General features: G+C 37.3%; 3 protein-coding genes and 1 pseudogene across 3 annotated transcripts; 3 read left to right on the forward strand and 1 right to left on the reverse strand.

Moving 5' to 3' along the window:
* The first annotated feature begins 4,289 nt into the window (after positions 1-4,289).
* Positions 4,290-7,168, forward strand: LOC111877255 (uncharacterized). The gene is made up of 5 exons (XM_023873783.3): positions 4,290-4,441; positions 4,716-5,210; positions 5,302-5,442; positions 5,657-6,132; positions 6,339-7,168. The coding sequence occupies exons 1-5, from the start codon at positions 4,366-4,368 to the stop codon at positions 6,957-6,959; spliced, it is 1,809 nt and encodes a 602-aa protein (XP_023729551.1). The 5' UTR covers positions 4,290-4,365; the 3' UTR covers positions 6,960-7,168.
* A 10,032-nt stretch (positions 7,169-17,200) lies between these two features.
* LOC111877212 (uncharacterized) lies at positions 17,201-17,980 on the reverse strand. The gene is made up of 3 exons (XM_023873734.1): positions 17,750-17,980; positions 17,578-17,634; positions 17,201-17,461 (listed from the first exon to the last, which is right to left on the reverse strand). The coding sequence occupies exons 1-3, from the start codon at positions 17,978-17,980 to the stop codon at positions 17,201-17,203; spliced, it is 549 nt and encodes a 182-aa protein (XP_023729502.1).
* A 5,879-nt stretch (positions 17,981-23,859) lies between these two features.
* Positions 23,860-26,801, forward strand: LOC111877211 (uncharacterized). The gene is made up of 5 exons (XM_042897480.2): positions 23,860-23,988; positions 24,295-24,789; positions 24,902-25,042; positions 25,294-25,769; positions 25,981-26,801. Exons 1-5 carry the CDS (start codon positions 23,913-23,915, stop codon positions 26,596-26,598), a joined length of 1,806 nt encoding a protein of 601 aa, XP_042753414.2. The 5' UTR covers positions 23,860-23,912; the 3' UTR covers positions 26,599-26,801.
* Positions 26,802-33,086: 6,285 nt separating this feature from the next.
* On the forward strand, positions 33,087-34,051 carry LOC111887717 (elongator complex protein 4-like; annotated as a pseudogene).
* The last annotated feature ends 38,038 nt before the right edge of the window (positions 34,052-72,089 follow it).

A 72,089-nucleotide genomic window follows, 5' to 3' on the forward strand; every position in this document is an offset into this window, starting at 1 on the left:
AAGTTAAAGATTTTTTGAAATCCAAATTTTTAATTAAAGATTTGGGAAAATTGAAGTTTTTTTTAGGTATTGAAGTTATAGATATAAATGAAGGTGTTTGTTTGTGTCAGAGGAAATATTGTATGGAACTGTTGCATGAATTTGGAATGTTAGGTTGTAAACCAGTTAAAACTCCTCTTGATTGTAATGTGGTAGTTAGAAAAGAAGGTGTTGATGTTAATGATTCAATTGTTCATAATGTTGTTCTTTTTCAAAAGTTAGTTGGAAAACTTATTTATTTGACCATTACTCGACCAGATATTTCATATGCTGTTCAAGTATTGAGTCAATTTATGCATTCTCCAAGAAAATCTCATTTTAATGTTGCTGTTAGGTTACTTAGATATTTGAAGTTAAATCCTGGAAGGGGTTTTTCTATTACTAAAGGTAATCTAGTTTTAAAAGGATTTGTTGATGCTGATTGGGCTAAGTGTTTGATGTCCAGAAAATCAGTAACAGGTTATGTTATTTTTCTTGGTAATACTATTGTGTCCTGGAAAAGTAAAAAACAGGATACAGTTTCTAGGTCCTCTACAGAATCAGAATACAGGGCACTTGGTGTTATTTCATGTGAAATAATGTGGATTTTAAAATTGTTGTTTGATATTGGTTTGAAAGATTTAACACCTGTTTCTATCTTTTGTGATAATGAGTCAGTAATAAAACTCGTTCATAATCCAGTATTTCATGAGAAAACTAAACATTTTGATGTTGATACTCATTTTATAAGAGATAGAGTTTCAAAAGGAATTGTTGAAATTCATAAAGTAAGTTCAGAGTATAATCTAGCAGATGTTTTTACTAAACAATTAGGAGTTGGACAACATGAATGGATTTGCAAAGGTTTAGGTATGGTTGATCCTTTTCAGGACCGGTGTTGATTGAGTTGAATTATAAGTTTGAGGAGGGGTGTTGAATTATCAAGATATTATAATACAAACTTATAATTCATTTATATCCTTTTATGTATCCTTTAATATTTGTGTTTTTTTGTTATTCTGTTATGTTTTTGTATAGAAGGGTATGTTGTGTATTTTTGCAGGAATATTGGACTGAAGATGTGCTTTGGTTGAAATGTAAACACGCGGGTTGTATTTGATCCATTGGTGACCCGGTTGACTAGTCTAGGGTATATATTTCTCTATGTGTGTGTGTAACATTTAGAACATACAGATCAAATTTACTTCTTCGTCTTTTTCTCTCTAGGGTTTGTTCTTAGAATCTGTTGTTTTCTTTTTAATCTCGTGTAATAGAGGATAGATTAGATGAGAGGTTTGTAGTAAGGATTCTTTGTAGAGAGAAGAGTGAATATTGTAGTGAGGTCTATATGTAAGTATGATGAAAACCTTCTGGTTCTTAATAAAAGAACTGATGATGTTGTGATTTTGTGTGTCTTGATTTCTTTTCATTTTCACAGAGAAGGGCTTAGCACTAGATCTGTTACTAATTCTGATGAAATCCAGCTTCGCATTGATCCACTGCATGCTGACCTGGATGATGAGATTGGTGGCCTCTACAAACAAGTTAGATAGTTAAAGAATGTAAGTAGCTTTTTTTAATACTTATCTTGTGCTCTTATGTTACAATATTATTAACAGGTAGCCTCAGAGATTGAGTTAGAAGCCAAGAATCAAATTGAGTTTATCAATCAACTGGTTTGAGAGGGATTCACCCCTATGGATGTTGCCATGCATGAGTGAAGACCTTTTCAGTTTATTACAAAAAGGAGGAATTTCAAATATACAACAGTTATTGCAGTTGTACCATTGGGTATATTATTCTGTACCTTTTTCTTTTTGTGATTTGGAGGTATTCATAAAATGTATTTTGTTTCTGAACTTTTATAGGTTAGAGTTGTAAATGGAACTCCACCGATAGGAGATTATTCCTTTGCAAAATACAACAAGGTAGATGTTATTTCTTCCTTTTCATGACAATTACTTTTTCATGAAGTTGTTGGTCATTGACTTGAGCATTCTGCATTGTAATAGCTTATTATTTTGTAGTCATCGGATGCTTTCTTTTTCTTGTCTTCATTATTACCAACAGTTGTCCATGGTTCTCTCCCAGACAATATCTCTCAAGAGATAGAGCGTAAGCGTGCATTGTCCATGGTTCTCTCACAGGCAAAGCACCAAGAGCGTAAAGATGCTGAGGTATAAATTTTTCCCTTCAAATAATCAAAGCCTTTTTTTTCTTTTAGTATTAATATGGAACATAAGCTTGTTGTTTCAGGTTCTTTCTGAAGCTAAGAAACTAACTGAGTCACGTATGGCTGCAAAGGTAAGTTTTGTAATCTTGTGAAGTGTTTAATAGCAATTTTAGTAATTTTGTGAACTTGTGGAATGATGTGAAGGATTAAGCTTCTTATGCCCCTTATTTTCTGAAAAGATAATACTTAGTTATGTGTTTTTCAGGCTGCTCAAGATGCAGAATGTCCTAATAAGAATTAATTTTAAAAGTAGAATGAAAATGACAAGTGATTTTGTGTTGTGTTTACAGGGTTGATGAAAGCGAATAGCTCTGGAGTTAGAAGAGGAAAAGAAAGCTCAAGCTGAAAGAGATAAGATGCTGCAAATGCAAGTGTTGCATTCTTCATTTCAATTGTTACGATGAAACACAGAGTAGATTAGATGAATGCAAATTTATATATTGTAAGAAATAGAATTGTACGACATTAAATTTTATGCAATGGATTGTATTTTTTGTATATGGTATTTTATTTCTATTATGAGACATTAAATGCAAATTTAATTTAAAAATTAATAAATATATAAATATATTTTTTTAAACATTTAAATTTACGATACGCAAAAATGTATGTCGTCTTCATTTATGACATGACCTTTCTTGACAGGGGTTTTAATGATACGCATTGCACGTCATAAATGCGCGTTGTATATAGACGACGTCGTCTAAGCATTTTACGACACGCATTGCACGTCGTAAAAGACTGTTTTTCTAGTAGTGCACGTTTCTAGCTTTAGCTTTTGATGTAATAGATTTTTTTGTAGACCGGATTTGTACATCTCGATCGCAGGACTTGTATATGTGGAGAATGGAAAAAATGATGTATACTTTTATGTTAACGCTACATGTTATACCCTAATTTAAACTTTTATTTAAATTCTAACAACAATACATAGTAAAAGTACAACTTCCCGATATCCATATGAAAAGGGTGATCTTTGGAAAATTTTCAAAAAATAGAAATTATCCTACTTTAAGGCTTAGAAAATGTGACTTCCCGATATCCAAATATCAAGTGAGATACATACATGGTACCCTTGTTAGAAAGACTACGTGAAAAAAATCGGTCCAAAGAACCTAAGAGAAAATCAGTCCAAAGAACCTAAGAGAAAGTTATGGAGGTTTAAAGCATGTCATTTTCATATATTTGACAATATAGCCTACTTTTGAAGCTAAAAATTATGACTTCCCGACATCTAAATTTTAAGTGAGATATGTCTATGGATACCTCCCTATTAGAAAGAAAACAATGAATTTTTTTTTTTTGCTCAAACGGAATTTATAAGACAATTAAAGTTATGAAGCTTCAAAATTGGCTTAAATTTGACATATTCGCAGGTTGGTATCTATGGAAAATGAGATTTTAGAAGATATCCACCTGCGGAAATGATGGTTATTTGGGTCATTTTACTAATTCTTGGCTAAATATTAGAAAGTTGTTTGTGGGATTAGCAATATTTGTGTTTTTCTCTTATTTATTTTGTTAAAATTTGATCATATTTCTTCACTGGTAATTTAGTTTAATGACAACATTTTTTTCATGCATTCACAAAGAGGAGTTGAAAACAATTTGGGAAGAAAGTCTTTAGGATTAACAAATTTTTGTAATTAAGTCTTGATCTACACCAAACATATTAGTTGTTGTAACTAACAAGTTTCCAAATTTTTTTATGAGCACCAAGTTCTGTATAAATTATATGATGTGTATTTCTTTAATTAGTGATTAGTCTAAGTTGAATGTATATTTCTTTAATTGGTGATTAGTCTATGTTGTTGTAAGTAAGAGGTTGTCCTATTTTTATAAGCACCAACTTGTGTATAAATTATATAATGTGTATTTGTTTAATTGGTGGTTCACAAATCACAATTGTAAATACTAAGTCAGAAATTAAGGATGAGCTGTAATTAGTTAGAAGGTCACTTTCCATATGCACCAACTACTTTACAGTCTACACAGGTGTTGTCTTCACTTCAGTATATATATGATGAGACGCTCCATTTTTTGCAGATGAATAAGTAGCAAATCTGCAGAATCCCACAAATAGAGACTTGGGTTATATCAAATCACCGGATAGAATGGACTACGGGCATAGTATTCACGTTACAAATACTTCTCGTTCGATAAATCTACCGCACAGGAATCTACTCGAAGGTAAATTCTGCTACCAGAAAAGAATAATAAACTTTTTTTAATACAAGAGCATGTAAAAGAAGAATCGATCAAACAGAAAATAATTGTGCACTAGCTAGCATTCTAGACTCTAGAGTGATCTGTTAATGAAAACCAACCTACTTACAGTCTGATAATTAATTGTTGAAAGTTGAATCTAGTTTGATCGATAGTATATATAAAAGACGAAGAATTAACTCACTGCATGCAGTACTGATTCTCAAATGTTTATTTATTTATTTATGAAATATTGGAGATATACAAGAATACAACAAGACCTGTCGTCCACTGATGAAAGCATCATTTATGGGCGACTGGCAAGCTGCCAAGGCCATCATTGATGAACGACAGGAGCTGGTAGTGTTTTCTATCACTGCCAATCAGGAGACACTGCTCCATCTTGCTGCTTCAGCAAAAAACACCAAGCAGACACAAGAGTTTCTGCAAAATCTTGTAAATATGTTGGAAATGAAAGACTTGGAGCTTGAGGATCGCAATTCCTGGAACGCCTTTCAGATTGCAGTTGCAAATGGAAGTAAGGAAATGGTTGATATAATGCTACAAAAGAACCAAGCCCTGCTAAGTATCCCCAATATGAAGAACGATTTTCCATTAAGCTTAAGTGCTTTCTTTGGACATCATGACTTGACAAGGCATCTGTATCAACTTTCCGAGGGGACGATCGACACGTACATGACAACCACTGATCTAAATTCTTTCGTCCGCCACTGCATTAGGAGCGAAATGTTTGGTATGTAATTTTAATTGCTTTTGCTCTTTAATTAACTTATATTATATTCTTTTAATTTAATTGGTTTCTGATCATGCATATCATTTTGCAGATATAACATTAAAACTATTGACCAGATTCCCTTACAAGATGACCGATCAAACTTATATGATTATACTCGATGAATTGGCTCGAAGGCCTGATTCACTTAATACACCAAAACAGAATATGATTTGGAAAATGGTTGATCCATGTAAGCATATATATATATATATATATATATATATATATATATATATATATATATATATATATATATATATATATATATATATATATATATATATATATATATATATATATATGTCGACTCATTAATAAATTATAAATGTATACGTACATCAGTTTGTCCCCATTAATTAATTCATAGTTAACTTCATTATATATTATGTGCACGATACTTTCAGTTTTTGTGAAGCTGCATATGAAGAAGGGGCCTTCAGAAAATGACGATCAAGCCTTGAATTTATTAAAAAAACTTTTGAGTATTTGTACCACATTCAAACTGGATGATCAACTTCGCATACTCAAGGGGCCTAGTGATTCTCAAAATAATTATAAACATCCTTCCGGAGTGTTATTTGTTGCTGTAGAAACGGGCAACACTGCTTTTCTGATTGAACTCTTTCAAGTATATCCCCATCTATTAACGGCCAGAAATGTGAATGATGACAGCATTTTTCATGTAGCTGTCATGCATCGTCACCTTGGCATCTACAATCTACTGTATGAGATTGGCAAAAGAAGGTTGTTATCAACTACACACACAAACGCACAAGGCAACACTATACTTCATGTTGTTGCCCAGAGTTCAAAGGAAATTCAACCTCAGGCCACATCAGGAGCATCTCTACTGATGCAACGAGAATTACTGTGGTTCCAGGTATGTTCTCCACCTGAAACTTTACTTTTTCTATACATCATTGATGCAGTAAAAGAATGGAGTTAGCATAGATCATAGATTATTTAATAACAGATATACTATACATGGTTTTATCAAAGACTCTGACAAATTAAATCATTGAAAATTAATTAATTAAGTGGCCGGAGCCGGGGTTATCTTTTTTTGTCTATTATTTTGTGTTGTAGGATGTGGAGAAGATGTTGCCACGTGCTCTAAGGGAAAATAAGAACAACGAGGGTCACACAGCCTATCAGATATTCTTCAATGACAATAAAGATCTTATATCCAATGGTCTGAAATGGATGAATGATTGTATGGTAACTACGACACTTATAGTTACAGTAGCATTCGCGGTCGCTTTTACAGTTCCTGGTGGCTATAACCAAGAAACTGGCTTTCCTATCTTCCATCATGAAACTAGTTTCTTAGTCTTCGTAATAGCAGATGCTATTTCCTTATTCTCTTCCTCAACTTCACTGCTGGTGTTCCTCTCTATCTTGACTTCTCGTTATGGTCAACGAGATTTCTTGCACTCATTACCCCAGAAGCTAATGCTAGGTCTACTAACACTTTTCATCTCTGTAGTGGCCATGATGGTCACTTTTGCAGCCAGCTTCTTTGTCTTGTACAATAACGGGTTGAAATGGGTACCGATTGTTATCAGTATATTAGCTGCCATCCCAGTCATGTTGTTTGCTCTACTTCAGCTTCCAGTGTGGTCTGATATGTTCCGCTCCACGTTTGATTCTCGGTATCTCTTCAATCCCCGAAGAAGACGTATGTTATACAATAAATCAAGGGTGTAGTTCTCTTCTAGAAAAGCCGTTGTTTCAAATGTGTTTAAAGTCTACTTGAATTATGTATCTATTTCATGAAGTGTGTGTGTTAGTGTACCATTATTGGGGTGTTTGGTGTTTGGGATTGCTGGAATAAAACAACTTATGAATATTTGTAAAAGTGTTTATTAACTTATCATGTGTTAAATCAAAGTTTGAAAAAAAAAATGTTTGGATTAGTTTATCCGGTGTCATAACGCAATAAGTTGATAAGTTATTTTTAGTGTTTAGCAAACTCTTATTTTAAGTGTAATAATGAAACAATTTATTAAAAAGTTCCTTATATAAGTCAATAAGTAAGGAGGAAGTGACTTATAAAAACTTTTTATTTTAGTCGATAAATGTTTATGAAATATTTTTATCCAAACACTACAAACTCCTTATTACTCGTGTCAAACCGGAATAAATCAATAAGCACTTCAAATAAGTAATTCCAAACACCCCCTATATTTATTTTGTAATCAGCCCAATGTACACTAGTCAAAACTTCATGGTATTTAATATTTTTAGACAGATGTTTTTAAAAATAAGAACAACATTATTATTAACTTTAAAACAATAATTTAATACTAAGTTGATCTACTCATGTTATTATTTACGACTATGACATAAGGTATATATCTTTTAAAACCATATAATTTCAACCCCTAAGTTTTCATATGAAAAAAACTAAATATAAGTTGTGACTTATTGTTGTTTTTAACTATTGATTATGTTAATTAATTTAAATCAACATATATTAGAACCATATAATTTTAATTATATCTACATGTTAGTTGTACGTGAATAAAACTAAATATAACATTTAGGTCAAAGTCAAAGTTGGGATTGTGTCATAGTTCTTTATAGCTATAGTTTGTGCTATTATTGAAGAGTTTATGGGGTTACAAAATGAGTATTATGTGAGAATCCAATGGCAACATGAGTAGTTGTAAGTCCATTATTGTTGTCATAAGAAAAAAATGTTAGATTTGTGAACTTTTAACTGATAAACGAGTTGTAACATCCCGATGATGAGGTATTTCCGATTTTAACCCTATGTATGAAGAGTATTTGCATTTTAACCATTGTGTACGAAAAGTGTTGCAAAGTGACTAATAGTGGCATACAGATTGGTACGTTGGGCGTATGTGCCAGAACCTCAATCCCTAATTTTTAGGGTTTGGATCCTATATAAGCATCATTAACTTTCCAATGCTCATTCCCTCACCATCCTCCAACCCTCATTTCGTCCATTGCAAGCCTAATTTATTGTGTGTGTTCCTTTGAGCTTGAAAGTGTGTGTTTGTGGTGTCCTTGAAGCAAAGAGAAGAGAGAAGCACCAACTTGGGAGATCAAGACCACATAGATCTAGAAACACCTCACCTCCAAGCTTCATTTTGAGGTATAAAGTTTTGAGCTTGATTATCATATCTCTAGATCTTGTTTATGCTAGAAGTTTATGCTTTTAGCCCCATAGTCTTGGTCCTTGTGGGTATGAGCTACCCTAGACCAAATGAGTTGTCCTTTTGGACGTGTTAGGGTAGTTTGAGTGATAAAAATGTGATCTTCGACCTTCTTTTCACTTCATGCAAGTATTGAGGTGTCTTATTGGGTTAAGGAGTTGGAGTTTTAGCATATGGGCATTTTCTAGCCATGGAGGGCTTCGTACGATGGACGCACAGATTGGTTAGTTGAGCGTACTAGGTCAACTTCCCAGTTCTGGTCAAGGGCTGAGTACACCCTGTGTACAGGCTGGGTACGCCCAACGTACTCAAATGTGTTGACCAAGTTTTACTTTTTGACTTTGACCAAGTTTAACCTAAGGGTATTTTAGGTATTTTGAGTGGTATTTTAGATTGGCCATTAATCGGTGCGTATGTGACCAGTTGAGCTGACGTTTAGAGCTGTGTTTTGTTCAGAGATCTTTTTAGACTGAGAGGTGAGTTTTCCTCACTGTAATTGTTGGGTCGAAGGCACCAATGCCGGTCCACTAGGTTATGTATCTTGGTATGTAGGATGTTGTTATGTTATAGTGATTTGTTAGATCTGTATCCTGGTATATAGGATGTTGATATGCGGTAGTGATCTGTAGATTTGACTGTTTGTTTTTTAACTGGTTATGTGTTTATCTGTTATGTATATGTCGACATGTTATGGTTTTGGGTTGACGCTTTACTGATTTGTGTGTGAGCCAATATACTAGGTGTATTCCAGTCCGATGACTAAGTGGACCCGAGGGTATTCCAGTCCGATGACTGGGTGGACCCATTGCGTATTGGCATTCCAGTCCGATCATTGATTGGGTCGTGGGTATTCCAGTCTGATGACTGATTGGACCCAACATGCATGACTGTTTATGTTATGTGTTTTGTGGTGGTACTTTGGGGAAACTCACTAAGCTTTGGCTTACAGTTTCAGTTTATTGTTTCACGTACTTCAGATGATCGCGGGAAAGCGAAGGCGTGATCGTGCACATCTTCCTATTTTTCTTATATTGGGTCTTGGGAAAACTCTAATTATGATTATACTCTTGAAACAATGATTTCGTAACACTTTATGGTTAAAATGGGTTGTTGTTGAAAATTTTAAATTGCTATGATTTTTGGGATGATATAAGTTGGTATCAGAGCTTTCGTTTGAGAGAATTGGATAAACAATTATGTGAATCCAGAATCAAACTAGGGAACGGTAAAAGTTTTAAAAATGTTTTTCAAAATTGTTTTCAAAAGTAACCAAGGAAGGATGCGAAGTGAACGCTCAGCCGGAGCAAGAAAGTATACCCCAACATACCCCACTGTTATTTGATATTATGTTTATGATAGAAAAACATGCTAGTGATAGGCTAGGGATCTTCAAGAACTACATGATAGAATTGTCTAATATATGTGTTGGGTTTTGAGCATTCTAACACTCCTAAGTGTACATGCAACCCTCAATACCTTGGATCTATGTTTTCTCTATTATACATGCAAATATGAACTTTCCAAGGTATTCATCCTAACTAGCATAATAACATTGATTCATATGAATATATCAAGTTAGAATTACATACCTCTTTGATGTAGAATGTCTTCGTGAAGCTTGAGTGCCTAGTACCCCAAGTGTGACACCTCAAATGGTTCGCGCAACACCAAATACAAATGGAATGACTTGAGAGAAATTGGAACACTTCATAAAATCAGCTAGCCCTTCATTCTCACACATTGTGACCGATTTCTTGAGCCATGTGATTCTTTTATATGGTGGCTATTAAGGTTACACCATGTAACTCACAACTTTACCCATTCCTTATGCTCCATGGATTTTAACCTCCATGGAGTATCCATGGGTCACCCCATGGACTTAGTCCAACATAAGGAATCTTGGATCACAAGCCCACATATATAAGAATGAATGATTTACACAATCAACCCATATATTTATTTAGTCTCCTTTTGATCGCTTAATTAATCCTAGATTAATTCTTGACCAATACTAATTAAATAACCTTATTAATATATTAGAACTTATAATATATTAACAAACCTTAAGTGTTATTTCTCTCATTATAATCTATCCAAATGCATGATGCCATGCAACCCAAATAGACCATGTCGGGTCGGGTCAAGTCTTACCAATTATAGTTATGGACTTAGACATTAATCCAACAATATCCCACTTGGATAAGTCTAAAACTATTATTGCATGTATGACTTCAAGAACCGACTGGCAATCGTAGCTCTCAAAAGCTTCTGTCGAACTCTGACCTTGTCGATGAACTTTGAATTATGTCAATGACTTGTCCATTAGATAAGGGATCATATATTCCTCCATTCTAGATATCATATGGACTGAGACATGGATTATAATCATTCTCTCTGTCCATTTGTTGTTTCCCGATTTCCGATTTATGACGACTGACTAATTGAACAAATCAAATCAGTCCTAGCCCGGCCGAGCACTTACATTTGTCATCACCAAATCATCGAGGGGCCCACAGATATCGTTTTTATCCCGAAGGTAAAAGGAATGGATAAACTTCGACTCATATGGCTTGTTCTACTACTTGTTGAATCATACACAATGGCACGTTTTATAACATCGAGTTACCAATGCGTTTTCGTGCAATCAATGTATAACCAACTCATAGTAACAACTCATATCTCTAGTTTTGAAGAATATAAGATATTATCGTCTCATGATCACTCGTGATAAAATCCATGAAGTGATTCCAATGAGCGCGGGTTGAATCCAATACTCAGAACTTATGAGCACTCATGAGTGTTGTAGCACCACCTTGTCCAACATCTTAGACCTCTACAAGCCCAACCCAGGACAGTCTTGATTCATATCTACTTCCAACATATGACCGACTGTGGATGGTTTGAATAACTTAGTCAATCAGGAAGAACGACCTAGTTATTCTGGAAGTCAAAACATGCAAAATGAAACACAATAATAATCGAATCCAATATGGTCTCAGAACTTATGAATATAAATAAAACACCTTTTATTTATCACCATATGATTACACATTATTCATTGTATACTATTTCAGCTATCAACTTTATTCTCAAATTAAAACAATAGTTGTCCCATGCTCCAAGCATGTACACTATGTTTTCTAAACACTAGTCATGCGATACACCAAGTATGCATACTATATTTGTCTATGATCTTTACTTTGTGAATTAGATCAATTGAACATAACTCCAATGATCCTCTTTTCACAGTCCCATATCCTTACTGCAAATGCAAGAATTCCAAATTCATGCCATTTACTGAAATCTGTTAGATTCTAAACTTATATGCATTGATCCTCTTGTAATGATTATGCACAAAGTCGCAAAGACTTGATAACAAACATTACAGAGCATTCCAAAGGAGATCAACTCCTTGGAAACATCCTTCTTGCATTAAGATTCCTAATCTTACATAGATTGAATAATTTCTATCTTTGAAACATTTCCATTTTCCATTTTGACTATCACTTCTGAACAAGAGTTGCCTCCTTACAAATTATATCAATATGGTCCTTCCAGAATTAACACTATACTTCCAACTGTCCTTGAGCAACCAATCTTTGGTAAACCTTAGATTGTCCTCGACAATTGCTTGATCCTTTTAGTCATATCCAGTTCTAGACATTTTCCCTTCTTAATGCCCCAGGCATTTGGAAAATTTTAGAAAGGATGAATATAGCACATGTAATCGATTCTATATCCGAAGCATATGGGACACGATTCATGATGTCTCACATAAAGACTAAACCAGTCTTTTGCTATAATATTTCCATTTCAATTTGCCAAGTTCTCATAATTCAGATTATGAAAAGGGATGACGTAATCATAATCGAATTTTAGAAAGCAAATAATGGACACATATATAGAATTTCCTTATGTTGAGCCATTCCAACCTATCATTCATATATATATTTGACTAAATTTGATTAAAATCTCACGATCTAAGCTTATAGATTTGAGATGAAGTATAATTTCCTCTCCCTTAATTATAGCAAAACACTTTTTTCAACGAATTGAAACTTTTGTTTTCTATAATTAACATTGCTAACTTGCAACCTTTATCATAATTATAATGCTCCCACTAACATGATGATTATTAGCATAACACTTATGCTCCCACTAGCTTTGACATGTACTCAGAAATCAGCTGGACTTCTAGAAATCAATACTTTATTGACTTTCTTACCAAAGTTCAGATTTTTGATACTAGATTGCTTTGATAAAACTTTATCAATATCATACACCTTATCTTAGATAGCTCACAGGTGTGTCTAAAAAATTTTAAGAACTATGAAAAGGGATGCCGTAATCATAGTCTCGATTGTTTAAACCTTTGCCACTTCTCACAAGTCCATGTTAGTGTGCCGGTAAACCACACACGCTCCACTAATGACTTTGAGAATGCAAATATCACAATTGCTATCTAGCTAAAATCTACTTAGTGAAAGTGTTTCCTCACCATCATTTCCATGAATCGGAGAGAAACCTTATGACACTTAGATTTAATGGTGTATGTGTTCTTATCCATGTGAATTGTCAAAACCATAGTCACAAGACAAGGATAATGACAAATCCAAACTCATATGGACTGAACTCAATCTTAATTTCTTGCCACCTGGTAGGTCAAGGGCCTGCCATTGCTTCTAAGTTGTTATGTAACCAATTGAGAACTCTAAGAACTCATATGCATAGCCAACTTTAATTGGGATGGGCACATAATATGTCAGCACGATAGGTTATAAACCTCAAGTCGTGTGCTAGTGAAGAACTTCATGTTTTATTCTTGATTAGTTCTTGAGACTTTCAAGACCTTTAAGACTCCCGCTGTCCTCTTGACATATAAGACTCTCTTGTCAAATATTCAAGAGATAGTGTGGATTCTAATCAAGACAAACACTTCACACAATTAGCCCTAGGTGGTCATTGTTTTATCCAAAACATCACAACTTACCAATTTCAAATGTACAAGAGTAGAAAACTTTTACTCCAACATTTGACAAGTGTTTTAAACCTTCTTTAAGACATGTCACTCAAGTTACATTCTTAGAGTATAACTCTAAGAATTGTTTTTGGAACGAAGTATGAATCATCTTCTTGATTTAACCACTTCAACAATTCATGACTCCTCTTCTTAGCCATAAGAATGCACTAAGATGTCCTTAGAAGACCAATTGTGATATAGTTTTTTAATCATCAAGATGATCACAAAACATGATACTAAAGTACTCTCCCATCTTTCAGATTTGAGAAACGTTTATCCTTCTGCCTAGTTTGATTCTTCTCATTCGTTCTGCCATCCATTGAAAATTTTCCAATGCTTCAGAATTATACTTAAGCCTATAAGTATAACCATATTTACTAAAATTTAGTAAATAATGACGAATAGTCTTAACGATCTTTTGTGGTGAACTTAATCAGTGCACAAGAATGTGTACTCGATCCCTTAGTCCGTTACTTGACTCACACATCCATGTGAACAAGTGGTTAGTCTTAATTTTTCCAATGCTTGAAAGTTCTCATTCATCATGCTATACAACTTGCATGATTCCAAGTTTCTATCCAACTGAAACTTGGGTGATGAGAATCTTTCCTTATTTGGTAAATTTAGACACTGCCACAAATGAAAGAATCAAATTCATATTTCCACTCTTTCTCTTAATGGAATCTTATAAGCAACAAAAATATTCACAAATGCCATTGTAAGGATACTATACTTTTAACAAATCAATGAACTTTAGAATAGCCACCCTAGAGTGAAGATTAAATAATGGGCAATGAATGAATACATACCTTTATCGGATTCCCTATTGCTTTTTGCAATAAATAATTAAACATAAACATCCTCTGATTAATCACACAGATGAATGATCTGTGTGAATCTACAAATCGTCTTACACTATCAAGTAGACAAGAACGTTGTTGTCGGATGTGAATCAACAAATAGTTTGAAGACAACACCATTACCAAGGAAAACAATCGACAAATCGTTGCCATCATTTATTTTTTTGCACGCGTATGATCAAGAAACAGATCGGCACTTCAAATTCCCAGTTGCTTTTTGTTCTGATTCCTGTTCTGATTCCTAGTTCATTAACCTAAAAGATTTAGGCGATGATTGAATATAGATAGTAATACATGCGGATAAACATATGGCCCTCTAAGAAAGAATAGGACCTGTTCGCTGGCACAGCCTGAACTCCCTTAAGGCCGGTCCTAGTTCTCGTCATAACAGAAGGTAGGAAAGGGGCAAGAAAGGGGGCGGCAATGGTAGTGGCTACATAGGGTTTAAAAATTTGGATCTTCATTAGATCCATGTGCGATTGAGGTTTTAAGAAGAGAAACAGAGGTAAAGAAAAATAGAGTTGCAGGGCGTCGATCATCTAGGTTAGGAGGAATCATCCAGGTTAGGAGGAAGAGCATTTGAGTGAGCGAGGATGGTGATACCGAAGGTACACCGGAAACTAAAGCAAGTTAGGGGAGACGCGATAAAGGGGGTGGGTTTGACGGCCTCGGATGTTGTGTTGAAGAGGCTAGGGTTTAGTTTTTCCAATACGTAGAGATAGAGATACGCTCATCATAAGCTTAATAAGATTGTACATTATGCTGTAATAAGTATACCTCTTAAATTTCAAGAAAGAGGCAATATGTTTAATAATATAGTAAAGATATATCTTCACTGGTAATTTAGTTTAATGACAACATTTTTTTCATGCATTCACAAAGAGTAGTTGAAAACAATTTGGGAAGAAGTCTTTAGGATTAACAAATTTCGGTAATTAAGTCTTGATCTACACCAAACAAATTAGTTGTTGTAACTAACAAGTTTCCAATTTTCTTTTGAGCACCAAATTCTATGTAAACTTTGTGACGTGTATTCTTTAATTGGTGATTAGTTATTCTAAGTTGTTGTAAGTAACAAGTTATCCTATTTTTTATAAGCACCAAGTTCGGGATAAATAAATTATATAATGTGTATTTGTTTAATTCGTGGGTCACAAATCACAATTGTAAATACAAAGTCAGAAATTAAGGATGAGCTGTGATTAGTTAGAAGGTCACTTTCGGTATCCACCAATTACAATTTATGATGAGATGTTGTATTTTTTGCAGATGAGTTAGTAGCAAATCTACAGAATCAAAGAAATAGAGACTTAATTGGGTTATATCAAATCACTGGATATAATGGACTACGGGCATAGTATTGAAGTTACAAATACTTCTGGTTTAATTTGTCCCCATTAATTAATTCATAGTTAACTTCATTAATTATATATTATGTGCACCATACTTGCAGTTTTTGTGAAGCTGCATATGAACAAGGGGCCTTCAGAAAATGACGATCAAGCCTTGAATTTATTAAAAAAAAATTTGAATATTTGTACCACATTCAAACTGGATGATCAACATCGCATACTCAAGGGGCCTAGTGATGCTCAAAATAATTATAAACATCCTTCCGGAGTGTTATTTGTAGCTGTAGAAATGGGCAACACTGCATTTCTGATTGAACTCTTTCAAGTATATCCCCATCTATTAACGGCCAGAAATGTGAACGATGACAGCATATTTCATGTAGCTGTCATGCATCGTCACCTTGGTATCTACAATCTACTGTATGAGATTGGCAAAAGAAGGTTGTTATCACCCAAACGCACAATGCAATTACACTATACATCTCTGTAGTACTGGCCATGATGGTCACTTTTGCAGCCAGCTTCATTGTCTTGTACAATAACGTGTTGAAATGGGTACCGATTGTTATCAGTATATTAGCTGCCATCCCAGTCATGTTGTTTGCTTCAGCTTCCAGTGTGGTCTGATATATTTCGCTCGACGTTTGATTCTAGGTATCTCTTATATCCCGAAAGACGTATGTTATACGCTAACTCAAGGGTGTAGCTCTCTTCTAGAAATGTCATTGTTTAAAAGGTGTTTAAAGTCTACTTGAGTTATGTATATCTTTTTCATGAAATTTGATGTATTTTAATGATTTTGCTGTACATTGAAAAAAATTCTTTGTTCTGGTTTTTCTTAATTTTTCCTTCTAAAGTTACTAGGCCTGCCCATTTTCGTTGTAGATCATCGATCCTATATCTACTCTAATAAATGAAGATTTTTTTTGACATATTTCACATTCTCATTCATTTTTTTAAATGTCATTTTGTGGTTATTTTGAATTAATGTTTTCTTCCATATGTCATTTTATAAGTTTTCTTATTTTATTAAATTTCACATAATATTTTAATGTAATAATTGCAATAAATATAATAATAAATGGATATCAATTTCATTAATGAGCTTACCTTGTAATTTTAAATTTCTCAAATTAAAGTTCATTAGTTACCAAAAGGCCTTTGGCCTAGCGGTAAGGATTGATCCTCTCAAATGAGAGGTCATGGGTTCAAGTCTCGTTGGACACATAGGTGTTATTTAAAAGTACGTTTAGATAGTTTGCCGTAAAAAAATCCATTAGTTTCTTTTGTTTATTTATTTAAATTAATTGATTAAATTTAAAAGATAAAAAACATTTTAATTTTAATAATTCATTATTTTTTTTATTTTCTTATAAATTCAAAATTTCTCAAATATTTAGACATTAATACTTAACTTTTCTCAAAATACCTCATGTAATACATGAGTCTCACAACTAGTTTGTTTAGTATAAATATGATGCGTTCGTCCTCAATTTTATGTTTAAATAATGCTTCCAGACATACTTGAATAAGTTCAATCAGAAGTCTGAGTGTTTTCCTTTTCTGTAGCAACAAACAAAACATCATAAGGATGTTCGGTGAGTTCACTTTGGTTGACAAAGTGGACAGGTTGGATATCCGGTTTTGAACATGAATAGTTTGTTGGTATATAGCAGGGGTAATAGAGTCTTTTATCACCAAAATGGGATGTAAAACCCAGCAAAAGAGAAACTGCATAGGGGACAGATTTGATAAAAAACAGGGAAGGGCAAATCTGGAAAAACAGCATTAAAAGCTGCACAGTGAAAGAATACACAGAAAAGAACAAGTGAAAACACAGGGAACAATATGAGGCAAAGTATTCTACTTTATTCACTGAACAAAAGTAAAACTGGAATACAATCAACGTACATTTGCCTCTCTACTTATACTAAAGCAAAGCTGAAAAACAGGAACTAACTTTACTAGCTGCCAAAGACCAGGAACCACTCACTAGACCTTTGATTTATTCAAACATCAAATAAAACGTGCATAAACCAATAATTCAGAATTATTCTTATCATTTTTCCCCTTAATTCTGAACCTTCTTCACTCCAATTAAGTCCCTCATCTCTTCATGCTTCACTCTTGCTAGGGACTTTGTGAGAATGTCTGCTTTCTGGCTCTTCCCACACACATGAGTAACAATAATTTCTCCATTTTCAACACACTCTCTGATAAAATGATACCGGATGTCAATATGTTTGCTCCTACCATGAAATACAGGGTTTTTCATCAGATCAAGTGTTGATTGGTTGTCTACAAACAATGTCATAGGTGGCGCTTTTTATCCTGTGATTTCTATGATAAGTCTCCTTAGCCATATGCCTTGACAAGCTGCCATGGTGGCAGCAATGAATTCTGCCTCACAAGATGAGAGAGCCACAACCCTTTGCTTTTGAGATGCCCATGTGACCAAGTTTCCATTCACATAAAAGGCCATTCCCCCTGTGCTTCTCCTGTCATTAATATCCTTGGCCAAATCACTATCTGTAAATCCTGAGATAGTGACCTTTTCACCTCCTTTAGAATAGACTAGACCATAGTTCAAAGTCCCTTTCACATATCTGAGGATTCCCTTTACAGCTTGGAGATGTTTTATAGAGGGCTTTTCCATAAATCGACTAACAACACCAACTGCAAAAGTAATATCGGGTCTAGTGTGAGTAAGGTACCTTAGGCAGCCAACAATGCTCATGTATTCTGTTGGGTTCACCAGGTCTTCATCACTATCTTTGGTCAAAGAGAGTTTATGCTCCATCGGGCTCTTGGTGGGATTGCAGTCTAACATCCGGGTTTTGACCAAGATATTCTTGGCATAAGCTTCCTGCTTCAGAGTGATTCCATTACCTTGTTGATTCACCTCAATTCCAAGATAATATGTTAACAGGCCGAGATCACTCATCTCAAACCTGATCTTCATTTCTTTCTTAAAATCCTTCACATCTTCTGGGTTGCTTCCTGTCACAAGTAGATCATCTACATATACTCCAATGATTAACTTATTCCCATTCTTTGACCTTGTGTACACAGAATATTCTTGACCACACATTTTAAAACCCAAACTTTTTAAGTACTTGTCTAAGCACGAATTCCAAGCTCTGGGAGCTTGTTTCAAGCCATACAGAGCTTTAGAGAGTTTGTACACTTTGCCAGATTCATCCTTCTTCTCGAATCCTTGAGGTTGTGTGACATAGACTTCTTCAGTTAGGTGCCCATTCAAGAACGCAGATTTCACATCCAGGTGGTGCACTTGCCAACCATTCGAGCCTACAAGTGATAAAATGACCCGGACTGTTTCAATTCTCGCCACTAGCGCAAAGACCTCCTCATAATCGACGCCCTGTTTTTGAACGTAGCCCTTTGCCACGATTCTTACTTTGTGCTTCACAATCCTTCCTGTTGGGTCACGCTTCACCTTGAAGACCCACTTTAGCCCAATCGGCTTCCTTCCTTTTGGCAAATCAACTAGGCTCCAGGTGTTGTTTTTTTCAATTGAGGCTATTTCATCGTTCATAGCCCGTATCCATTCTTTCTTTCGACATGCTTCACTGTAGCTCACTGGTTCATCATCGCCGGACAGTAACATTAATTCTTCTGGTGGCAATTGGATTTCTTCGATGTTCTCATAAAGATCGGTTAGCAATCGGTATCTTTTTGGGGTACCTCCTCTAGTCGAACTTGAAGCGCTGCTGGGTGAATTGGACGAGTTTGGTGTTATCGGAGGGCTTAAAGGAATCGGGTTGTTTGACTGATTTCTTTGTGGGCCTGTTTGAGAATCTGAATGGTAATTGGGTTGGGTTTCGCTACTGGTCCAGTCCACGTTGACTGGAGATAAGTGAGTATCAGGTGTTGTTGGAGTCGACCCATGGATAGCTCCATCTTCATTAATAGCGCCTTCAAGGTCATCGATACCTACATCGTTAAAGTCAAATCCCTCAACGGTGAAGCTCAATCTAGGTCTATCATTGACTTTCGATCCCTTCTCCCACATCCATGCCTTATCTTCTTGGAACACAACGTTTCTACTAACATGAATTTTCCCAGTGACAGGATCAAAAAGCCTGTAAGCCTTCGTTCCCTTTTCATTCCCCAGATGTACTACTCGCTTACTTCTCTCGTCCAATTTCTTCAACTGATTCTTGGGAATCATCACGTGTGCAAGGCAACCGAACACCCTCAAGTGGCCCACATGAGGTTTGCGACCAGTCCACATCTCGTAGGGTGTGGAGTCATTCAAGGCCTTCATACTTATTCTATTTAATACATAAATAGCGTGACTCACAGCCTCTCCCCATAGCGTGTGTGGAAGCTTCATGGTTATTAGATTACTTCTTACCATTTCAACCACCGTGCGATTATGCCTCTCCACCACCCCGTTTTGCTGTGGGGAGTATGGGGAGGTGTACTGTCTACCGATTCTTGTTTCACTGCAATAATTGGTAAATTGGTTAGACAAGAATTCGCCTCCTCTATCTGTTCTCAAAACTTTAATCTTCTCACCGGTCTCGTTTTCCACTTTTGCTCTAAAGTTTTTGAATGACTGAAAGGCTTCGTCCTTTATTCTTAGCAGGTATACCCACATTACCCTGCTGTAGTCATCAACCAGGAGCATGAAGTACTTGTTGCCTGCTGGTGTAGGAGGTGACACAGGGCCACTCAAATCTCCGTGAATCAGCTCTAATTTCTTCTTGGCTCTGAAAGTTGTACATGATGGGTATGGATTTCTAGTTTGTTTTCCATCCAGGCAGCCTTCACATGGATGGGATGGTACAACTATTTTAGACACTCCTTCTATAATCCCTTTATCTGACATCATCTTTAAGGCAGTGAAGTTCACGTGACCTAACCTAGTGTGCCATAACCAGGTTGGGTCACTTATTTCAGCTACAAGGCATCTTGGAGTGACCTCTGTGAGCTCGATTTTGTAGAGCCTGTTTGGTGATCTCTGAACCTTCATGAGTAGCCTCATCCCGGAGTCATATATTCTCAAGAAGTTCTCCTTGATTCTAATTTCATCTCCACCTTCTAAGAGTTGACCAAGGCTTATAATATTACTACACAACTCAGGTATATAGTATACCTCTCTTAGTTTCCTTTGCTCACCATTTTTGCATTGGAAACTGCTCACACCCCTTCCTTCAATTCTGACTTTTGAGTTGTTACCGAACTTGACAGAGCCCTGGATTGTGGTGTCTAACTCTTGGAATTTGCTTCTCTCTCCAGTCATGTGGTTGCTGGCTTCTGGATTGTGGTGTCTAACTCTTGGAACTTGCAACATCACCATTTGACCTCAGCTTGGGATTGACTTTTTCTTCATTCAAGAACACTTCCCCTGTCTCTTCTTTGGCTTCAAAGGATGACAACAACAAAGCTGGTTCATTGTCTTCCTGGATCAAATTGCTTTCGTGATTCCTTTCTTTCTTTGGGTTCTTGCACTCGGCTGCATAGTGCCCGAACTCTTGGCAGTTGTAACATTGGACTTCACTTTTATCTTGTCTGTGGCTTCTTTCTTTCTGCTGGTTAGAACCACCTCTTCCTCGACCACCTCGACCACCACTAGCACCACCCCTGCTTCGGCCTCTTCCTCTTCCTTGTGATGACCCACCACAGTTTCCTTTTGGGGTTAACTTTGAGCTTCCTTCTCCTTTCTTCTTGTTTCTCTCAGTCCACTCTTGGTGAGTCAAGAGTAGTTTTCTTTCATCGCTTTCACCATGCCCTTTCATCCTTTCCTCATGAGCCTTTAGCCTTCCGATTACTTCATCGGTTGTCATTGTCTCTAGGTCTCCAAATTGCTCAAGTGTTGAAGCAATTTGAAGGAACTTGGTCGAGACTGCCCTTAGCAGTTTCTTCACAACGTAGGATTCAGTCACTGTGTCCCCCAATGTTCGCATGGTGCTCACGATGTTGCTTACTTTCGCAGCTAACTCATCAACTCCTTCTGATTCTTTCATGTTTAAGGATTCAAACTCAGCCTTCAATGTTTGAATCCTCGCTGCTTTGACTCAGTCTGCCCCCATGAACATTGTCTTCAGTGCCTCCCAAGCTTCTTTGGCTGTTTTCTTCTCAGTCAAAGACAATAGCAAATCCTCTGGTATCCCTTGATAGATAGCAGCCAAAGCTATCTTATCCTTCTTTACTTCAACAACAGTGTTTGAAGTCCTGGGTTCCACTGCATCCCAGACTCCTTGGGCCTGCATGAAAACTCTCATCTTTATGGCCCATGCAGAGTAATTGCTTCTTGACAACATCGGATAATGAAAGGTGATTTGTCCTTCTTTCTCTCCATTTCCATTGCCTCCTGACATCTCTTCATGAGACTGATACTTTGGCATGCAACTACCAGGCTTTGCTCTGATACCAAATGTTGGTATATAGCAGGGGTAATAGAGTCTTTTATCACCAAAATGGGAAGTAAAACCCAGCAAAAGAGAAACTGCACAGGGGACATATTTGATAAAAAAAACAGGGAAGGGAAAATCTGGAAAAACAGCTTTAAAAGCTGCACAGTGAAAGAATACACATAAAAGAACAAGTGAAAACACAGGGAACAATATGAGGCAAAGTATTCTACTTTATTCACCGAACAAAAGTAAAACTGGAATACAATCAACGTACATTTGCCTCTCTACTTATGCTAAAGCAAAGTTGAAAAACAGGAACTAACTTTACTAGCTGCCAAAGACCAAGAACCACTCACTGGACCTTTGATTTATTCAAACATCCAAATAAAATGTGCATAAACCAATAATTCAGAATTATTCTTATCATAGTTATACTTGGAGTCACAAATCTAAGTGCAAATCCAGTTTTTTACTTTAGAATGAAGCACTTAATTTGCTAAAGGCTTCTATATCATACAGTTTCATCTAATAAAAGGTTCAAAATTGTAACATTGATGTGTCCCTAGATTGGTCTTATTGAAAAATGGGGACATATAACCAGACTTTAGTCCAGTCGAAAACCAAACAAATCCCCATTAATGGCAAACTTTTTAATAAAAAATATATTGCGATATGGAATTCTTTGGTGATCTCACCCCTTATGCCGAGACGGTTCTTTAAGGAAGGATGCCCTAGTCTGAAACCTGATAAGCAAAACACGTTTCTAGCTTTAGCTTTTGATGTAATAGATTTTTTTTGTAGACCGGATTTGTACATCTCGATCGCAAGACTTGTATATGTGGAGAATGGAAAAAATGATATATATACTTTTATGTTAACGCTACATGTTATACCCTAATTCAAACTTTTATTTAAATTCTAACAACAATACATAGTAAAAATACAACTTCCCGGTATCCATATGAAAAGGGTGATCTTTGGAAACTTTTCAAAAAATAGCAACTATCCTACTTTAAGGCTTAGAAAGTGTGACTTCCTGATATCCAAATATCAAGTGAGATACATACATGGTACCCTTTTTAGAAAGACTACATGAAAAAAATCAGTCCAAAGATCCTAAGAGAAAGTTATGGAGATTTAACGCATGTCGTTTTCATATATTTCACAATACAGCCTACTTTTGAAACTAAAAATTATGACTTCTAGACATCCAAATTTTAAGTGAGATATATCTATGGATAGCCCCCTATTAGAAAGAAAACAACGAATTTTTTTTGGCTCAAACGGAGTTTATAAGACAATTAAAATTATGAAGCTTCAAAGTTGGCTTAAATTTGACATTTTCGCAGGTTGGTATCTACGGAATGGGATTTTAGAAGATATCCACCTGCGGAAATGATGGTTATTTGGGTCATTTTGCTAATTCGTGGATAAATATTAGAAAGTGGTTTGTGGGATTAGCAAGATTTGTGTTTTTCTCTTATTTATTTTGTTAAAATTTGATCATATAGCTTCACTGGTAATTTTGATTTTCATGCATTCACAAAGAGTAGTTGAAAACAATTTGGGTAGAAGTCTTTAGGATTAACAAATTTCAGTAATTAAGTCTTGATCTACACCAAACAAATTAGTTGTTGTAACTAACAAGTATTCAATTTTTTTATGAGCACCAAGTCTTGATCTACACCAAACAAATTAGAAGGCCACTTTCCGTATGCACCAACTACTCTACAGTCTACACAGGTGTTGTCTTCACTTCAGTATTTATAATGGGATGTTCCGTTGTTTGCAGATGAATAAGTAGCAAATTACAGAATCCAACAAAAATCTAGAACTGGGTTATATATCAAATCACTGGATAGAATGGACTACGGGCATAGTATTGAAGTTACAAATACTTCTCGTTCAATCAATCTACCGCACAGGGATCTACTCGAAGGTAAATTCTGCTACCAAAAAAGAATACAGTAATAAACTTTTTTTTTTTTAATACAAGCTAAGAGCATGTAAAAGAAGAATCGATGAAACAGAAAATAATTGTGCACTAGCTAGCATTCTAGAATCTAGAGTGATCTGTTAATGAAAACCAACCTACTTACAGTCTGATAATTAATTGTTGAGAGTTGAATCTAGTTTGATCGATAGTATGGAGTATATTATATAAAAGAAGAATTAAACGACTGCATGCATGCATGCAGTACTGATTTCTCAAATGTTTTATTTATTTATTAAATATTGGAGCTAGATATACAAGAATACAACAAGACCTGTCGTCCACTGATGGAAGCATCATTTATGGGTGACTGGCAAGCTGCCAAGGCCATCATTGATGAACGACAGGAGCTGGTACAGTATTCTATCACTGCCAATCAGGAGACACTGCTCCATCTTGCTGCTTCAGCAGAAAACACCAAGCAGACACAAGAGTTTCTGCAAAATCTTGTAAATATGTTGGAAATGAAAGACTTGGAGCTTGAGGATCGCAGTTCCTGGAACGCCTTTCAGATTGCAGTTGCAAATGGAAGTATGGAAATGGTTGATATAATGCTACAAAAGAACCAAGCCCTGCTAAGTATCCCCAATATGAAGAACGATTTTCCATTAAGCATAAGTGCTTTCTATGGACATCATGACTTGACAAGGCATCTGTATCAACTTTCCGAGGCGACGATCGACACGTACATGACAACCAAGGATCTGAATTCTTTTGTCATCCATTGCATTCGGAGCGAAATGTTTGGTAATTAAGTAACTTTCAATTGTTTTTGCTCTTTAATTAATTAACTTATATATATACTATTATATTCTTCTAATTTAATTGGCTTCTGATCATGCATATCATTTATTTGCAGATATAACATTAAAACTATTGACCAAATTCCCTTACAAAATGTTCTATCAAACTTATATGATTATACTCGATGAATTGGCTCGAAGGCCTGATTCACTTAATAGACCAAAACAGAATATGATTTGGAAAATCATTGATCCATGTAAGCTTTTACATATATATATATATATATATATATATATATATATATATATATATATATATATATATATATATATATATATATATATATATATATATATATATATATATATATATATATATATATATATATATATATATATAATGTCGACTCATTAATAAATTACAGATGTATACGTACATCAGTTTGTCCCCATTAATTAATTCATATATAGTTAACTTCATTATATATTATGTGCACCATACTTTCAGTTTTTGTGAAGCTGCATATGAAGAAGGGGCCTTCAGAGAATGACGATCAAGCCTTGAATTTATTAAAAAGAGTTTTGAATATTTGTACCACATTCAAACTGGATGATCAACATCGCATACTCAAGGGGCCTAGTGATTCTCAAAATAATTATAAACATCCTTCCGGAGTGTTATTTGTAGCTGTAGAAATGGGCAACACTGCATTTCTGATTGAACTCTTTCAAGTATATCCCCATCTATTAACGGCCAGAAATGTGAATGATGACAGCATATTTCATGTAGCTGTCATGCATCGTCACCTTGGTATCTACAATCTACTGTATGAGATTGGCAAAAGAAGGTTGTTATCAACTACACACACAAACGCACAAGGAAACACTATACTTCATGTTGTTGCCCAGAGTTCAAAGGAAATTCAACCTCAGACCACATCAGGAGCATCTCTACTGATGCAACGAGAATTACTGTGGTTCCAGGTATGTTCTCCACCTGAAACTTTACTTAATTTTTCTATACATCAATATCGATGCAGTAGAAGAACGGAGTTAGCACTGAGCAAATCGATCATAGATACACTATACATGGTTTTATTATCAAATACTCTGATAAATTAAATCAATTAAATATGATTGAATGGCCGGAGCAGGGGTTAACTTATCTTTTTTTGTCTATTATTTTGTACTGTAGGATGTAGAGAAGATGTTGCCACGTGCTCTAAGGGAAAATAAGAACAACGAGGGTCACACAGCCTATCAGATATTCTTCAATGACAATAAAGATCTTATATCCAATGGTCTGAAATGGATGAATGATTGTATGGTAACTACGACACTTATAGTTACAGTAGCATTCGCGGTCGCTTTTACAGTTCCTGGTGGCTATAACCAAGAAACTGGCTTTCCTATCTTCCATCATGAAACTAGTTTCTTAGTCTTCGTAATAGCAGATGCTATTTCCTTATTCTCTTCCTCAACTTCACTGCTGGTGTTCCTCTCTATCTTGACTTCTCGTTATGGTCAACGAGATTTCTTGTACTCATTACCCCGGAAGCTAATGCTAGGTCTACTAACACTTTTCATCTCTGTAGTGCCCATGATGGTCACTTTTGCAGCCGGCTTCTTTGTCTTGTACAACAACGGGTTGAAATGGGTACCGATTGTTATCAGTATATTAGCTGCCATCCCAGTCATGTTGTTTGCTCTACTTCAGCTTCCAGTGTGGTCTGATATGTTTCGCTCCACGTTTGATTCTAGGTATCTCTTCAATCCGCAAAGACGTATGTTGTACAATAACTCAAGGGTGTAGTTCTCTTCTAGAAAAGCCGTTGTTCAAAAGGTGTTCAAAGTCTACTTGAATTATGTATATCTTTTTCATGAAGTGTGTGTGTGTTAGTGTACCATTATGGGGGTGTTTGGTGTTTGGGATTGCTGGTATAAAACATCTTATGAATATTTGTAAAAGTGTTTATTAACTTATCATGTGTTAAATCGAAGTTTTAAAAAAAATGTTTGGATTAGTTTATCCGGTATCATAACGCAATAAGTTGTTAAGTTATTTTTATTGTTTAGCAAACTCTTATTTTAAGTGTAATAATGAAACAATTTATTAAAAAGTTTCTTATATAAGTCAATAAGTAAGGAGAAAATCACTTATCAAAAACTTTTTATTTAAGTCAATAAATGTTTATGAAATCTTTTTATCCAAACACCACAAACTCCTTATTACCGGTGTTTTTAACCGGAATAAGTCAATAATCACTTCAAATAAGAAATTCCAATCACCCCCTATATTTATTTTGTAATCAGCCCAATGTGCTTTATACGACCCTCATGTATTCGGCCCTTATCTATTGTACACTAGTCAAAACCTCACGGTATTTAATATTTTTAGACAGATGTTTTTAAAAATAAGAACAACATTATTATTAACTTTAAAACAATAATTTAATACTAAGTTGATCTACTCATGTTATTATTTACGACTATGACATAAGGTATATATCTTTTAAAACCATATAATTTCAACCCCTAAGTTTTCGTATGAAAAAAACTAAATATAAGTTGTGACTTATTGTTGTTTTTAACTATTGATTATGTTAATTAATTTAAATCAACATATATTAGAACCATATAATTTTAATTATATCTACATGTGAGTTGTACGTGAATAAAACTAAATATAACATTTAGGTCAAAGTCAAAGTTTGGATTGTGTCATAGTTGTTTATAGTTATAGTTTGTGCTATTATTGAAGAGATTATGGGGTTACAAAATGTGTATTATGTGAGAATCTAAGGCAGCATGAGTAGTTGTAAGTCCATTACTGTTTTCATAAGAAAAAAAATGTTAGATTTGTGAAGTTTTAACTGATAAACGAGTTGTAACATCCCGATGATAAGGTATTTCCGATTTTAATCATATGTATGAAGAATATTTGCATTTTAACCCTTGTGTATAAAATCCTATATATGAAGAATATTTGTGTTTTAACCCTTGTGTATGGAATGTGTTGCAAAGTGACTCATAGTGGCATTTTTTGTAATTATTGGTCGGAGCTCACGTACATTAAGCATACAGATTCTGAGCGTACATGCCAGAACCTCAAACCCTAACTTTTAGGATTTGGACCTTATATACACATCATTAACTCTCCAATGCTCATTTCCCTCATCAGCCTCCTGCCCTCATTTCGTCCATTGCAATCCTAATTTATTGTGTGTGTTCCTTTAAGCTTAAAAGTGTGTTTGTGGTGTCCTTGAAGCAAAGAGAAAAGAGAAGTACCAACTTGGAAGATCAATACCACATAGATCTAGAAACACCTCACCTCCAAGCTTCATTTTGAGGTATAAAGTTATGAGCTTGATGGTTATATCTCTAGATCTTGTTTATGTTAGAAGTTTATACTTTTAGCCCCATATTCTTGGTCCTTGTGGGTATGAGCTACCCTAGACCAAATGAGTTGTCCTTTTGGACGTTTTAGGGTAGTTTGAGTGATAAAAATGTGATCTTGGACCTTTTTTCACTCCATGCAAGTATTGAGGTGTCTTAATGGGTTAAGGAGTTGGAGTTTTAGCTTTTGGGCATTTGCTACCCATGCAACACCATAAAGTTGGAAAATTTATGGTGAAGGACATTAGTTTAGGGTTAGATCTGAGGATTAAACGAAAGAGCTTAAAGGAATAAGCTCTTAATAAAAGGATTAATGAAGGGCTTCGTACGATGGACGTATAGATTGGTACGTTGAGCGTACTAGGTCAACTTCTTGGTTCTGGTCAAGGGCTGAGTACGCCCCGCGTACAGGCTGGGTATACCCAACGTACTCAACTGTGTTGACCAAGTTTGACTTTTTGATTTTAACCAAGTTTGAACTAAGGGTATTTTAGGTATTTTGAGTGGTATTTTAGATTGTTCATTAATTGGTGCGTAGGTGACCAGTTGAGCTGACATTCAAAGCTGTGTTTTGTTCAGAGATCTTTTCAGACTAAGAGGTGAGTTTTCCTCACTGTACTTGTGGGTCGAAGGCACCAATGTCAGTCCACTAGGTTATGTATCTTGGTATGTAGGATATTGTTATGTTGTAGTGATATGTTAGATCTGTATCCTAATATATAGGATGTTGCTATGCGGTAGTGATCTGTAGATTTGATTGTTTATCTATTGACTAGTTATATGTTTATCTGTTATGTATATGTCGACATGTTATTGTTTTGGGTTGAGTCTTTACTGCTTTGTGTGTGAGACAATAGACTGGGGGTATTCCAGACCGATGGCTTAGTGGACCCGAGGGTATTCCAGTCCAATGACTGATTGGGTTGTAGGTATTCCAGCTTGATGACTCATTGGACCCAACATGCATGACTATTTATGTTATATGTTATGTGGTGGTACTTTAGGGGAACTCACTAAGCTTTGGCTTACAGTTTCAGTTTATTGTTTCAGGTACTTCAGATGATCGCGGGAAAGCGAAGGTGTGATCATGCACATCTTCTTGTTTTTATGATATTGGGTATTGGGAAAACTTTGACTATGATTATACTCTTGAAACAATGATTTTGTAAACACTTTATTGTTAAAATGGGTTGTTATTGAAAATTTTAAATTTCTATGACTTTTGGGATGATACAAGTTGGTATCAGAGCCTTGGTTTGAGAAAATTGGATGAACATTCGTGTAAATCCAAACGCAAACTAGGGAACTATAAAAGTTTTAAAAATGTTTTTCAAAAATATTTTCAAAAGTAACCAAGGAATGATGCGATGTGTACGATCAACCGGAGCAAGTAAGTATACCCCAAGTTACCCCACTTTTATTTGATATGAAGTTTATGATAGAACAACATTCTAGTGATAGGTTGGGGATCTTCAGGAATTACATGATAGAATTGTCTGATATATGATGCATGATAGCCTAGGGTTACATCTGATGGGTTTTGAGCATTCTAACACTTCCTAAGTGTACATGCAACCCTAATAACCTTGAATCTATGGTTTCTCTATATACATGCAAATTTCTTTTTCAAGGTTATTTCCTAACTAGCATGGCATGGGGAATAAATAAAATATAAAACTAGTAGAAATACATACCTTGATGTTGCTTGGATTCCTTCAAGACTTTGTGAGCCTAGCACCCCAAATGTTATGCCTCAAATGCTTCACACAACACCACAAAACTTGGAATAACTTGAAAGAATACTTCTAGCACTCAAAATCGGTTATGCCCTCTCTAGTAACCTTACTAGGTCCGATTTCACTAACCAAAGGGTCCCTTTTATAGTGGTGTCACAATTAGGGTTTTCACATGAATACTCGTAATTGTCATGACTCTTCATTTCTCATGACCCATGGGTTTGTAACTCCCATGGACTATCCATGGAGCTCCAAATGGTTACATCCATAACCCATAAACCATGGATCATTAATCCACCATAAAAGAATTGATGATTGTCATAATCAACCCTATATATTTAATCAGTCTCACTTTGATCACCAAATTAATACTAGATTAATACTTGATCAATACTAATTAAATAACACTATTATTAATATATTAGAACTTATAATATATTAATAATCATAAGTGCCATATTCTCTCATTTAGTCTATCCAAGTATTGCAATGCCATTCAACCCAAATGGACCATGCCGGGTCGGATCAAGTACATACCAAATAAAGTTATGGACTTAAACACTATATCCAACAGTCTCCCACTTGGGTAAGTCTAATAACTATATTTGCAAATATGACTTCAAAATCCGACTAGAAATCGTAGCTCTTTCAAAGTCTCTCGGAACTGAGATGATGATGATACGCCATTTAAGATAAGCGATCATATAATCCTCTGCTCTCATGATATCAGTCGGACAAACACATGGAACATGGTCTTACTTATTGTCCAACATTTGTTTCTCGATCACCAATTTGTTTCGACATAGAACTAAATTGAACACATCAATTAGGTTCTGACCGGGCCCCGTACATAGGTCAAAACCAAATAATCGAGGGGCCCAGATATCGCTTCTATTTCTAGAAGGAACAGATAAACTTCGACTGATATGCTTGTACTAACTACTTGTTGAATTACTCACAAAGGCACGTTTTATAACATCGAGTTACCAATGCGTTTTCGTACAATCAATGAATAACCAACTCATAGTCAACAACTCATATCTCTAGGTTTGAAGATTTATATGATATTACCGTCTCACGATCACTCAAGATAAATTCCATGAAGTGATGCAAGTGAGCGTGGGTTGAATCCAATACTCAGCCCTTATGAGTACTCATGAATGTTGTAGCAACCATTGCATTGTCCAAAGCACTTTAGACAAATCATACAAGCCAAATTCATGACAGTCTTAAATCAATATTTACTTCCAAAGTTTGACTGACTGTGGATGGTTTGAATAATATGATATATACCATAACATAATTATTCTGGAAGTAAAAACATGCAAAATTGAAACATAGTAAACAATCAACACAAGATAGTAACACCTTACTCATAAATATATAACAACTTTTATTTATCATCAAATGTCAATTACATTTTACATGTTTCAGGAATCTAATTATTGAAACTAATATCATCCTTCAGCCCAATGCGCCTTGCATGCTGTAAATGCTTAACCCTGCTCAGTCCCTGCATGAGGGGATCTGTCGGGTTCTCATCTGATGATACCCTCTTTGCCACGAGGAGTCCTTCTTCTATTCTATGTCTGATGAAATGGTATTGTTGGGTCAAAATATGGTTTATACTTTACTTTTCTGGGCAATTATATTTTCGTGTAATATTTTATGAATTTATGGCCTAGTTTACGGCTGAGTTTACGGCCGTAAACACCTTATGGCCGTAAACTCATTTACGGCCCATTTGTTTCCGGCCCATGTTCTACAAGTATAAATAGAAGTGTTAGGGTGAGGAGTAAAGATTGATGAGCTAGAAGGAGTTTACGACAAGAGAGAGAGAGAAACGTATGTGTGTGAATCTTTTGTGTAAGGAACTTTAATTCTAATCAATTCATACAGAGATTCATCATATTCTTCTTCTCCTTTTCTTCTATTTGATTTGACATCATCTGTTTGATTGGGATTCCACACACTACTAGAAAAACAGCCTTTTACGACGCGCAAACCACGACGCTCATTGATCTATGTTACGCAAAAGAGATCGACATTAAAAAAGTGTCATCTCTTCAAAAAATTTAAGGATTTAGGTCACGCATTATTGCGTGCCCTTAATTTAGTGTTATAAGAAAAAAAAATAAAAACACGGAGGGCACCGTATCTTAAGCGCACGTCGTCTGTGAGTGTCGCTTTATAATTTTAACGAACGCGCGTTCGTTTAGTAGATAGGGGGAAATGAAATCCCCAAAATTTTGAAAACCCGCCTTGTTCTTTTCTACCTTTTTTCTATCTTTCATCTTCACAATCGATTCTCTCCTCTCCCTCCTCTCCAATCCGCTTCTCCCCTACTCCTGACCTTACTTGTTAATCGTCTCATTGGATCTCTGCTCTAATGTCTCTCTGAAGATCAAGAAATTTCAAGCCCTAGTCTCCCTCTGAGGCAGAGACGAAAAGAGAAAGAAACATGAAGAATGCACCTATCGTTGTTACGACTTATGATGCTTCTCAAAGCTTCTCAAAGCTTTTGATAAGAACACTGGCTCAGTTGCTTCTCAAAGCTTTTTATAAGCACCCCGTCGGCTTTACATACCGGAAATCGACCCACATCCTCAAATTAGGGTTTTTTTCATCCTTCAAATTACGACCCACATCCTCCATAGATCGATCCTTATTGCTTCATTTCTCACAAGAAATTGAACACTTTACATTCACAGGGCAACAAAATCAACTATTTCTGGAACTTGGGTTTCAGTTCCAATTGAAATTGAAGGGATTCTGGTCACCATGATCAAAGGGTTAGGGTCTCGTTTGTCAATGAATGCTCACAGGGCCACGGAAGCTAGGGTTTTTGGGCAAAGCTAGAATCGATCTTGTCTCGTTCCTTCAGAATCACGAAGACGCTGATTTCCATGGAGTTCACGCGGACTATGTTTCAGAGAGTTCTAAATTAATTTATCTTCAAATCCTGTTTGGAGAACTTCTAGTTTACACTAATGAGCGTTGTGGAATAGATTACATATCTGCTTTGGTAGTTTCCTTCCAAAAATGATGCTGTTCAAGTATTCTACAAACATTATATATGATTATTAATAAAATCATTTACTCCAAAATCATTATATATGTTGTTTACCTGTTTGATCCGTTTGTTCTTATTTCTCAGGAGGATTAAAAAACTGTTCGATATTTATGGCTACTGGCAAAGTCCGGACAAGTAGTTTCTCAAAGAACTTTTCAGCTGCACCTACCTCTTCTGTCCCTGGTCTCAAGTATGGACCAAATGGAACAATCTTTCTTTCATCAGGCATACCGGATCTTGATAGTAATCCCAATACCCCCTTTTTATATTTTATTAAAGCATCGGAACAAGTATGACAACAATTTCCTAATGGATGAATTGTTTCTGTAATATCTAGAGATTTTAGGTGGGGGATTCCATTTAGGAAGTATGGTAATGATCATGGAAGACACTGAAGCACCTCATCATATGCTTTTGTTAAGAACTTTCATGTCTCAGGGACTAGTACACAACCAACCTGTTCTTTATGCAAGCCCAATCAAAAACCCTAGAGCCTTTCTTGGAACCTTGCCAATTACTTTAGTCCCCAAAGATGACAAATCTCGTAACACTGATGCAGAACAGGTACTACTTTACTTTTTCCTATTTTGCCCTTAGGAACATGCATCTTTCTCTTCACAACTACAATTGTATTAATGTAAATTCTGCCTTTTTATGAGCTTGTAGAAGGATTTGCGGATTGCTTGGCAATATAAGAAGTACCTTGGGGAAAATAAGCAACATAACGAGGAGCGAGGTAATTTTGTATCTTTTTATCCATTGTGGGGATTTTTAGTATAAAAAGTAAACATCTTTTGTGTTGTGATAATGTGATGCAGATGGGAAACCGTGTGGAGTGTTTTAGCCTTTTAGATTGTTCAAATCTTGATGGATTCTGAGATAGTTGTTCAAAGTTCATATCTCAATTTCCAAAGTACTCATGTTATTATTACTAGTGGATTGATCTTATTAAACTTAAAAGTGGTCTTCTTCATTGACTCTTACACCTAATTTTCATAATTCTAATCAGGTATGATGGAAATATCACAAGTGTAGGAAGAATTGCTATCCAATCATTTTGAAGCCTGTAGTGTTCGAGGGATATCAAATAGGCGGTGCAATCTGTGATGGAGCTACAGGGGCGACTGCCAAAACGCTTAAATTACCTCGTGAAGATGAGTTTTGGAGTAGGGGAATTAGTGCCTGTGCAATCTGTGATGGAGCTTCACCAATTTTTAAGGGTGAAGTTCTTGCTGTTGTTGGAGGAGGTGATACAGGAACTGAGGAAGCAATATATTTGACTAAATATGCAAGACATGTACATTTACTTGTATGCAGGGATCAATTAAAGGCCTCACAAGCTATGCAACACAGAATCTATTTGTTCAGGTATATATATATATATATATATATATATATATATATATATATATATATATATATATATATATTGTGTAAAAGTAAAATCATATATTTATGATTGTTCATATGTTATAAAAATAAAAATAGCCGAAGAGAACCAGAGGAACCTGATGATGCAACCAAGGGTAGGGATGTCTTTAATGAAAAGCCTCCTCCTGATGAACTTATGGCTGCATCAGATATTGGAAAGTCTGTTACAACATCTCTTCCAGAAAATGTGGTAAGTAGCCTACTTTTTGCTTTTAAAATGATTTATTTGATTTTAATAAATAATAATTAATATCCTTGATGATATATATATTTACCAGATTATGCACACAACATTTCACATATTATTTTTTTTTGTTTTTTGTATGCCAAGATTCAATTTTTAATATTTTTTTATACCTTGGCAAGATTTATTGACTTTCCAACTCTGTTACAACATAAGGAGTGTTGCCTTTCTAGACTGAATAGACCATCCAAACGAGACTAAATGACCATTAAAAATGCTAAAAATGAAAAAAATACGAGTTATAAACTAACCTTTGGAACATGGATGAAAACCATCCTTTCTTCTTTGAATCTACTTTCTTATTTGTCTCTGCTTCATCATCATCTGTGCATCATTCCTCTGATTTTTGTTTATTCAACTACATTTATAAAGATCTTGTCATATTTTTTTATTTTTACTTTTCAGCTCTAGTGGAAGCTCTGTCTGCATTATTTCTTGTTGTTCTGTTTTTTGGTTCAAAAATTTGGAACTGCAAGAGCGAGCTTTTTGTTCTCACCTATTATGGGTGCATGGACATTGACTACTCCTTTTATTGGAATTTACAACATCATATATCATTACCCTTCTATTTTCAAGGCAATATCTCCACATTATATCTTTCAATTCTTCTCAAGGAATGGCCATGAGGGATGGTTGTTTTTTAATGGTATGGTCCTTTGCATAACAGGTAAGAGCTTTCTTCCTTTTTTTTCTTTTTTTAATTTTTTTCTGTTAAATTTCTGGATGGATAAATGATATCTGTCTCTTGAAAGTAATGAATGAACATATAGACTGGTTATTTATTGAGTAAATGACCATTTTACCCTTCTACCTAGAAGTGATGCTGAATAGAGGTTAAGTGTTTTTGAATTGAAGTTTTAAATGATAAAAATTACTATTTTTTTGTTGACAAAACTACAAAATTGGTTTTGGTCCCTGAAAGATTTGAAATGACTGTTTTGCCCTTTTAATTTATTTTTTTATGTTTTTTCATATTTGTTTTAATATTTTATTAATTAAAAGTAAAAGGGAAAAATAGTCATTTCAACTTTCTTAGGACCAAAACCATAGGAATTTCTTGATTTTAGAACAAATCAATAAGAGTATGTTACTATTTTTTGCATTCAACTCTCTAAATAAATGATTATTTATTTTTTAGATAGTGTTTTACCTCCTCAAGTTTTGATCATTAATTTGATTGCTAAGTGTGCTCATAAGGGCACAGAAGTTAGCTTATAGTTCTTTTTCTGCTTTTCTACTCTTTTAATCCCAATCTGTCCTAACTATTTCTCTACGCCTATTCATACTACTTCTTAAGGTATGGGCAATTGTAGATTCTAGACGACAAGGCTTTCTTGGCTTCAAAGAGTTTATTACTACAATGCAGGTAGTTTTTTAGCTTTATCTTCTTTCTCTTCTATCCACCATTTCTGTATACATGACCCTTTTCGGTGTGTGTGGTGATTGTAGTTGATTTTTATGGCACAAGTAGGACACACATTAAGTAGCGACCTCTTAAATTCTGATGGTAAGCTGTGTAACCACATCATCTTTTCTTTACACTTTTAACATGTAAATATGTAATATTTTAACCTTTGATTACCTTTCTTGTGTTCATGTTATCTTACAATGCAGTTGATTATGAAAATTTGAAACCACCTGTTATGGATAGTCTGGATGTCTTACTAGCTGTATGTATACCTTTCTCTCACCTCAGCTATATGCATGCCACTATGAGCCTAAAAACTAAATATATTTCTTGAAAGTTAACATGTTTGTTAATGTATGCAGAAGAAAAAGCGTCCAAAAAGTGATCCTTAAACTAACGGTAGTCCTGCAGTTGAAATAGAAAACTCAGATCCTGATGTTATGGGGCCTCAAAAGGTTTATAACATTTATTGTGTTCATTATTTAAAGACATCATTTAAGCTTCATTTATATAAAGAATTAAAGATACATTTGATTATAATCAAGATTAAGGGAGACTTGTAATCATGTTTGGCATTCCTTTCCAGTAAGAAACAGAGTTGTATGATTATTTGTTAGTTTTATAGGAATGTATAACACATGTTAGCAATGTATTATTTTTGTTTAACATTTGAATGATTCTTTGTATGACATTATAATTTGTGCAATTTATTTTATATTATGCAATGGATTGTATTTTTTGTATATGGTATTTTATTTATGTTATAAGAAATTAAATGAAAATTTAATTTAAAAATTAATAAATATATAAATTTTTTTTTAAACATTTAAATTTACGATACGCAAAAATGTATGTCATCTTCATTTATGACATGGCCTTTCTTGACAGGGGCTTTCTTGATACGCATTGCGTGTCATTAACACGCGCGTCGTAAGGTTACGACACGTGAATGCGTGTCGTCTTCCTTTATGACAGGGCCTTCCTTGATACGCATTGCGTGTCGTAACCGCGCGTCGTAAATGCGCGTCGTCTCTCTTTATGACAGGGCCTTCCTTGACACGCATTTGCGCGTCGTCTGAGCGTTTTACGACGCGCAATGAGCGTCGTAAAAGGCCTTTTTTCTAGTAGTGGCACCATCAAACGGATCTGACTGATACACGGGCAGTTTGGGACTTTACAATTGGTATCAGAGCCAAGTTGTATCAGTCAAAAGGATTTATTGTTTCATCCAAAAATCGAATATTCTATGTTTACGGTCCAAGCTTACGGTCGTAAACACCGAGTTCTTGGGCCGTAAACTCTATTTTGGGGCATTATTTGATCTAATTTTCGAAATATTTTTATGTTTTTGGATAGATCTCGCAAAAATAAGGGGGGTTTGTTCTTCGCGTTTTTCATAAAAAGGGGTTTTTGATCGAGTTTTGGAGCTTCAAAGTCGAAAAATCGCTGTTTTTCACGTAATCTTGAAGGGTTTTCGGCTGGAGCTTACTGCCGGAAGTAGTTCACGGCCGGCGGCGGCGTTTGCGTTTACGGCTAGGGTTTCCGGAGTTTGCAGCTCGGCTCGGCAGATTGGCTCGGTAGATTAGCTCGGACGTGGCGGCTCGCGACTTGCGGCTCGGTTGGAGTATACGGCTCGGATTTCGGCTCGACTAGGGAAGCCGGCTAAGCAAGCCGCACAGCGTTTCAATAAAAATAAGGGCGCGCAACGATTTTAGGGGGTGCTGGGATTTGAACCCTAGTCTCCCGGGTAGAAGACCAACGTCTTACCAGTTGAACTAGCTTGAATATTGTTTTATTATTCCGAAATATTAAACTTAAACACTTCCAGTCGCATCCAACTTTCGAAATTTGTCAAATTTAACCCAAAAACTCAATTTCTTTTATTTTTAAATTCTTTTTTCATCCAAAATAAAAAATAAAATAAAAAAATAAAAAATAAAAATTTAAATAAATTAATTAATAATAATAATAATAAAATATTTAAATATATATATATATTATTTTTAACTTTTATTTTTGTTTTTTTATTTAAAATTTTGAGTTTGACTTTTGAGTTTAACTTTTTAAATTTGAATTTTAAGTTTGACTTTTCAAGTTTGACTTTTGAGTTTAATTTTTTTAAAATTTGACTTTCAAGGTTGACCTTTGACTTTAAAATTTTGACTTTGACTTTCAAGTTTGACATTTGACTTTAAGCTTTGACTTTCTCATTTGACTTTTAAATTTTCAAATTTAGCTTTTCATTTTGACTTTTGAGTTTAATTTTTTTAAAAAATTTGACTTTTAAGGTTGATTTTTTTTTTAAAAAAATTAAAAAAAGAAATTAAAAAAAAAAGGTTCCCGATTTTAAGGTCTACCAGGGAATTTGAAAACTTGAAAGAGAGTCGTCAGGAGACGTTAAGACCAAATTTCAACTTTTTCGATTTTATCCCTGGAGAAACCCTCGAAACTCAGTTGCAGCGATTTACTACACGCACTACTAAGATGAATATAGCCGGGATCTTCTTGACTAAGTTCGAGATAAACAAAAAGCTGCTAAATTCACTTCTGAAATCGTGGGACATGAACGTGGCCATCATCAAGAAGACAAAAGATCTCAATCATCTTAGTCTTGCTAATGTTATTCAAGAACTTGATGCTTTGAAGTGTAGAGAAACAATGAGTTCTGAAAACATTCTGGTCACTAAAGTTACATGTACTCCAGCTTGTGAATCCACGATTAAATTTCTTCGGGAACAAATTGATATATTTAAAAGAGAAGTTGAAGACCTGAGATATGAAGGATATCAACTCAGGAAATGACAGAAACCCCTAAAGGCTGAATTAAGCAAAAACCAAGGACTTTAGGAATCTTCAGGAAGAGTATAGCAACAAGTGTGAAAATTATGATTATGTTAAGAGTCAACTTGCTGCTGTAACTGAAGAACTTGACGCTTTAAAAATCAAGTGTGGAAAAACTGATCTCAGTTTCAAAAATTATACTGCGTCAAGTCAGACAGTTGAGTCCTTATATGAAACCCAGTTAAAATTCAAAGAAAATCAAAACAAGGGTCTAGGGTATGATAGTGTACCTCCTCCTTATAATCATAACTAGACATCCAGCCCTATGACACAGGACGAAACTGACAGGGAGCCACATCTTCAATATGGAAAACGAGTTGGATTTGTGTCAGGAGGAGTTATTAATATTGAAGATACTAATGTTGCTACTTCTTGTGCAGGCAAAGTAACAGAGGATGAGAACAAGGAGAGTTCTTCTGAACAAACAAACGTCCCCTTGAACTCTAAATCTGTTGCTTTTAATCAACCTGTCGTTGGTAAATACAGGCCACCAATTCCAACGCAACAGAGTTCTTGTGGCAAGTGTGCGTGTGGGAAAAATCAGAGACAAGGCAAGGATACGCCACCAGGGGCAGGAAGAAACAATTTCCCAGTGAAGAAAATGACTTGTTTTCACTGTGGAACACCTGGACACATTGCCCGAAACTGTCCAAATCGCGCATACGTTCCTTACTATGCTCAAGGCTGGCAGAACGCGCCAAGAGGGAGATACTCCAAAAGAAACCCCTCAAGGTCACGTTCAAACAATAGCGATTGGAACGCGAAAAAGGCCAAGAATCAAACTTCCAAGGCCAAACATCCAACTCCCAAGGCCAAGAATCCGAATCCCAAGGGAAAGAAGGGAATGCTGGCCCAGAAGTCTAGTTCAAGAAATGCTCCTGTGAAACCAAGACCGGTTAGGTCAAAGTCATCTCGGCAGCCGATTTCAATTTCCAAAGCAAGTGCCGAGGCACCCATCGGATCGAACAAGAAATGGGTTAAACCCAAATATAGATGGGTACCAAAGGTGAAAACTCCCAAATCTTCTAATGACTCTAATATTTCATCGTCTTCTGTTTGTGATAAGCAGGATATGTCATGGGAGAAAGTACCCTGCAAGGATGAAAAAGGTTGACCCAGTTTCAAAATGGACTGGGCTCCAAAGACCAACTGATCCCGCTCTGTGCTGGAGCAGCTATGGAGGCATATCATCAGACTTCGGTTTGTTGGTGGTGGCTGCTCTTGGCATATGATTGGGGACATCTCTCAACTGTATAACACTCAGAACATTGTTTGGGAGAATGTGTCCTCTGCGGGAAGGGAAGAGATCACTCATGGGGTTAGTGCTTAATGATATGAAGAATTTTTGGATCTATTCTGAGATTACGTGTGCTGTTCTCAGACCTTCTGGATGCAGATTCAATCGGTGAATTATGGTTTGCGTTTTCTTCTCTATACTCCTAAGTTTTTCTTAACCTGATTCGCTTTAAAGACTAATTTTTGTTTTAGGATAGTTTAAATTTGCGCATTTACTTTCGTTTCTCTCCTATGCACAAATTTAGGGGGAGAAATAAAAACAAAACAAAAATTAGAAAATTTTCAAAAATCCAAAAACATCAGAAAATCAGAAAATAAAAAATATATTGGTTATGAAATGTGTTTGAGGGAGATGTTTTGGGAAGTGGTATTATCAAGTGAAAACAGGCAACCTGAGTTTGCGTAACATACCCAAAGTTGAAGGGTCTATGCTTTGGTTTGATGCGTTGGTAGGCACGAAAAATTTTAAATGGACTTGACTAGGGAGAGTTGAACTTAGGAAATTTATAGACTTGACAAATCTTGACCTAGTTAGATACGTTCAGCCTGGCAATATGACGCTCGGATAGGTTGAGCAGGGAGATATATATGGGAATCTACTCGTCACATTAATTGAACCCGTACTTGGAACCTTGGTTTAACTTTTCCTTGATGTGCGGATTCTGTCCTTAATTCCGGTTGGATGGGGCGACTGGTAAATTCCGATAAATTAGGTCTGTAGAATATCATTTTCTTTCTTTCCGTCTGTTAGTCATATGTTGTCTCTTTTGCACGACTTCCAATCCGACCTGGTACACAACATATGCAACTCTATTTCTCTGCTGGCTATATATATAAATGTGTGAAATACTTTTTATCTATTAGCCATATGTTTTCTCCTTTGCGCGACTTCTAATCCGACCTGGTACACAGCATATGCAACCTTCTTCTTCTCAACCCCTCTGAAGTAGTTAGCAATAGAATTCTGAATCTCTTCTCTCTCTGAATGGTTGTCTGCTAACCCGGTGTAAGGAGTACTTTGGAAGTTCTTGATGGCTGGGGCATATCAGGAAGCGGGAAACACGTTCCAGTACACTTAAAATTGAACCCATACAGATTGTCTGTAGATCTCGCTGCTCGATTTAGGTGGATAACAATATCCCTGGTCGTCGTCAGATGAATGGTCCTTAAGATATAGTATCTAAGGAATTAGGATCAGATCAGATATAATTTTTAGGAACTTAAGTTCACCTTGTCTTGTATCAAATAGTATGTCCTAAATCAGTCACAATTTTTCGTGTTTAAGTGGACAACAATATCGGCGATCGACTGGACAAAAACGTGAAGATAGAAGGTACCGACAAGTGGATAAAGGTTGTCTAAAAACATTGATCCCAAATCACTCTTAAAGTTAGATATCATTTTTATTTTTGTTAAATTTGTCATAGTTTCTTCTAATTTAAATATTATGGGAGAACTAAAATTAAAAAATAATTAAAAAAAAAGGAAAAATCAGAAAAACTAAAAATCCAAAAATAGTGTTATTTCTGTTTTATTTCTTGTTCAGAAAAATCAAAAAAATTATATATATTTTTGTGTGCTAAGTTTTCTTTTAGTTTGTTTTGTCTTGAAAAATGTTTTCACGTATAGATAAGACTCATGGAGTTTGTGTTGAAGATTTCTGAGCCAAAGCCTCTTCCGTGAGCATCGAAGAATTCTCATTCGAAGGAGCAAGAAATGAATATTATTCTTTCAAATTCAATCTTTCAACCCCAGAAGCAAGGTGAAGCAGAAATTGAAGATTATGTAACGGATTGCATTGAAGCCTCCTCAATCAGTATGCTGCTATCGTTGTACTTGCTGAAGTGATCCAGAAGATTTGTTCTCTCTAATGCTCTCTCTGAAGATTCTCAAGCTGAAAGCGCTATCTTTCAAGAATCAGTACGTAAAACCTCCTCACCCAATGTGCGTTCAATGCCAAATTCTGAAGAAAACCTCAAGTGCTCAAGATGAAGTCATTCATTGAAGATTCATATGTTCATCCTGATGCTTGAAGAAATCGAAGGTTAAAGCTGAAGCCAAGCTCCATTGAAGATTGACAAGAAGAGCCAGCCACTTTTTAGGGGGAGCTTGTTGGGTCAATTAAGAAAAGAAAGCTATAAACCAAGGGGGAGATTGTTGGGTCAAAATATGGTTTATACTTTACTTTTCTGGGCAATTATATTTTTGTGTAATATTTTATGAATTTATGGCCTAGTTTACGGCTGAGTTTACGGCCGTAAACACCTTATGGCCGTAAACTCATTTACGGCCCATTTGTTTCCGGCCCATGTTCTACAAGTATAAATAGAGGTGTTAGGGTGAGGAGTAGAGATTGATGAACTAGAAGGAGTTTACGGCAAGAGAGAGAGAAACGTATGTGTGTGAATCTTTTGTGTAAGGAACTTTATTTCTAATCAATTCATACAGAGATTCATCATATTCTTCTTCTCCTTTTATTCTATTTGATTTGACATCATCTGTTTGATTGGGATTCCGCACCATCAAACGGATCTGACTGATACACGGGCAGTTTGGGACTTTACAGGTATTTTCTGTCAATGTGCCTAGATCTCCCGTGATCTCTTGGTTCTTTCGCCAAAGCAACCGCACTTTCACTATCATAGAAAATTTCCATTGGCTCCTTTATAGCTGGTACAACTCCAAGGTCTCCGATGAAGTTCTTTAGCCATATCGCCTCTTTTGTTGCCTCGCTTGCTGCTATGTACTCTGATTCACAAGTCGAATCAGCTACTGTCTCCTACTTGGAACTTTTCCAGGTAATGGCTCCTCCATTTAGGATAAAGACCCAGCCTCACTGAGAGCGGAAATTATCCCTATTAGTTTGAAAACTAGCATCACTATATCCTTCCACTCGCAAGTCATCACTGCCTCCGAGGGTAAGGACCCAGTCCTTAGTCCTCCGCAGATACTTGAGAATGTTCTTTACCGCTGTCCAGTGTGCCTTGCCAGGGTTCCCTTGATATCTACTGACCATGCTCAAAGCAAAGGCCATATCAGGGCGAGTACAAGTCATAGCATACATGATCGAGCCCACAGTGGAAGCATATGGTATCTGACTCATCTCAGCTATCTCAGCCTCTATACTCGGACTCTGAGTCTTACTTAGCTTGGCATTACTCTGGATTGGTAACTCTCCTTTCTTGGAATCTTGCATACTGAACCTCTTCAGTACCTTATCCACATAAGTACTTTGACTAAGTCCAATTAGTCTCTTACTCCTATCTCTCAATATCCTTATCCCTAGGATATAGGCAGCTTCCCCAAGGTCTTTCATAGCAAAACACTTCCCAAGCCAGGCCTTAACCTCCTGCAAAGTTGGGATGTCGTTTCTTATGAGAAGTATGTCATCCACATACAACACCAAGAAGCTAACTATGCTCCCACTAGCCCTGACATACACACAAGACTCATCCTCACTCCTAGAAAAGCCAAACTCTTTGACTTTCTCATCAAAGCAAAGATTCCACCTGCGAGATGCTTATTTCAATCCATAAATGGATTTTTCAAGCTTACACACTCTATTAGGGTATTTTGGATCGACAAAACCCTCTGGACGAGCCATGTAAACATCCTCAGCCAACTTCCCATTAAGGAAAGCGGTTTTGACATCCATTTGCCATATTTCACAGTCGTGAAATGCAGCTATGGCTAACAACACTCTAATAGACTTAATCTTAGCTACTGGTGAGAAGGTCACATCATAGTCAACTCCCGGAGTTTGAGTAAAGCCCTTCGCAACCAGTCGCGCTTTATAAGTGTGTACTTTCCCATCCAAGTCGGTCTTCTTCTTGAAGATCCATTTGCACCCAACTATCTTACGACCTGGTACATTGTCAACCAAGTTCCAAACTTGATTGTCATACATGGACTGAATCTTGCTGTCCATAGCCTCCTTCCATTTCGCAGATTCAGGGCCTGCCATGGCTTCCTTATAATTATTAGGTTCATCCAAAATCTATCAGTGTACTATCACTGATAAATGTATCACCTTCAGTGGTGATGTGATAACCATAATAAAATTCAGGTGTGTTCCTCACCCTAGTGGAACGTCTTGGAGGTACAGACTCATCTATCGGCTCAACAGGAGTTTCCTCCTCAGGTTGGCTGACAGCATTTGAGGTTCCTTCACCACTTGACTCTTGAAGCTCTTCAAGGTCAATTTGCCTCCCACTGTCCCCTTGGCTTATGAATTGTCTCTCACAGAAGACTCATCTTCTTGCTACAAAGACCACATTATCACTGGGTCTGTAGAAGAGGTAACCAAAGGATCTCTATGGGTAGCCGATGAAAATACACCTCTCGCTTCGGGGCTCAAGCTTGTCATGAGTCTCACGCCTCACAAAAGCTTCACAACCCCAAATCTTGATGTGGTCCAAATTGGGCACTATCCCAGTCCACATCTCGTGAGGTGTTTTGACAACCTTTTTAGTAGGGACTAGATTAAGGATATGGGCGGCAGTCTCTAAGGCATACCCCCAAAAAGAGATTGGTAACAAAGCTTGACTCATCATGGAACGAACCATATCCAATAGGGTTCGATTGCGCCTCTCAGCTACACCAATCAACTGTGGTGTCCTGGGAGGTGTCAATTGTGAGACAATCCCACATTCCTTAAGATAGTCAAGGAACTCAATGCTAAGATACTCTCCTCCCCGATCAGATTGGAGCATCTTGATGTTCCTGCCCAATTGATTCTCAACATCCTGCTTAAACTCTTTGAACTTTTCAAAGGTTTCTGACTTATGCTTGATTAAGTAAATATATCCATATCTACTGTAATCATCAGTAAAAGTCACATAATAACGATTCGCATCCCTTGTAGCAACTCTGAAGGGCCCACACACATCCGTGTGTACAAGGTCCAACAAACCTTCACCCCGATCACAAGTACCTGTGAAGGGTGACTTTTTGTCATTTTTCCAAGTAAACAAGACTCGCAACTATCATCTGACTTGAGGTCAAATGATTCCAAGACTCCAGCCTTTTGGAGTTGGCCTATGCGCTTCTTGCTAACATGTCCAAGACGACAATGCCACAAGGATGCTCTATCCAAGCTATCAGAAGAATCAATATACAACACATTATTTCCTAGATTGTCTACAACATTCACAACTTTATATACACCATCACAAGGTATTGCTTTAAAGTAAAATACATCATTGTAATAAACATTAATAGCACCATTTTTATTATCAAATGAAAATGTAAAACCTTGTTTGTACAAGCCATGAAAAGAAATAATATTTCTCGCCATTTCGGGCGAGTAACAACACTTATTCAAATCTATCTTGGTAACAGGTGATGCTTTCCTGTTGCCCATGACTAAGTTTATCTTCTCGTGCTCTACTTGCTCACTTCTTCTTAGTGCCTGCAAATCAGTACAAATGTGAATACCACACCCTGTATCAAGCACCCAAGAATTAGCATTAGATGAGTTGTTAGACAATATTGTGTAAATACCTGCATGGGTGGGTTTAACCTTCCCATCCTTTACATCTTGCAGATATTTGGCGCAGCTTCGCTTGAAGTGTCCCTTATCTTGGCAATAGAAGCACTGTGCTTCCTTTGGGTTCGAAGAAGGAGTAATGGGACCTTTCTTTGTCCCACTTGAAGAGGAACCATCAAGAGTCTTACCCTTGGTACCCTTTGAAGGGCTTTTCCTCTTCTTACCCTTCCCTTGCCCAATTGCAAGAACAGGGGCTGTTAAAGGAGTAGAAGTAGCAACCGCTTTACCCTTAAGGACATTTTCAATTGTCCTTAAGAGTCCTTGAAGTTTGCTAAGTGTGACATCCTCCTTATTCATATGATAAGTCATACGGAACTGATCATAACTTGAAGGTAAGGAATGGAGAATGATGTCAATCGCCAATTCCTCAGGGAAGTCAACATTGAGCTTTAGCAACCGGTCAATGAACCTCTACATCTTTTGCAAGTGACCGGTGATGGGTTCACCATCCTTCATCCTTGCAGTTATCATGGAGGAAATGATTTCATACCTCTCTTGACGCGCGCTCTGATGGTACCTTTCCATTAGATTTAGGTGCATCTCATAGGGGTAGAAATCTTCATAAGATTTTCGGAGTTCCAGAGTCATTGTGTCCATCATGATGCAGGACACCTTGGTGGCATCCTTCTCATGTGCAATGAACTCCGCAAGTTCTTCTGGAGTAGCAGTGGCTTCATTAACAACCTTAAACTCCCTATCAAGGACATATTCTTTGTCCTCATAGCGGGTAATCATCCTGATGTTTCTGATCCACTCATTAAAGTTGGATCCATCAAAGATGACCTTACCACACAAGCTCATTAGGGAAAAGGAGCCTGTAGGGTTTGAGCCAACAGCGTTATTGGAAGACATCTGGAATAAAAGGAAGATAAGTTTCATTAGATTAAGAATCCTTAATAAGTCACCCAAATGAAATATTAAGGCTAGGATCCAACAAACTATTTATAGGTGGAAGAGGGATACCGTAATCCACACTATAAAATATTTGAAGGTAGGTAAATGACGATTTACCAATTTCCACCATAAGAATGAAATATTTTATTATTAGGTTTTATTGGTTTTGAAACTCCTAGATCTTTTGAGATACATTGAACTTTTCAATGGCATGTTTGAATCTCGAATGTGCCCTCTCAAGTTTGTGATTGGGATGCCGAGGATCACAAACAAGGTGTGAATAACCATACAAATTGACTTGGTACCCTTAAAAATATTACCTAATCGATGTGCCGGTTACCACACACGCTCCACCGATCTATAACAAAGTTAAGTTACCCTTTGCCACTCTTACTAGTCCATGTTAGTGTGCCGGTTAACCACACACGCTCCACTAATGACTTGGTAAGGTACAAAGTGTAATTTTATGCGCTAGCACCAATTTCACATTTTCCTAAAGTAACTAAGATTGGGAATTTATAATGTGTAGTTACTTTATAATTCATTATACTTTTAATAAGAATTTAAAGTCGTATCCTACCCGTTCGGCTAATGACCCTCCACCGATCAAGGAAGCGGTGGGTGAGAGTGGACACCTATTAAGTCACCATTTTATAGGCAACAACCTTATACCCCCCTTATAGACCGGCTTCGTGAATGAGGCCTACTAACGGTAAGAACGACATATTCTTATACATATCTATATAATAAAATTATAATAATAGTATAAGTGTTGATTTTTAAACCTTTTAAAAATCTAAGGTTTAATTTGGAATTAAAGTATTAGAGTGTAAGACTTTTCAAATTCCAAAACTTGAGGGCAAGAATTGAAACTATTCCAAGTCTCTTCAATTTTGTAACTTATGAGTTTTAATGGTTCATAAAAATGAAGACTCTTCATTTTATGAAACCTCTTTAGTTCTTTAAACACAAATTAAAGAAGTGACCTTTGGTTATCCATAACTTGAGGACAAGTTATGGAAACCATCAATACAATTAAGATCAAGAATTAAACACACATGATGGTTACACATAATTCCTATGATCTTCTAAAAACTCATCAGAACACAAATTCATGTCAAGCAATTTCAAGAAATCATATATACATATATAATACTTTGAAATTGTTAAAAGTCATGTAAAATGGATTAACATAATCATTATCATTTTGAAAAATAGATTTTACAAGTCTAAAACAGATTGGGATAATGATTCTAATCCATTTCCAGCAACAAGAACTTGAAAAATCTGTCCAGCTCGATCCTTCTCGCCGAGTGCATTATCCTACTCGGCGAGTAGGATGAATTTGTTCATGCATTCGGCGAGTCCTCCCCATGGACTCGGCGAGTACAGTCGTCAGAATGTAGAATTTTCGATTTTCAAGCAGTTTTGCATCAAGTATACAGAAAACAATCCTAGGCTCTGATACCACTGATGGGTTTTGAGCATTCTAACACTTCCTAAGTGTACATGAAACCCTAATAACCTTGAATCTATGGTTTCTCTATATACATGCAAATTTCTTTTTCAAGGTTATTTCCTAACTAGCATGGCATGGGGAATAAATAAAATATAAAACTAGTAGAAATACATACCTTGATGTTGCTTGGATTCCTTCAAGACTTTGTGAGCCTATCACCCCAAATGTTGTGCCTCAAATGCTTCACACAACACCACAAAACTTGGAATAACTTGAGAGAATACTTCTAGCACTCAAAATCGGTTATACCCTCTCTAGTAACCTTACTAGGTTCGATTTCACTAGCCAAAGGGTCCCTTTTATAATGGTGTCACAATTAGGGTTTTCACATGAATACTCTTAATTGTCATGACTCTTCATTTCTCATGACCCATGGGTTTGTAACTCCCATGGACTATCCATGGAGCTTCAAATGGTTACATCCATAACCCATAAACCATGGATCATTAATCCACCATAAAAGAATTGATGATTGTCATAATCAACCCTATATATTTAATTAGTCTCACTTTGATCACCAAATTAATACTAGATTAATACTTGATCAATACTAATTAAATAACACTATTATTAATATATTAGAACTTATAATATATTAATAATCATAAGTGCCATATTCTCTCATTTAGTCTATCCAAGTATTGCAATGCCATGCAACCCAAATGGACCATGCCGAGTCGGATCAAGTACATACCAAATAAAGTTATGGACTTAGACACTATATCCAACAACATCTTGTATGGAATTGATATCATTATTGTAGTATCTTAGTTTATGCATCATATTTGTACATAACTAAGACTTTATTGTCTGAGAATGTTTGGTTTAGCCCTATTTCCTGTTCTTATCTGATGAAGGGCTTAGCGTAGAATCAAATATTCGGCTGTCTATAGGATCCAATGTTATGTATGATTAGCATATGCGGATGTTGTAGGGTTGGTGGAAGTTTCATGGATGAATATATGTGTGAGCAGCCGGTCAGATGGGGAATGTTTAGCCACGATAGAGAGAGAGAGAGAGAGAGAGAGAGAGAGAGAGAGAGAAAGAGAGAGAGGGAGAGAGAAAGAAAGAAAGAAAGAAAGAAAGAAAGAGAGAAAGAGAAAGAAAGAAAGAAAGAAAGAAAGAAAGAGATAGTATAGGGTGTATGCATATCCTAGTTGTATTTCTGTTGGGCGGTTATGATGATCCTTGAGACAACTACGGGTAGGTGCGGAAGGTGTTGGATTAGGTGTCTAAGTTTATAACTATTCCTGGAATGTACTTGACCCGATTAGCATGGTCCATTTGGGTTACATGGCATTACAACACTTGGATAGACTAAATGAGAGAAATAACACTTAAGGTTTGTTAATATATTATAAGTTCTAATATATTAATAATATTATTTAATTAGTATTGATCAAGAATTAATTTAGAATTAATTAAGTGATCAAAAAGAGACTAATTAAATATATGGGGTTGATTGTGTAAATCATCTACTCTTGTATAGTTGGGCTAATGATCCATGGTTTGTATGGATTGGGTTAAAACACATAAGGTGCTCCATGGATAGTCCATAGTGGTTATAAACCCATGGATCATGGAATATGAAAAGCCATGACAATGGGTTTACATGGTGTAACTCTACTTGTGACACAACTATATAAAGACCCCATGGATGACCAAAATCGGCCACTACAACCAAGTAAGAGGGCAAACCGATTTTTGGAGTGTAAGTGTACTTCTCTCAAGGTTATTTCAAGTATTGTGGTGTTGTGTGAGACATTTGAGGCATCACACTTGAGGTGCTAGGCTCACAAGGTTCTCAAGGAATCCAAACAACAAAAGGTATGTATCTCAACTAGCTATTATGTTTAAAAGTTCCCCATGCCATGCTAGTTAGGTTAATAACCTTGGAAATCAAATTTGCATGTATCTTAGTAAAACATAGATCCAAGGTTTCAAGGGTTGCATGTACACCATAGGAGTGTTAGAATGCTCAAAACTCTTCAGTGGTATCAGAGACTAGGCTTGTTTACTTGATACTTCATGCAAACTTGTTGAAAAAACTCAAAAAACTGCTATCTGCTGACTGAACTCGCCGAGTGCATGGGGTGACTCGATGAATCCATGTGATAATTCATCCAACTCGTCGAGTAGGTTCGCGCACTCAACGAGTAGGAGCCCCTGATTGCAGATTTCCGAGTTTTGTTGCTAGAAATGGACTAGAAACATTACCCTAAACTGTTTTTGTCTTGTAAAACCTGTTTTAGATGGTATAACGGTTATGCTAATCCATTTTCAATGGCTAATATCATATTAATTTTCAAGTTTTGTATGGTTTATTTTGTGATTCTTGAAATTGTTGATATGAACATTCATGAACTTATGAGTTTAGAAGATCATAGGAATTATTTGTAAGTTGCTTGTTAGTTTAATTATTGATCTTGATGTGTTTTAATGGAATCCATAATTTGTCCTCAAGTTATGGATTACCAAAAGTCACACTTTTAAAGTCCATTATTAAACACATAGGTTACATAAATGAAAAGTCTCTCATTTTATTAATCCACTAACTCATAAGTTATGAAAGATGAAAAGCTTTGAAAGTTACAAAACTTAGCCTCAGGTTTTCAAACATGTATAGTTTCTTTAAAAATTTTAGTGAAAACCCCTAGAATTTTAAAAGTTATAATTCAAACCTTATACTTTATAATATTATAAGTTAATAATATATATATATATATATATATATATATATATATATATATATATATATATATATATGTATGTATGTATAAGAACAAAAGTCGTTTTACCGTTAGTAGGCCTCATTCAGGAAGTCGGACTATAGGGGGTATAAGGTTGTTGTCTATAAAATAGCAGCTTAATGGGTGTCTATTCTAACCCACCACTTCCTTGACTGGTGGAGGGTTGTTAGCCGAACGGGTAGGACAATGACTTTAAATCCTCATTAAAAGTATGATGAAAGTAAAGTAACTAAATGTTTTTATAAATTCCCAATCTTATTTACTTGAGGAAAATGTGAATAAGGTGCTAACCCATGAAATTACACTTTACACTTTGTTTAAGTCGTTAGTGGAGCATGTGTGGTTAACCGGCACACTAACCTGGACTTAACAAGGTAGGCAAAGGGTGACTTAAGGTTTATCATAGGTCGGTGGAGCGCATGTGGTTAACCGACACATCAATTGAGTGATAAACATTAAGGGTACCAAGTAATTTGAATGGTTACTTCACACTTTGTTTTGTAATCCTCGGCATCCCAGTCACAAAACTTGAAGGGCACACTCGAGATTGAAACATGTCATTGAAAAGTTCAATGAATCTCAAAGAATCTAGGAGTTTCAAAACCTAATAATTTATTTCGTTTTTCATGGTGGAAATTGGTGAATCGTCATTCACCTACCTTCAAATATTTTATCGCTTGGATTACGGCATCCCTCTTCTAAGTAATAAAATATTGTGTAGGGTCCTAGCCTTAATATTAAATTTGGGTGTTTTATTAAGGACTATCTTTATATCTAATCTAAAGTGGTCTTTCTTCTTTTTCAGATGTCTTCAAACAATGTTGCTTTTGGCTCAAATCCTACCGGATCCTTCTCTCTCATGAACCTTTGTGGGAGAGTCATCTTCGATGGTTCCAACTTTATGGATTGGATCCGGAACATCAGGATGGTCACTCGTTACGAGGACAAGGAATATGTCCTCGACAAGAAGCTGAAGGAACTTGATGAGTCGTCTGATACTCCAGAGGAGATCGCTGAATTTCGGACTCATGAGAGAGATGCCACTAAAGTGGCTTGTATCAAGTTGGCCATGATGACAACCGAGCTCCAAAAGTCCTATGAGGACTATTACCCTTTTGAGATGCACCAGTACTTGATGGACCTCTACCATCAAAGTGCTCGCCAAGAGAGGTATGACATCATCTTCTTCATGATAACAACCCGGATGAAGGATGGTGAACCCATCACCGGCCACTTGCAGAAAATACAAAGGTATGTGGACCGGTTGCCGAAGCTAAATGTGAACTTCCCTGAGGAGTTGGCAATTGATATCATTTTTCACTCCTTACCTTCTTGTTTTGATCAATTCCGAATGACATACCACATGAACAAGGAGGAAGTTACACTCAACAAACTTCAAGGAGTCTTGAAGACCACCGAAAGTGGCCTTAAGGGTAAGTCGCTTGTTACCACTCCTACTCCTACCGCGGACCCTATCTTGGAAATCAGGCAAGGCAAAGGGAACAAGAGGAAGAGCCCTTCGAAGGGTACCAAGGGAAAGTCCCTTCATGGATCCTCTTCAAGTGGAACCAAGAAAGGTTCTGTCACTCCTTCTGCTAACCCAAAAGAGGCTGAATGGTTCTATTGCCATGAAAAGTCGCACTGGAAGCGAAACTGCCCAAAGTATCTGCAAGATGTGAAGGATGGGAAAGTGAAACCAAACCATGCAGGTACTTACACTATATTGTCTAATAACTCACCTCATTCTAATTCTTGGGTCCTTGATACTGGTTGTGGTATTCATATTTGTTATGATTTGTAGGGACTAAGAAGAAGTGAGGATGTGGAGCATGGGAAGATAAGCTTAATCATGGGGAATAGGAAAGCATCACCTTTTTACCAAGATTGGAGTTTATACTTTGTTGCGAAGTAGTGGGTTAACATTAGATTTGAATAAATGTTGTTACTCATCTGAAATGGTGAGGAATATTATTTACTTTCATGCTTTGTACAAACAAGGGTTTACCTTTTCTTTTGATAATGAATATGGCAGTATTAATGCTTTCTTTAATAATGTGTTGTGTATTGATTCTTCCACTAACTTGGATAAAGCATCATTGTGGCATTGTCGTCTTGGACATGTAAGCATGAAACGCATAGGCCAACTCCAAAAGGATGGAGTCGTGGAGTCATTTGACCTAAATTCGGATGATAGTTGTGAATCTTGTCTACTTGGAAAAATGAAAAAATTACCCTTCACTGGTTCTTGTGCTAGGGGTGAAGGTTTGTTGGATCTGGTACACACTGATGTATGTGGACCCTTTAGAACCGCCACAAGGGATGCTAACCGCTTCTATGTGACTTTTACCGATGATTTTAGTAGATATGGATATATCTACTTAATCAAGCATAAGTCAGAAACCTTTAAAAAGTTCAAAGAGTTTAAGCAGGAAGTGGAGAATCAATTGGGCAAGAACATTAAGATGCTTCGATCCGATCGAGGTGGTGAGTATCTTAGTACAGAGTTCCTTGACTATCTTAAGGAATGTGGGATTGTCTCACAATTGACACCTCCCAGGACACCACAGCTTAATTGTAACATCCCCCTCTGGCACGTATCACAATATTGTCCGCTTTGGGCCACTCGGCACGAGGACTTCCCAGGGGTCACCCATCCTGGTACTACTCCCGCCCGAGCACGCTTAACTCCAGAGTTCTTATGGGATCTGCTGCCCTCACGGCTTTAAAACGCGTTGTGACAAGGAAGGTATCCCCACCCCATATAAGGAAGGCTTGGTTCTCCTTCCCAGCCGATGTGGGATCAGATCTAACCCACTTTCACCCCCCATTATAGGGTTTGTCGTCCCCATCAAACACATCGACCCGTGCCTTGGCTCTGATACCAACTGTGACATCCCCAAAATCTTGGCCAGAAAAGACCGATTTCATTTATGCTTTGTAAACATTTTCATAGTAAATCCTTTTGATTTTAAAAGAGATGCAGAATTTGTTCCCAAAAACAAAACATGATAAAATAGATTTTTATCAAAACATTTCATAAAGAAATATGATTTCATTTCATAATCAAAAGTCGGGATGTCATAATCTGATACAGACCATAAAGCATAAACGATAACATTACAAGTCTTTCAACAAATATATACATATACAGACTTGTAAAAAAAATAACTTGATGATTCATCCATCTTATGCCCTTGCGCCACTTCCTGTAATACAAATAAACTGAGTGGGTCAGGCTTGGGAGCCTGGTGAGCATGTAGGGTTTTCAGCCCACAATAAATAATTATATTTAATTCAACAATCAACAATAACCCGATTACCCATTCCCGTTATCCTCACTTTACGTCCCTAAAACAACATCTATTATAAGGGACCTAATCTAGGATTTTCATCGGGACGAACATTACTGCAAAGGGGCTTCCTTAGCAATAAATATCCTAAAGACAACCATTAAGGGGATAGAGTACACCGGTGAACACGTCGTTCACAACACCTACAGGTTATCAGCCTGCTAGTGTTCCACAGGACTGTCTACAATGGTCTGTGGTCGTCATCCATACTCTGCTGAATGACTAGAATAACACCAACAACACTGAGGCCTCTCATTGGTTTATTACACACCAATTATCTACCCATGTTCTACCCAACATATTAGTAGATAAAAATATACATTTTTATACAAAGTTTAAAACCTGTCTAGCATGCTCGATCAATACATTTTTCCACATAATAGATGAGGCATACACACATAACGCGTATTTCATAGAGAATAAATCAGATCAATGAGGTAGAAGAAAGTGAATATACATTCACACATATAATCAACAAAGTATACACGTAACACGTATTTCTTATAAAATACTTCATAATAATGTGTTAGAAGAAAATGACTACACACTCACCTGATAAGAAGATGATCGGGCAGCACTACGGCTTGTAGAAGTAGTGTTTCTCCGTAGATCTGGAAGATCTTCATAAAAACCGGGCACCTCGCGGGCACGGCTTCGGCTCGAAAATCTCACTTCTCGGGATTCTCGAGACTTCGGATCTTGCTTTGGGGCTCGGGAATAATACCAAGGCTTCGAGGTATAAATGGCACGCAAAACGACGCAAAACTTAGAGAGAAAAAGAAGAAGTTTGTAAAGGAAAGAAGTTGTCTTCGCAAGCCTTTTATAGGGGCTGAACCTCGCACATACGCTGGGCGTACGAGGCTACACGGGGCGTACGCCTCGGATCGTCAGCGCTTACGTCATCGGAGGTACTCGAGTGCGAAGGTCGTCACGCTTCGCTGTACGCTGGGCGTACAGCATTACGCTGGGCATAACCTGGATAAGTCCGGTGACTGCCCTTCGGATAATAACGGAAGTTTGAATTTAAATTTATATTTTAATTAATTAATAAACTTCAAAAATTCGTATCTCCCTCATATGAACTCCGTTTTCGACGTTCTTTATATCCACGCGTAGGTGAGACTACGCTCTACAACTTTCGTTTAGACTCCGTCGGCTAATTTTGAATTTATTTTTATTATTTGTTTTTAGTAGGCGGGGACAGGAAAACTTCGTTATAAATTCATAACTTCTTCGTCCGACGTCCGTTCTCGCCTAACTTTTTATCGTTTCGCTACTAACAATGAGATCTTCGATTCTCGTTTAGATTGTTTCGACTAAAATCTGCTCGATCTCAAATCGAGTATTCGGGCTGCATACTGCCAAGTCGAAACTTTAGAAAATCATAACTTCCTCATACGAAGTCAGATTTGGGCGTTCTATATATATTCGGAAACCTCGTTTCAACTACTACAACATTATCCAAAGATATCAAGTTTATTTTACACTTAAATTTTGACGCTCATTTTATTCTTAATTCATTAAATTATAATAATTAAGAAAACACACACATAATTCACATAATTCACAAATAATACATTTTTATTATTTCAAATTGGATTACAAAGGTTAACCTAGACTATTACAATGCTAAAAATGGCAAGCCCAGAAACACGGGCGTTACAATTCTCCCCACCTTAGGATGATTCCATCCCCGGAATCACGCATCAGCAAATAAATGCGGATAGCGACCCATCATGTCACTCTCCGTCTCCCAGGTGAGATTCGGCCCATTCATGTGTTTCCATCGGACAAGCACTAACTCAACCATCTTTCGTCGTAACTTCTTAGTCTTTCGGTCAATGATTGCCCCTGGTTCTTCAATCAACCTTTTGTTCTCATCGATTCTCAACTCCGAAAGTGGAATTATGTCGGGAACTTCTCCCGTGAACTTCCTCAAGTAACACACATGAAAAGTGTTATGAATTCCATTCAGTTCTTCTGGTAATTCGAGCTTGTAAGCTTGGTTCCCAATTCTCTGAAGAACTTTAAACGGTCCAATAAACCTTGGACTTAACTTTCCCCTTTTACCAAATCTTATAAGTCCCTTCCACGGCGAGACTTTAAGCAAAACCGAATCTCCAACTTCAAAAGTCATCGGTCTTCGCTTTTTGTCAGCATAGCTCTTTTGACAGTCCTGAGCGGCTAACATTCTTTCCCTAATTATTTTCAACTTTTCAGCAGTTTGATGGACTATCTCCGGTCCCATAAACTGCTTTTCCCCAGCCTCAAGCCAACAAGACGGCGTACGACACTTCTGTCCATACAAAGCTTGATAAGGTGCCATCTTAATGCTCGAGTGAAAACTATTATTATAGGAAAATTCTACCGAAGGTAAATGTTCTTCCCAGTTACCTTGGAATTCCAGGGTACATGCTCTCAGCATGTCTTCAAGTGTTTGTATCGTCCGTTCGCTCTGACCATTAGTCTGCGGATGGTAAGCTGTACTTAAACACAACTTGGTACCCAATTCCTCTTGTAGACTTTTCCAAAATCGTGAGGTGAAACGACTGTCACGATATGACACAATCGTTAATGGAACACCGTGAAGCCTCACAATTTCCTTCACGTAAGAATTCACAAGCTTTTCCATAGACCATTTCTCATTGGCTGCTATGAAATGCGTACTCTTAGTGAATCGATCAACGACCACCCAAATCATGTCGTGACCACTTTTTGTTTTGTGCAGTTTAGTGATGAAATCCATAGCAATGTCTTCCCACTTACCCATAGGTACAGGTAAAGGTTCTAAACTCCCGTATGGTTTCTGATGTTGTGTCTTGACTCTTGCACAAGTTACACACTCCGCCACATACTTCGCAATGTTGAGCTTCATCGTCGGCCACCAGTAATAGGGTTTCAGGTCCCTATACATCTTTGTGCTACCGGGATGAATGGAGTACATGGTTTTGTGAGCTTCTTCCATCAGAAGATCTCTTATTCCTCCTGACTTAGGTACCCAAATACGATCTTGGAATACCTTCAGTCCGTGACCGTTTGTACCAAACACCAACGTTTTGCCCAAACGTTCTTCCTTTCGGTCATTCTTCTCAGAAGCTTCCTCCTGAGCTTTCTTTATACTTTCCACGATGGTCGAGACAACTTCTATTCTCAACGCTCTTGGCCTTTTCCTTTCAAGATTGAATTTCCGACTGAGAGCTTCAGCAGCAACATTTGCTTTACCGGGGTGGTAAAGTAGTCGTAGTCCTTAAGTAACTCTAGCCAGCGTCGTTGTCTCATATTCAATTCCTTCTGACTAAAGAGATATTGGAGACTCTTATGATCAGTGAAAAGTTTGCACTTCGTGCCATAGAGGTAATGCCTCCATATTTTCAGAGCAAAAACTACCGCTGCCAACTCCAAATCATGAGTCGGGTAGTTCTTTTCATGCTCTTTTAGCTGTCGAGATGCATACGCGATCACCTTATCTCTTTGGGTCAAAACACAACCCAATCCAACACCAGACGCATCACTATAAATAGCAAAGTCTTCAACTCCATCGGGTAGAGAAAGAATTGGTGCCTCGCATAGCTTCTTCTTTAGCTTCTCGAATGCTTCTTTATGCTTATCACCCCAAGCATAAGTAGCTCCTTTGTGGGTCAAAGCTGTCAATGGACTAGCGATCGAAGAAAAGCATTGGATAAACCTTCGGTAATATCTGGCTAATCCTAAAAAGCTTCGGATCTCCGTGGGACTTTTTGGTTGTTCCCACTTCATTACAGCTTCAATCTTTGCTGGATCAACCATTATCCCTTCTTGGTTGACCACGTGACCCAAGAATTGGACTTCTCGAATCCAAAAATCACATTTGGAGAACTTAGCATACAGCTTCTCCTTCTTCAAGACTTCCAACACTTCTCGCAAGTGTCTGCCATGCTCCTCTTGGCTTTTCGAGTAAATCAGAATGTCATCTATGAACACTATCACAGATTTATCAAAGAACGGATTACAAACCTTGTTCATTAAATCCATGAATGCTGCAGGAACATTGGTTAGTCCAAACGACATAACCAAAAACTCGTAGTGTCCATATCGTGTTCTGAATGCAGTCTTCTCTATATCCTGCTCTCTTACTTTCAACTGATGATATCCTGACCTCAGGTCGATCTTTGAAAAATAACTTGAACCTTGTAGTTGATCGAACAGGTCATCAATCCCCGACAATGGATATATATATTCTTTATTGTTGCCTTGTTCAGCTCTCTGTAATCGATGCACATCCTCATACTTCCATCTTTCTTCTTTACGAATAACATCGGAGCTCCCCAGGGCGATGAACTAGGTCTAATGAAACCTTTGTCCAATAACTCCTGAAGTTGCATCATTAGCTCCTTCATCTCCGTCGGTGCTAGTTGGTAACGTGCTTTTGCTATAGGCGTCGTTCCGGGAAACAAGTCGATACAGAATTCTACTTGCCGATCGGGTGGTAATTGTCACACCCCAAAACCGAGAACGGCGGAAACGTTCTGGGGCGGAGGACGTCATGTAATGTATCACAACAATGCAAAGTAGTAAACAAAGCAACAACATCATCCATTGCATTAATAGTACAATTTTAATTACATTTGAGTTCTTTCATAGTATAATTCTACAAAATGAATATTCAAAAATAAAAGACGAGTCTTGATTTCTCCGTCTTCACAGAATCTGGTAGTCGTACCTGTCTATCCGTATCCTGGGAATACAAGTTATTTTGAAAGCGAGTATCAGCAATAATGCTGGTGAGTTCATAAGTATTTATGTGACTTTGATTTGTAAAGCTGTAAAGAAAGACATGTAATTGTTTGAAAGAAAGTTTGTACCAACGAATATGTTTGTGAGTAATTGTAAACGTTTGAAACTTCTAGAAAATCCCATATTTTCTACTAGTATAAAGTGTAGCCTTCTACCAAGACCCGACTGGTTTGAATGTTTGCTTTTAGAAATCCAATATTTGTTTATAAGTGGGTGGTAATTTAAAAGACCCAAAGATGTACTACCATGATATTATTTATGTCTAAAACAGTAGATTTGTGTAAGTATATATTTGCTAAAGTATTTGATAACCCCGTAAATCAATGTGTTTTTAATACTCCATGTGAGTTTTATAACCATGCTAATGACACTGAAGGGCTGTAACAGCGTTCTTCAGGCGTTGGAACTGTTATGACGTTTGTCACCCCAGGCCTGCCGGCCTAGCTGTAGCTAACAGCTTAGGTGTGGGATTGTCAATCCCGTATAGATCTATACACAAGTATCACGCTCCCCTACAAGGGATTATGGTATCTAATACAGGACTTAATAAAGCATACTCGAAAGTACGTGAAGCGTCTCACAACCTAGTATAAAACAGATTTACGTATGAAAAATGTCCATTTGTTCTTGTATATGAAAATATCTCTTTGATATGGTATTTGTAGTATGTAAAATGAATATCTAGTACACTATCTCATGTAATCGCATTTCTTGAAATTGTATGTGTTGAAATTGTAGGCTTTGTAATTGTATGTAATCATATCTCTTAGCATAGTATGTAATGTATTTGTATAGACTCATGAATAGACTGAATTTTGTATGATTCCTGGTACTTGGAATGGTAAATAGTATGTCTTAACTATACCTATTATAGTTACTGATAATGTGTGTGTATAATCGAAATATGCCTTTGCTACCCAAAGGTACTGAACCAACTGAATAGAAAACTTTTATGTCTATATCTGTATATATGTTATGTATATATATATATATATATATATATATATATATATATATATATATATATATATATATATATATAACCACACATGTATAGGCGTGCATTTGTCAAATAAAATATAACAGAAGTTTTGTATATCTTTTGAGAAGTTTAATAAATAAGAAGTGATGACTTGATGTCAGTTTATAAAACGATTTGAAAGTAGTTTGTTTGATAAGAACAATTTTAAATATCAGAAGACCTTTGTTTGAAATAAGATTTTAATGGTGTTTGAAAGGAAATATAAAGTGTGTAAGACAGTTTGATAAAGAGTTTTTAACATGTAAAAATGTTTGTCGTAAACTATTATAGTTTTTCCAAAAGTTTGTTTCATTTGTATAGTAAAACTTGTTATGTAATGTGTAACTTTTGTGATGACATAAATGAACACATGTACTCAAGGTATAATTAAACCGTTTGATTCGTATACGTATAATCACCTATTTAATTTCAACAGATAATATGATATCGTGTTATGTTTTCCGTACGAAGGATTTCATGTAATGGTTATGAATCACATATGTTTTACTTGATAAAAAAAAGAGTATTTAGTGAAACTTTGAGTTACACACGATAATAATCGTGTGTTTACTTGTATTCCCCCCCTTAAAAGTGTATATTAAAACAATATTGATAACACATTTAAAATGTAGATTATAGGGGTATGAACTCACTCGTTAAGTTTGAGGAGAGAGGCTAGGGTTGAGCAGAACTTCGACCGCGGAATGTGCGTCTTCGGGTTTTCGGGAATCTCCGCAGTGTAGATCCTTCGTCGGGGGCTTGAGTGCGGAAACCAAGGTAAGAAAATGGTCTCTGGAACTTAGTGATATGGGAGAATGACTGAGAAGTTGTGAATGGTGTGCAAAACTCGAAGCTCATGCCATCTATTTATAGTGCTGGAACTTCCTCGTACGCGGCGCGTAATCTTGGAGTACGCGGGGCGTAATATGGCGTCATGGCTTATGACTCCTGGCGAGCTAAGCGTAGCTTGGGCGGGCCGATGGGACTCGACTCTGGGTCTAGTACGCGGGGCGTAATCTGGCCTATCCTCTTCTAAATTCCGTAACTTTCGCGTACGAGCTCCGTTTTTCGTGTTCTTTATATCCACGCGTAGGTGAGATTATGCTCTACAACTTTCATTTAGACTCCGTCGGCTAGTTTTGACTTTATTTTTAATGATATATTTTTAATAGGCTGGGCCTTCTAAAGTTCGTTAAAAATTCATAGGTTCTTTATTCGACGTTGGTTTTCGTTTGTCTTTTTATTGTTTTATTACCACTGAGGAGATCTTCAACTTCCGTTTAGGTGGCGATAGCTAAATAACACTCGATCTTCAATCCGAGTTTTTAGCCCTCTACTACTGTTACGAAACTTTGAAAATCCGTAACTTCTTCATACGAGGTCCAATTTGGGCGATCTTTCTATGCACGCTCACCTTTCAACGAGATCTACGTCTTTTGTTTAGATACCTAAGGCTAAAAATTATTGTATCGAAACTTTGCGTTTTACGTCTACCAGCGTTGCCGGTTCTCGCCGTGAATTTTTGATTGGTCATAACTTCTTCGTTATAACTCGGATTTTAGTGTTCTTTATATGTACGAAAACCTTGATACGAGCCCTACCACTTTATTTAACCCAAATATGATTTTATGAAAGTTAAGTTTTGGCTTAAATTTGACTGGCGTTACATTTTATCATCTCGAAATATCGGGTTGTTACAGTAATGCAGGAAGATCTTCGGGAAATACTTCCGGATAATCACATACAATAGGAATATTCTACATCACCTTCTTTTCCTTCTTAGCATCGATCACGAATGCTAAATATGATGTACACCCCTTAGTCAAACACTTTCTGGCTTTCATTAGGGAAATGATCCCAGAATTTACTCTGCGTTTGTCTCCATACACCATAAACGATTCCTTCCCAGGCGGATTCACTTTCACTATTTTCTTCTTACATAAAATTTTGGCATCATTGGCGCTAAGCCAATCCATTCCCAACACGATGTCGAAACCATGAAGTTCTATAGGCAATAATTCCTCGTGGAACTTATTCCCATTCAAGTCAATTAAGATGTTTTTCATACGATGGCTAACAGGTACAAACTTGCCACTAGCAACTTTCACTAATAAAGCATTATCTAGTCTAACAACAAGCAAAGCTAGTTTTCTACGAAATTCATGTGATATAAAGGAGTAGTTGGCTCCAGAATAAAATAAAATTTGGGCAGGCAATTTGTTTACAAGAAAGGTACCTGAAGCGACATCAGCTTCATCTTTAGCAGCTTCCAGTGTCATCTGGAATGCTCTTGCCTTCGGCTTTGGCGGAATATTGGGTTTTGCCGCCTCCTTCTTCTTTGGACAATCTCACGAGATGTGCCCTTCCTCACCACAACAATAACAAACATTGTTGGTGAGGATGCAGTCGTTGGCATAATGCCCTGGCTTTCCACATTTGAAGCATGTGGTTTCCCCGCCGCACTTCCCATGATGCTTCTTCTTGCACTTATCGCACCATTTCGCCTCTACCTTTCCTCCACTTCCTCTCGAATCAGATTTCGAGAATTTACATTTCTTGCTGGACCCTGAAGATCCCTCGAATTTCCTCTTTTCACCAACCTCTGACCTTTCCATACCTTTTTCCCTGATCTGGGTCTCAACATTTCTAGCAGCCCAGATGGCAGCTTTCAATGTGGTTGCTTGCTTAACCATTGGACCATAGTCCGCTGGTAGTCCAATGGCAAACTTGTTGACCTTAGAGAGTTCTGTTGGTACCAAATATGGGATAAACTTTATCTTTTCTGTGAAACTTGCAGCGTATTCAGTAACGCTCAATTTCCCACTTCTTCAAATTCTGAAACTCATTACTGATTTCCAGAAGGTCCTGCTCGGAGCAGTATTGCAGTTTTAGTTGTTCCATAAAGTTTACCCAAGAAATTTTTCTTGCTTCTCCCTTGGGCATAGAGTCAGCTAACAGCTTCCACTAACTCCACACGCCAGATTTTAGCAGAGGGATCACAAGAGCAGTCTTCAGCCTGTTGCTGCATTCGCAACTTTCAAATATTGTCTCCATTTCGGAGATCCAGTCCATAACTTGCACCGGCGTCGGGCTTCCGGATAGACATGGTGGTTTGGACGCCATGAAATCCTTATACTTGCACCCACGACCATCATTTCCTCCATACTGGTTGTTGCGTCTAACCACTGGTTGTTCGTCTTGACCAATGACACCACTAATGTTTTCTCCTTCAGACTGCCCTCCATTCTCCTCGGGCTCTTCCACTTGAATTGACGGTTCTTCACGATTCTGCTTTCTTCCATCTGACGATCCAACATCATTTGAATCATCATTTGTACACCAACCATTGTTATTGGCTCAGGTGCTGCTGCTACGATAGGTATTTGCTCGATCACTGGGGGTTGATTCCTGTTTTCATCCGCCTTTCCAACTCCACTTCTTGTTCTCACCATTTTGATCTATACACCGAATAAGGTGAGATTAGATCCTCATTCATGATAGATATTCAAATCATCCTTATCACTCCAAAACGTTTATATGTTAGTTCTAATAATGTAGACACACATCTAACAACCTTCACTTAGAATTCTAAGTTTAAGTCTAGAAATCCTACAAATTCCTAGTTCGCTTAAGCTAATGCTCTGATACCAACTGTAACATCCCCCTTTGGCACATATCACAATATTCTCTGCTTTGGGCCACTCGGCACGAGGACTTCCCAGGGGGTCACCCATCCTGGTACTACTCCCGCCTGAGCACGCTTAACTGCAGAGTTCTTATGGGATCTACTGCCCTCACGGCTTTAAAACACGTTGTGACAAGGAAGGTATCCACACCCCTTATAAGGAATGCTTGGTTCTCCTTCCCAGCCGATGTGGGATTAGATCTAACCCACTTTAATTGTTACGCCCGTGTTTCTGGGCTTTCCATTTTTAGCAATGTAACAGTCTAGGTTAACCTTTGTAACCCAATTTGAAAAAATAAAAATGTATTATTTGTGAATTATGTGAATTATATGTTTTTTTCTTAATTATTATAATTGAATGAATTAAGAATAAAATGAGCGTCAAAATTTAAGTGTAAAATAAACTCGATATCTTTGGATAATGTTGTAGTAGTTGAAATGAGGTTTTCGAATATATATAGAATGTCTAAATCTGACTTCGTATGAGGAAGTTATGATTTTCTAAAGTTTCGACTTGTCAGTATGCAGCCTGAATACTCGATTTGAGATCGAGCAGATTTTAGTCGAAACAATCTAAACGAGAATCGAAGATCTCATTGTTAGTAGCGAAACGATAAAAAGTTAGGCGAGAACGGACGTCGGACGAAGAAGTTATGAATTTATAACGAAGTTTTTCTGTCCCCGCCTACTAAAAATAAATAATAAAAATGAATTCAAAACTAGCCAACGGAGTCTAAACGAAAGTTGTAGAGCCTAGTCTCACCTACGCGTGGATATAAAGAACGTCGAAAACGGAATTCGTATGAGGGAGATACAAATTTTTGAAGTTTATTAATTAATTAAAATATAAATTTGAATTCAAACTTCCGTTATTATCCGAAGGGCAGTCACCGGACTTATCCGGGTTACGCCCAGCGTACAGTGAAGCATGACGACCTTCGCACTCGAGTACCTCCGATGATGTAAGCGCTGACGATCCGAGGCGTACGCCCCGTGTAGCCTCGTACGCCCAGCGTATGTGCGAGGTTCAGCCCCTATAAAAGGCTTGCGAAGACAACTTCTTTCCTTTACAAACTTCTTCTTTTTCTCTCTACGTTTTGTGTCGTTTTGCGTGCCATTTATACCTCGAAGCCCTGGTATTATTCCCGAGCCCCGAAGCAAGATCCGAAGTCTCGAGAATCCCGAGAAGTGAGATTTCCGAGCCGAAGTCGTGCCCGCGAGGTGCCCGGTTTTTGTGAAGATCTTCCAGATCTACGGAGAAACACTACTTCTGCAAGCCGTAGTGCTACCCGATCATCTTCTTATCAGGTGAGTGTGTAGTCATTTTCTTCTAACACATTATTATGAAGTATTTTATAAGAAATACGTGTTACGTGTATACTTTGTTGATTATATGTGTGAATGTATATTCACTTTCTTCTACCTCATTGATCTGATTTATTCTCTATGAAATACGTGTTATGTGTGTATGCCTCATCTGTTATGTGGAAAAATGTATTGATCGAGCATGCTATACAGGTTTTAAACTTTGTATAAAAATGTATATTTTTATCTACTAATATGTTGGGTAGAACATGGGTAGATAATTGGTGTGTAATAAACAGATGTGAGGCCTCGGTGTTGTTGGTGTTATTCTAGTCATTCAGCAAAGTATGGATGACGACCACAAACCATTCTAGACAGTCCTGTGGAACACTAGCAGGCTCATAACCTGTAGGTGTTGTGAACAACGTGTTCACCGGTGTACTCTATCCCCCCCATGGTTGCCTTTAGGATATTTGTTGCTAAGGAAGCCCCTTTGCAGTAATGTGCATCCTGATGAAAATCCTAGATTAGGTACCTTATAATAGATGTTGTTTTAGGGACATAAAGTGAGGATAATGGGAATGGGTAATCGGGTTATTGTTGATTGTTGAATTAAATATAATTATTTATTGTGGGTTGAAAACCCTACATGCTCACCAGGCTCCCAAGCCTGACCCACTCAGTTTATTTGTATTACAGGAAGTGGCGCAAGGGCATAAGATGGATGAATCATCAAGTTATTTTGTTTACAAGTCTGTATATGTATATATTTGTTGAAAGACTTGTAATGTTATCGTTTATGCTTTATGGTCTGTATCGGATTATGACATCCCGACTTTTGATTATGAAATGAAATCATATTTCTTTATGAAATGTTTTGATAAAAATCTATTTTATCATGTTTTGTTTTTGGGAACAAATTCTGCATCTCTTTTAAAATCAAAAGGTTTTACTCTGAAACTGTTTAAAAAGCATAAATGAAACTGGTCTTTTCTGGCCGAGATTTTGGGGATGTCACATTAATGGTGTGGCTGAGAGGCATAATCGAACCTTGTTGGACATGGTTCATTCCATGATGAGTCGAGCTTCGCTACCAATCTCATTTTGGGAGTATACCTTAGAGACTGCCGCCCATATTCTTAATCTAGTGCCTACCAAAAAGGTTGCCAAAACACCTCATGAGATGTAGACCGGAAAAGTTCCTAATCTGGACCACATCAAGATTTGGGCCTGCGAGGCTTTCGTGAGGCGCGAGACTCTCGATAAGCTCGAACCCCAAAGTGAGAGTTGTATTTTCATCGGCTACCCATAGAAATCCTTTGGTTACCTCTTCTACAGACCCGGTGATAATGTGGTCTTTGTAGAAAGGAGGGAAGTCTTGAGAGAGAGAGAGAGAGAGAGAGAGAGGGAGTTCATAAGCCAAGGAAACAGTGGGAGGCAAATTGAACTTGAAGAAATTCAAGAGTCCAGTGGTGAAGGAACCTCAAAACCTAGCAATCAACCTGAGGAGGAAACTCCTATTGATCTAATTAATGAGTCTGTACCTCTGAGGCGTTCCACGAGAGTTAGGAATGCACCTGAGCGTTACTATGGTTTCCATATTACTGTGTAAGGTGATACACTTATCAATGATAACACACTGATTGGTCTAGATGAACCTAACATCTACACGGAAGCCATGACAGGCCCTGAGGCTGCTAAATGGAAAGAGGCTATGGACAGCAAGATACATTCCATGTATGACTATCAAGTTTGAAACTTGGTTGACAATGTACCAGGTCGTAAGACAGTTGGGTGCAAATGGATCTTCAAGAACATGACTGACATGGATGGTAATGTACACACTTATAAGACGCAACTGGTTGTAAAGGGCATTTCTCAAACTCCGGGAGTTGATTATGGTGAGACCTTTTCACCAGTAGCAAAGATTAAGTCTATTAGGGTTTTGTTAGCCATTGCTACATTTCATGATTATGAAATATGGCAAATGGATGTCAAAATTGCTTTCCTTAATGGAAAGTTAGTTGAGGATGTTTACATGAGTCAGCCAGAGGGTTTTGTCAGCACAGAGTACCCTAATAGAGTGTGTAAGCTTGAGAAATCCATTTATGGATTGAAACAAGCACCTCGCAGATGGAATCTTTGTTTCGATGAGAAAGTCAAAGAGTTTGGATTTTCGAGAAGTGAAGATGAATCTTGTGTATATGTCAAGGCTAGTGGGAGTATAGTTAGCTTTTTGGTACTGTATGTGGATGACATACTACTCATGGAAAATGACATTCCAACTTTACAGGAGGTTAAGTCCTAGCTTAGGAAGTGTTTCGCTATGAAGGACCCTAGAGAAGCTGCCTATATTCTAGGGATAAGGATTTTGAGAGACAGGAGTAATAGACTAATTGGACTTAGTCAGGGTACTTACTTGGATAAGGTGTTGAATAGGTTCAGCATGCAGAATTCCAAGAAAGGATAGTTACCGATCCAGAGTAACGCCAGACTGAGTAAGACTCAGAGCCCGAGTACAGAGGATGAGATAGCTAAGATGAGTCGAGTACTATATGCTTCCGTTGTAGGCTCGATCATGTATGCTATAAGTTGTACTCGTCCTGATGTGGCCTTCGCATTGAGCATGGTCAGCCGATATCAGGGGAAGCCTGGAAAGGCTCACTGGACTGCGGTAAAGAACATTCTCAAGTACCTTCAGAGGACTAAGGACTGGGTCCTTACCCTCGGTGGGAGTGATGACTTGAGAGTAGTAGGGTATAGTGATGCTAGCTTCTAGACTGATAGGGATAATTTCCGCTCTTAGTCAGACTGGGTCTTTACCTTAAACGGAGGAGCAATTACTTGGAAAAGTTCCAAGCAGGAGACAGTGGCTGATTCAACATGTGAATCAGAGTATATAGCGGCAAGCGAGGCAGCAAAGGAGGATATATGGCTAAAGAACTTCATTGGAGAGCTTGGAGTTGTACCAGCTATAAAGGAGCCTATGAAAATTTTCTATGATGGAGAAAGTGCGGTGGCCTTAGCCAAGGAACCAAGGGACCACGGGAGATCCAGACACATCGACATAAAATATCATTTCATCAGACATCGTATAGAAGAAGGACTCCTCGTGGAAAAGAGGGTATGGATGAGAACCCAACAGATCCCCTCATGAATTGACATTTGATGATAAATAAAAGTTGTTATTTATTTATAAGTATAAGTGTTGCTATCTTTTGTCAATCGTTTACTATCATTTCATTTTGCGAGTTTTGACTTCCAGAATAATTATGTTATGGTATATCATATTATTCAAATTCTCCACAGTCGTTTATATGTTGGAAGTAGATATGAATCAAGGATGTCATGAGTTGGCTTGTAGATGTCTAAGTTGTTGTACATGGCAAGAGGTGCTACAACACTCATGGGTGCTCATAAGTTATGAGTATTGGATTCAACCCACGCTCACTTTTATCACTTCATGAAATTTATCTCGAGTGATCGTGAGACGGTAATATCATATAAGTCTTCAAACCTAGAGATATGAGTTGTTGACTATGAGTTGGTTATACGTTGACTGTACGAAACCGCATTGGTAACTCGATGTTATAAAACGTGCCTTTGTGTATAATTCAACTAGTAGTAGAACAAGCATATGAGTTGAAGTTTATCTATTCCTTCTTAGATTAGAAGCGATATATGGGCCCCTTGATGATTTTGTTTTGACCTATGTACCAGGACTGGTCAGAACTAAATTGATGTGTTCAATTAAGTTCTATGTCAAACATCGGAAATCGGGAAACAAACTGTTGGACAATAAGTAAGACATTGTTCCATGTATTTGTCCGACTGATATCTAGAATAGAGGATTATATGATCACTTATCTTAAATGACGTATCATCATCATCTTAGTTCCGTGAGACCTTGAAAGAGCTATGATTGTTGATCGATTCCTGAAGTCGTTATTGCAGTTATAGTTATTAGACTTATCCAAGTGGGAGACTGTTGGATTAGGTGTCTATGTTCATAACTATTCCTGGAATGTACTTGACCCGGTTAGCATGGTCCATTTGGGATGCATGGAATTGCAACACATGGATAGACTAAATGAGAGAAATAAAACTTAAAGTTTATTAATATATTATAAGTTCTAATATATTAATAATATTATTTAATTAGTATTGATCAAGAATTAATTTAGAATTAATTAATTTATCAAAAAGAGACTAATTAAATATTTGGGGTTGATTGTGTAAATCATCTATTCTTGTATAGTTGGGCTAATGATCCATGGTTTGTATGGATTGGGTTAAAACCCATAAGGTGCTCCATGGATAGTCCATGGTGGTTATAAACCCATGGATCATGGAATATGAAAAGCCATGACAATTAGGGTTTACATGGTGTAACTCTACTTGTGACACAACTATATAAAGACCCCATGGATGACCAAAATCGGCCACTACAAGCAAGTAAGAGGGCAAACCGATTTTTGGAGTGTAAGTGTACTTCTCTCAAGGTTATTTCAAGTATTGTGGTGTTGTGTGAGACATTTGAGGGATCACACTTGAGCTGCTAGGCTCACAAGGTTCTCAAGGAATCCAAACAACAAAACGTATGCATCTCAACTAGCTATTATGTTTAAAAGTTCCCCATTCCATGCTAGTTAGGTTAATAACCTTGGAAATCAAATTTGCATGTATCTTAGTAAAACAGATATAAGGTTTTTAGGGTTGCATGTACACCTTAGGAGTGTTAGAATGCTCAAAACCCTTCCGAAGGTAGTATGGGCCTGTACTACTGAAAGCACAGAACCCGTACGCATAGAAAGGAAGTCACAAACCCCAAGGGTTTAGTCTCATCTCGTTGTTGTATCTATGTGTATTGTGGCATTTCTGGTATATTCTGGTTTATTTTCAGTATGGTGCTTACGAGAGGATCGGGTTCCGAGTATGGAGCGTGTGGCCAGGATTGACTGATGATCAGATTCGGGAGATCATCGCCACTTAGGTGGCTGCTACTGTCCGGGGATCTATGTCAGAGATGTTTAGGTTTATTAAAACCATTATGATTGAGTTCTTTGACGATCGCTACACTGCCCTTTCTGTAACACCCAAACTCTGGAAGGCCAAGAAAGGAAAGAAAACCCTAATTTTAAGGGGCGACTCGGCGAGTCCAAGGAGGAACTCAGCGAGTCCGAGCGGGATCCGGTTCGAGGAGTAAGTGACCGACTCGGCGAGTCGGCCAAGGAGACTCGGCGAGTCTGGTCTGTATGAGGAAAACCCTAAATCCAGGACTTGGAGCCTATTTAAACGTCTCATTCTCTCCCCTAGGGTTCCTTTACTGCCTCTTTCACCCAGAGCATCGCACCCTAAGCCCCATTGTTGCGCATTCAAGCTTCCAAGCCATTTTTGAGTGATTTGAAGGAAGAAGAAGAAAGGGGAATCATTGAAGCTTCAAGGATTGGCCTTGGATCTGAAGATTGGGGAAACTTTCTGAGTTATTGAAGGTATTAAGTCGTTTCCCTCCTTTAGATCTATTTTGGTTGTGAGTTTTGGGGGCTTTTTAGCCATGATTAGCTACCCCTTTTGAGTTAGAAGCCAGATCTGAAGTTGCTACTTCGGATCTAAGCATATTATGGTCTTGAAAAGCATAAAGTATCTGCCCTTGAATTGATTATGGAGCCTCTTTGCCTTAAACCCTAGTTTATGGTGTATTTTGCCTAGATCTCCTTCTCTGCACATATAGTTTGCAACTTTACGTGAGGAATAGGCTTGGGAAGGGTAGATCTACAGTTTGGAGTCCATGCATGACTCAAAAGTCCTCTGCATGTATGGAGATCTGAATGGACTCGGCGAGTCCTTTGAGTGGACTCGGTGAGTAGCATGAAGATTTGGAGGAACTTGACGAGTGGGATGAACAGCTCTTCGAGTCAGATGAAGTTGGGCAGGAACTCGGCGAGTTGGAAGAACAACTCGGCGAGTCTGTTGAAGATTGTCTTGGACTCGGCGAGTCTGTTCTTGGACTCGGTGAGTCAGGTCGCGAAACCCCAAACCCTTCGAGTTGAGATTCGAATCAATGAGTCGAATGGAGACTCGGTGAGTTGGACAGGTCAGGACTTGGAAATCGGTAGACTTGGCGAGTCATGGACTGACTCGGCGAGTCGAGTCGCGAATGGAAGGAATCTGAACATATGAACTCGGCGAGTCAATAGGGTGACTCGGCGAGTAAGGTTGACTTTGACCAGGACTTTGACTTTGATCAGAGTTGACTTGGTTGTCTTTCGAGGGTCAGTTAGACTCAGTGTTGCATTGATATTGGTAGCTCGGGGAGCGAGTGGAGCAGGAGTTCAGAGAGTTGTCGGGCAGTAGCTAGTGGGTTCATCAGCAAGTTCAGCCAGTGCATGTGAGTTTCCCTTTTGTGTGAATGGGTTTACGGCCACAATACCGGCCCATGTAGTTATGAGTAGAAGAACCGGGGGTTAGCCCTAGGCACAGTATGCTAGTATGATAATCATGACGAGGTCCAATGATAGCGGGCGGGTGCCCAAGGAATGGTTTATGTGATAGTTTATACTTGTTGTCTGTGTGATACTTGTATGTGCCTAGTAGGGAGGTGAGTGTGGGTGAGGTCCCATAACTCACCAATAGTAGAGTGTGGATGGTGTTCCACATCTCATTAGCAGTAGATCAGGGGCGAGGCCCAAGTTAGGGAAGGAGTGAAAGTGGGCTGGGCCCGTACCTCACTATCGGCAGGAGTATGGACGGGGTTCCATGACTCATCAGTAGCAAGACAAGGGCGAGGCCCAGAGACAGGCGAGGCCTTAGGTCAAGATTCGTTCGTATGTGTTTAGCTTATGTGATGTGATATGTTTATGTGCTATTATATGTTAGCGGGAGAGGCCCTGTGACGGGCGAGGCCTAAGTGAAACAGATCTGTAACCGAGCAGGGCTCGAAGCCAGGCAGGGCCTGGAGCGGCGGGGCCGTTGTATCGGCCGAGGCCCGAGGTAGGGGGCGAGGCCCAGGATAGCGGGCGTGTCCCAGTATGTGC

Source organism: Lactuca sativa, chromosome 8 (genome assembly GCF_002870075.4).
Source record: "Lactuca sativa cultivar Salinas chromosome 8, Lsat_Salinas_v11, whole genome shotgun sequence".
NCBI classification, from domain to species: Eukaryota; Viridiplantae; Streptophyta; class Magnoliopsida; order Asterales; family Asteraceae; genus Lactuca; species Lactuca sativa.

Excerpts from the sequence above, each read along its gene's own strand:
- LOC111877212 (XM_023873734.1), bottom strand. The coding sequence starts at position 17,980 with ATGACATTGTTTGTAGACAACCAATCAACACTTGATCTGATGAAAAAC. Across the intron at positions 17,635-17,749 it reads ACTTAATTGGAGTGAAGAAG|CTAGTAAAGTTAGTTCCTGT; the intron begins GTTCAGAATTAA and ends GGTCTTTGGCAG. Across the intron at positions 17,462-17,577 it reads GTATAAGTAGAGAGGCAAAT|CTTTTAATGCTGTTTTTCCA; the intron begins GTACGTTGATTG and ends TTCACTGTGCAG.
- LOC111877255 (XM_023873783.3), top strand. The coding sequence starts at position 4,366 with ATGGACTACGGGCATAGTATTCACGTTACAAATACTTCTCGTTCGATA. Across the intron at positions 5,443-5,656 it reads TTGGAAAATGGTTGATCCAT|TTTTTGTGAAGCTGCATATG; the intron begins GTAAGCATATAT and ends CGATACTTTCAG. Across the intron at positions 6,133-6,338 it reads GAGAATTACTGTGGTTCCAG|GATGTGGAGAAGATGTTGCC; the intron begins GTATGTTCTCCA and ends TTTGTGTTGTAG.
- LOC111877211 (XM_042897480.2), top strand. The coding sequence starts at position 23,913 with ATGGACTACGGGCATAGTATTGAAGTTACAAATACTTCTCGTTCAATC. Across the intron at positions 24,790-24,901 it reads CATTCGGAGCGAAATGTTTG|ATATAACATTAAAACTATTG; the intron begins GTAATTAAGTAA and ends ATTTATTTGCAG. Across the intron at positions 25,770-25,980 it reads GAGAATTACTGTGGTTCCAG|GATGTAGAGAAGATGTTGCC; the intron begins GTATGTTCTCCA and ends TTTGTACTGTAG.